Source organism: Triticum dicoccoides, chromosome 3B (genome assembly GCF_002162155.2).
Source record: "Triticum dicoccoides isolate Atlit2015 ecotype Zavitan chromosome 3B, WEW_v2.0, whole genome shotgun sequence".
In the NCBI taxonomy this organism is placed as follows: domain Eukaryota; kingdom Viridiplantae; phylum Streptophyta; class Magnoliopsida; order Poales; family Poaceae; genus Triticum; species Triticum dicoccoides.
This window is the reverse complement of record NC_041385.1, coordinates 776,219,410-776,291,498: the sequence shown is the minus strand read 5'-3', so window position 1 is coordinate 776,291,498 and position 72,089 is coordinate 776,219,410. Positions and strand designations below refer to the sequence as shown.

Below are 72,089 nucleotides of genomic sequence, written 5' to 3'. Positions count from 1 at the left end.
GCGTCCTCATCCACTTCACTCTATAAGGTTAACTGAGAAATTTCACAGTTGTGTTCATCTAGTGCTTCACAGTTACTATTTGATGTGCTTCATCCCACCTGTGTAGATGGTTTTTGCAGAATCTAGACATGGCAAGTTGGGAAATTGTAGACTCTAGTGCTAGATGTGTAGACATTTTCGCCCCCCCCGGAAAATTCATATCAGGTGTGTAGATGTTTTTTGCAGAATCGAAACATGGCAAACTGTAGACTTGGATGGGGAACCATATTAGTGCAATTTTGGGTTTTCTATTTCAACCCCGACCTTTGAACTAGTGTCCATTCAAATTTACTACCCATGGCAAATTCAGCCAGACACCTGTGGCAACTTAATTTCCCCTCTTTGTTTGATAGGTGCTTAAGACTATTCTTTTGCCATGACAACTTATTAAATTTTCTCCTATCTTCTATATTATCTTAAAATGATTCTATTTGCCATGGCATTTTTATTATGTGTTGCAGGTGTGTAGGTAGTTTGCCCCATGGGGGTACTGATAACCCACAAGTATAGGGGATCGCAACAGTTTTCAAGGGTAGAGTATTCAACCCAAATTTATTGATTCGACACAAGGGGAGCCAAAGAATATTCTCAAGTATTAGCAGTTAAGTTGTCAATTCAAGCACACCTGGATAACTTAATATCTGTAGCAAAGTATTTAGTAGCAAACTAGTATGGAAGTAACAGTAACAGTAGCAAAAGTAACATTTGCTATTTTGTAGTAATTGTAACAGTGGCAACGGTAAAGTAACTAAGCAAAGATCAATATGTGAAAAGCTCGTAGGCATTGGATCAGTGATAGATAATTATGTCGGATGCGATTCCTCATGCAATAGTTATAACATAGGGTGACACAGAACTAGCTCCAATTCATCAATGTAATGTAGGCATGTATTCCGAATATAGTCATACGTGCTTATGGAAAAGAACTTGCATGAAATCTTTTGTCCTACCCTCCCGTGGCAGCGGGGTCCTATTGGAAACTAAGGGATATTAAGGCCTCCTTTTAATAGAGTACCGGACCAAAACATTAACACTTAGTGAATACATGAACTCCTCAAACTATGGTCATCACCGGGAGTGGTCCCGATTATTGTCACTTCGGGGTTGTCGGATCATAACACATAGTAGGTGACTATTGACTTGCAAGATAGGATCAAGAACTCACATATATTCATGAAACATAATATGTTCAGATCTGAAATCATGGCACTCGAGCCCTAGTGACAAGCATTAAGCATAGCAAAGTCATAGCAACATCAATCTTAGAACATAATGGATACTAGGGATCAAACCCTAACAAAACTAACTCGATTACATGATAAATCTCATCCAACCCATCACCGTCCAGCAAGCCTACGATGGAATTACTAACGCACGGCGGTGAGCATCATGAAATTGGTGATGTAGGATGGTTGATGATGACGACGGCGGCGGATTCCCCTCTCCGGAGCCCCGAACGGACTCCAGATCAGCCCTCTTGCGAGAGTTTAGGGCTTGGCGGCGGCTCCGTATCATAAAATGTGATGAATCCTTCTCCCTGGTTTTTTCTCCTCGAACGTGAATATATAGAGTTGGAGTTGAGGTCGGTGGAGCCTCAGGGGGCCCACGAGGCAGGGGGCGCGCCCCAGGGGGGTGGGAACTGTTGGAAATATGCCCTAGAGGCAATAATAAAATGGTTATTATTATAGTTCCTTGTTCATGATAATTGTCTATTGTTCATGCTATAATTGTATTGATCGGAAACCGTAATACATGTGTGAATACATAGACCACACCATGTCCCTAGTGAGCCTCTAGTTGACTAGCTCGTTCATCAACAGATGGTCATGGTTTCCTGACTATGGACATTGGATGTCCTTGATAACGGGATCGCATCATTAGGATAATGATGTCATGGACAAGGCCCAATCCTAAGCATAGCACAAGATCGTGTAGTTCGTTTGCTAGAGCTTTTCTAATGTCAAGTATCATTTCCTTAGACCACGAGATTGTGTAACTCCCGGATACCGTAGGAGTTCTTTGGGTGTACCAAATGTCACAACGTAACTGGATGACTATAAAGGTGCTCTACAGGGTATCTCTGAAAGTGTCTGTTGGGTTGGCACAAATCGAGACTGGGATTTGTCACTCCGTATGACAGAGAGGTATCTCTAGGCCCACTCGGTAATGCATCATCATAATGAGCTCAATCTGACAAAGTGGTTGGTCTCGGGATCATGCATTACAAAACGAGTAAAGTGACTTGCCGGTAACGAGATTGAACGAGGTATTGGGATACCGACGATCGAATCTCGGGCAAGTAACGTACTGATTGAGAAAGGGAATTGTATACCGGATTGCTTGAATCCTCGACATCGTGGTTCATCCAATGAGATCATCATGGAACATGTGGGATCCAACATCGGTATTCAGATCCCGCTATTGGTTATTGGCCGGAGAGCTGTCTCGGTCATGTCTGCGTGATTCCCGAACCCGTAGGGTATACACACTTAAGGTTCGATGACGCTAGGGTTATTAGGAAGATTTGTATGTCATTACCGAATGTTGTTCGGAGTCCCGAATGAGATCCCGGACGTCATGAGGAGTTCTGGAATGGTCCGGAGGTGAAGATTTATATATGGGAAGTTGTCATACAGTCACCGGAAATATTCGGGGGCATACCGGTATTGTACCGGGGCCACCGGAGGGGTTTCGGGGGTCCACTGGGAGGGGCCACCTGTCTCGGAGGGCCTCATGGGCTGTGGAGGGAAGGGAACCAGCCCCTTGGAGGGCTGGGCGCCACCCCCCTAGGGCCCATGTGCCTATGGTTGGGGGGAGAAACCCTAAAGGGGGCGCCCCCCTTGCTTGGGGGGCAAGCCCCCTCCCCTTGGCCGCCCCCCTCTAGATCTCATCTAGAGGGGTCGGCCCCCTTCCATCTAGAGGGGTCGTCCCCCTTCCCCCTTCTCCCTATAAATAGAGGGGCGAGGGGAGGGCTGCAACACAACATCCAAGGCGCAGCCCCTCCCCTCCCCAACACCTCTCCTCCTTCGCAAGAGCTCGGGGAAGCCCTGCCAGAGAACTGCCACTCCATCACCACCACGCCGTCGTGCTGCTGTTGGAGCCCTCTTCCTCAACCTATCCCTCCTCCTTGCTGGATCAAGGTGCGGGAGACGTCACCGGGCTGCACGTGTGTTGAACATGGAGGCACCGTTGTTCGGTGCTAAGATCGGATTCGGTCGCGATCTGAATCGCTACGTGTACGACTCCTCCAACCTCGTTCTTGCAACGCTTCCGACTCGCGATCTTCAAGGGTATGAAGATGCATTCCCCTCTCTCTCGTTGCTAGTTACTCCATAGATTGATCTTGGTGATGCATAGAAATTTTTTAATTTCCGCAGCGATCCCCAATAGTGGCATCATGAGCTAGGTCTATGCGTAGTTTCTATGCACGAGTAGAACACAAGTTTGTTGTGGCTCGTCGATTTTTTCAATTTACTTGCCACTACTAGTCTTATCTTGTTTCAGCGGCATCGTGGGATGAAGCGGCCCGGACCGACCTTACAAGTACGCTTACGTGAGATAGGTTCCACCGACTGACATGCACTAGTTGCATAAGGTGGCTAGCAGGTGTCTGTCTCTCCCATAGTCGGATCGGATTTGATGAAAAGGGTCCTTATGAAGGGTAAATAGCAATTGGCATATCACGTTGTGGTTTTGGCGTAGGTAAGAAACGTTCTTGCTAGAAACCTATAGAAGCCACGTAAAAACTTGCAGCAATAATTAGAGGACGTCGAACTTGTTTTTGCAGCATGTGCTGTGTGATGTAATATGGCCATGAAGGATGTGATGAATGAAATATATGTGATGTATGATATTGATCATGTTCTTGTAATAGGAATCACGACTTGCATGTCGATGAGTATGACAACCGGCAGGAGCCATAGGAGTTGTCTTTATTTATTGTATGACCTGCGTGTCATTGAATAACGCCATGTAATTACTTTATTGCTAAACCGTTAGCCATAGTAGTAGAAGTAATAGTTGGCGAGACAACTTCATGAAGACATGATGATGGAGATCATGGTGTCATGCCGATGACGATGATGATCATGGCGCCCCGAAGATGGAGATCAAAAGGTGCAAAATCATATTGGCCATATCATGTCACTATTTGATTGCATGTGATGTTTATCATGTTTTTGCATCTTATTTGCTTCAAACGACAGTAGCATAAATAAGATGATCCCTCATAATAATTTCAAGAAAGTGTTCCCCCTAACTGTACGCCGTTACGAAAGTTCGTTGTTTTGAAGCACCATGTGATGATCGGGTGTGATAGATTCTAACGTTCACATACAACGGGTGTAAGCCAGATTTACACATGCAAAACGCTTAGGTTGACTTGACGAGCCTAGCATGTATAGACATGGCCTTGGAACACAAGAGACCGAAAGGTCGAACATGAGTTGTATAGAAGATACGATCAACATGAAGATGTTCACCGATGATGACTAGTCCGTCTCATGTGATGATCGGACACGACCTAGTTGACTCGGATCGTGTATCACTTAGATGACTAGAGGGATGTCTATCTAAGTGGGAGTTCATTAAATAATTTGATTAGATGAACTTAATTATCATGAACTTAGTCTAAAAATCTTTACAATATCTCTTGTAGATCAAATGGCCCACGCGAATGTTGTCCTCAACTTCAACGCGTTCCTAGAGAAAACCAAGCTGACAGACGATGGTAGCAACTATACGGACTGGGTCCGGAACTTAAGGATCATCCTCATAGCTGCCAAGAAAGAATATGTCCTTGAAGCACCGCTAGGAGAAGCACCTGTCCCAGCGAACCAAGACGTTATGAACGCTTGGCAGTCACGTGTTGATGATTACTCCCTGGTTCAGTGAGGCATGCTTTACAGCTTAGAACTGGGGCTCCAAAAGCGTTTCGAGCAGCACGGAGCATATGAGATGTTCCAAGAGCTGAAAATGGTTTTCCAAGCTCATGCCCGGGTCGAGAGATATGAAGTCTCCGACAAGTTCTACAGTTGTGAGATGGAGGAGAATAGTTCCGTCAGCGAGCACATACTCAAAATGTCTGGGTTGCACAACCGCTTGTCTCAGCTGGGAGTTAATCTCCCGGATGACGCGGTCGTTGACAGAATCCTTCAGTCGCTTCCACCGAGCTACAAGAGCTTTGTGATGAAGTTCAATATGCAGGGGATGGAGAAAACCATTCCTAAGGTATATTCAATGCTGAAATCAGCGGAGGTGGAAATTAAAAAGGAACATCAAGTGTTGATGGTGAATAAAACCACTAAGTTCAAGAAAGGCAAGGTTAAAAAGGGTTTCAAGAAAGATGGCAAGGGAGGTGTCGCGCTCGGCAAGCAAGCTGCCAGGAAGAAGCCAAAAATGGACCCAAGCATGAGACTGAGTGTTTTTATTGCAAGGGAAGTGGTCACTGGAAGCGGAACTGCCCCAAGTACTTAGCGGACAAGAAGGCTGGCAACACTCGGTAATGCATCATCATAATGAGCTCAATGTGACCAGGTATCTCTGGGCCCACTCGGTAATGCATCATCATAATGAGCTCAATGTGACCAAGTGGTTGGTCACGACATCATGCATTACGGAATGAGTAAAGTGACTTGCCGGTAACAAGATTGAACGAGGTATTGGGATACCGACGATTGAATTTCGGGCAAGTAACGTACCGATTGACAAAGGGAATTGTATACGGGATTGCTTGAATCCTCGACATGATGGTTCATCCGATGAGATCATCATCGAACATGTGGGAGCCAACATGGGTGTCCAGATCCCGCTGTTGGTTATTGGCCGGAGAGCTGTCTCGGTCATGTCTGCGTGATTCCCGAACCCGTAGGGTCTATACACTTAAGGTTTGATGACGCTAGGGTTATTAGGAAGATTTGTATGTGATTAAAGAATGTTGTTCGGAGTTCCAATGAGATCCCAGACGTCACGAGGAGTTCCTGAATGGTCCGTAGGTGAAGATTTATATATGGGAAGTTGTCATACGGTCACCGGAAATATTCGGGGGCTTACCGGTATTGTACTGGGGCCACTGGAGGTGTTCCGAGGGTCCACCGGGAGGGGCCACTTGTCTCGGAGGGTCTCATGGGCTGTGGAGGGAAGGGAACCAGCCCCTTGGAGGGGTGGGCGCCACCCCACCCCCCTAGGGCCCATGCGCCTAGGGTTGGGGGGAGAAACCCTAAAGGGACCGCCCCCCTTGCTTGGGGGGCAAGCCCCCTCCCCTTGGCCGCCCCCCTCTAGATCTCATCTAGAGGGGCCCGGCCCCCTTCCCCCTTCTCCCTGTAAATAGAGGGGCGAGGGGAGGGCTGCAACACAACATCCAAGGCGCAGCCCCTCCCCTCCCCAACACCTCTCTTCCTCCGCAAGAGCTTGGGGAAGCCCTGCCGGAGAACTGCCACTCCATCACCACCACGCCGTCGTGCTGTTGTTGGAGCCCTCTTCCTCAACCTCTCCCTCCTCCTTGCTGGATCAAGGCGTGGGAGACGTCACCGGGCTGCACGTGTGTTGAACGTGGAGGCACCATTGTTCGGTGCTAAGATCGGATTCGGCCGCGATCTGAATCGCTACGTGTACGACTCCTCCAACCGCATTCTTGTGACGCTTCCGACTCGCGATCTTCAAGGGTATGAAGATGCACTCCCCTCTCCCTCGTTTCTATTTACTCCATAGATTGATCTTGGTGATGCGTAGAATTTTTTTAATTTCTGCAACGATCCCCAACAGGCACGCCCCCACCCTCGTGGACAGGGTGTGGGGCCCCTGACCTTGATTCTTTCGCCAATATTTTTTATTAATTCCAAAACTAATCTCCGTGGAGTTTCAGGTCATTCCAAGAACTTTTATTTCTGCACAAAAATAACACCATGGCAGTTCTGCTGAAAACAGCGTCAGTCCGGGTTAGTTCCATTCAAACCATGCAAGGTAGGGTCCAAAACAAGGGCAAAAATGTTTGGAAAAGTAGATACGATGGAGACATATCAACTCCCCTAATCTTAAACCTTTGCTTGTCCTCAAGCAATTCAGTAGACAAACTGAAAGTGATAAAGAAAAACTTTTATAAACTCTGTTTGCTCTTGTTGTTGCAAATATGTAAAGCCAGCATTCAAGTTTTCAGCAAAGATTATGAACTAACCATATTCACAATAACACTTAGGTCTCATGTTTACTCATATCAATGTCATAATCAACTAGCGAGCAATAATAATAAATCTCGGATGACAACACTTCCTCAAAACAATCATAATATGATATAACAAGATAGTATCTTTCTAGCCCTTTCTGAGACCGCAAAATATAAATGCAGAGCACCCATGAAGATCAAGGACTGACTAGACATTGTAATTCATGGTAAAAGAGATCTAGTCATAGTCATACTCAATATAAATTAATAGTAATGCATGCAAATGACAGCGATGCTCTCCAACTGGTGCTTTTTAATAAGAGGATGATGACTCAACATAAAAGTAAACATATAGGCCCTTCGCAGAGGCAAGCAGGGATTTGTAGAGGTGCCAGAGCTCGATTTTGAAATAGAGATAAATAATATTTTGGGTGGCATACTTTCATTATCAACATAACAACTAAGAGATCTCGATATCTTCCATGCTACACACATTATAGGCGGTTCCCAAACAGAATGGTAAAGTTTATACTCCCCCACCACCAACAACCATCAATCCATGGCTTTCCCGAAACAACGGGTGCCTCCAACTAACAACAATCCTGGGGAAGTTTTGTTTGCAATTATTTTGATTTGATTTGAGCATGGGACTGGGCATCTCGGTGACGAGCCATTTTCTTGTGAGTGAGGAGTGGAGTTCACTCCTCTTGAGAATAACCCGCCTAGCATGGAAGATAGAGACAACCCTAGTTGATACATGAGCTGTTTGAGTATACAAAACAGAATTTCATTTGAAGGTTTGGAGTTTGGCACATACAACTTTACTTGGAATGGCAGGTAGATACCGCATATAGGAAGGTATGATGGACTCATATGGGATAACTTTGGGGTTTATGGATTTTGGATGCACACACAGTATTCCCGCTTAGTACAAGTGAAGGCTAGAAAGAAACTGGGAAGCGACCAACTAGAGAGCGACAACAGTCATGAACATGCATTAAAATTAATCAACACAGAGTGCAAGCATGAGTAGGATATAATCCACCACGAACATATATATCATGGAGGCTATGTTGATTTTGTTTCAACTACATGCGTGAACATGTGCCAAGTCAAGTCACTCGAATCGTTCAAAGGAGGATACCACCCTATCATACCACATCACAACCATTTTTATAGCATGTTGGCACGCAAGGTAAACCATTATAAACTCCTAGCTAATTAAGCATGGCATAAGAAACTATAATCTCTAATTGTCATTGCAAACATGTTTATTCATAATAGGCTGAATCAGGAATGATGAACTAATAGTGCACGTGCATTGGACTAAGTTGCCTTTCACTTGCACGACCGAACGGTGTGGATAATAATAATAGACTAATAGTGCACGTGCATTGGACTAAGTTGGAATCTGCAAGCATTCAATTCATGGGAGAAGACAAGGTAATATGGGCTCTTGGTTAAATCAACAATAATGCATACGAGAGCCACTCAACATTTTCATCATGGTCTTCTCCTCTCGACCCCCAAAGGAAAGAGAAGAAATAAAACTATTTACATGGGAAAGCTTCCAACAAGCAAAAGAAGAACGAGAAATCTTTTTGAGTTTTCTTTTAGTTACTACTATTACAAGCATGGAAAGTAAACTAGCTAAAAGCTATAACTATTTTTTTGGTTTTTCTTAAGGTTAATCAAACACGCAAGAGGAAAGCTTAGAAAAGAAAATAAACTAGCATGGATAGTACAATGAAAAAGTATGAGCACCCACAACTAGAATGAGTGTGTGAACATGAATGTAATGTCGGTGATAAATAGGTACTCCCCCAAGCTTAGGCTTTTGGCTAAGTTGGTCTATGCCCATGGATTGAAGCTACTCTCTCCGGTTTACTGAGGAGTGTCATCTGAGTGCCACTGGTTGGCGATCTCCTCCGGATCCCACTGATAAATGGACTGTCAACAAGGGTCAAGTGGTTGTTCCGGTTCAGGATCTAGAGCTGGTGTCACGCTCCGGTAGATGAGGTACGTGCCTGAAAATATGTCAAACAAAGAGGGTGCAGGCAAGATAATAGTCTCACTGTGAGTTTTATTAAATATCAAATCATACTTAAGCATGATCTCATTATTTTTAACAATAAATTCATGTGCTACCATACTCTTATAATCTAGAAAAACAGGAGGCAACAACTTTTCCTCTTTCTCATAATACCTAATAGGTATCCTAAAGTGTTTAGCAAGGCGTGAAGCAAAGATGCCTCCAAAGATGGGGCCCTTTGTACGGTTCAGGCTTAATCGTTTAACAATAATAGTGCGTAAACTAAAAGTGTTATCGTGAAACAAGGCATCACACAAAATAACAATATCAGGGGCACTAAGGTTTCCACAGTTCCCGCGACCAATTAAGCATCTACTAGCAAATATTGCAAAGTAACGTAGAATAGGAAAGTGTATGCTAGTAATTCTTGCATCGGAAACCTTCCTCGTCTCCCCTACAACGATCATATCAATAAATCCATCTAGATCACTACGATGTGGTTCCTCTATGTTGCCCACAAAGGGTATCTTGCAAACCCCACAAAAATCATATAGTGACATCTCCTACCTCATCATATAAATGAAACTCCACTGAAGGTGGTGATTTCCTAGCATGAAAGTAAATTTTTTGCACAGAAGTATTAGTGAGTAGGATAGACTGATCGAGTTGATCATGGAGGAAGTCGGTGAGGCTTGCATTCTCAGCCAAATGATAAAAACCATCATAAACCCCGGCTGCTCTCAAGAACTCATCACAAGGCCATTCACATGGCCGAACCCTCCATGATGCGAGGGAGATTAAATTTGGGCTTTTTATCCTCTTCACTTTGCTTATCCTTCGAGCTTCGGCTCAAAGAGCCCCTAAAAAAATATCTTCATCATTTTCTGAAAATTTCTGAAATTTTTAGTAACTCAAAATAAAAGTGAACCAACCTCAACAAAATTCATAGCAACTACTCCCACAAGTGCCTAGAGACTATATAATTCATTAGAACTACTTGGGACTAAATAAATTTGACATGCAAGCTCAAGAATAGGGTCACCTAGGCAGCAAAAAATTGCAATGAATAAAGCACTAGAACAAAAACTAATCAGACCATTGGAGGAGTCACATACCAAAGAACAATCCCCCATAGTAGTTTTGTGAGTGCAGCTTTGAGCAAGGAGGTCGAAAATGGCAGCAAGATGAGCTAGAACTCATGCTTGAGCTGGTTGGTGATTTTTTTGGGAGGAAGAAGGAGTTGTGGGTGCTGGAATAAGTGGAGGGGGGCCACCAGGGGCCCACGAGGCAGGGGGCGCACCCTGGACCCTCGTGGCCAGGTGCTAACTCCCCCTGTTGTGTTCTCAGTGCCAGATATTCTCAAATATTCTAGAAAAAATACATTTCATTTTCAGGGCGTTTGAAGAAATTTTTTTCGGGGTATTTTTTTATTGCACGGATAATTCAGAAAACAGACAGAAAATACTATTTTGGCTTTATTTAATCTAAATAACAAAAAGTAAAAGGAGGGTACAGAGAGTTGTGCTTTCTAACTTCATCCATCTCATTCTCATCAAAAGGAATCCACTAACAAGGTTGATCAAGTCTTGTTAACAAACTTATTCCGAATCGCATGAAACCGGAGAATTTTCGAATAGCACTAGGTTACCTCAACGGGGATATGTATGTCCCCAACAATAAGAGTATCATATTTCTTCTTGACAATAGGAAGAGGGAATTCAAAACCTCCAATAGTAATAGTCGGAATTTTTCCAATATAATTTATACTGTGGACTTGAGGTTGTTTCCTCGGAAAGTGTATTGTATGCTCATTACCATTAACATGAAAAGTGACATTGCCTTTGTTGCAACCAATAACAGCCCATGGAGTATTCAAAAAGGGTCTACCAAGGATAATCGACATACTATCGTCCTCGGGAATATCAAACATAATAAAGTCTGTCAAGATAGTAACTTTTGCAACCACAACAGGCACATCGTCTCAAATACCGACAGGTATAGCGGTTGATTTATCGACCATTTGCAAAGATATTTCAGTAGGTGTCAACTTATTCAATTCAAGTCTATGATATAAAGAGAGAGGCATAACACTAACACCGGCTCCAAGATCACATAAAGCAGTTTTAACATAGTTTCTTTTAATGGAGCACGGTATAGTTGGTACTCCTGCATCTCCAAGTTTCTTAGATATTCCACCCTTAAAAGTATAATTAGCAAGCATGGTGGAAATTTCAGCGTCCGGTATCTTTGTTTTATTTGTAACAATATCTTTCATGTACTTAGCATAAGGATTCATTTTAAGAATATCAGTCAAACGCATACGGAAAAAGATAGGTCTATTCATTTCAGCAAAGCGCTCAAAATCCTCATCATCCTTTTTCTTGGATGGTTTAGGAGGAAAAGGCATGGGTTTTTGAACCCATGGTTCTCTTTCTTTACCGTGCTTCCTAGCAACGAAGTCTCTCTTATCATAATATTGATTCTTTGATTGTGGGTTATCAAGATAAACAACAGGTTCAATCTCTACCTCATTGTTATTGCTAGGTTGAGCATCAACATGAACATTATCACTAGGTTCATGTTCATCACCAGATTGTGTTTCAGCATCAGAAATAGAAATATCATTGGGATTATCAGGTGTGTCTACAATAGGTTCACTAGAAGCATGCAAAGTCCTATCATTTTTCTTCCACTTCTTTTTAGAAGAACTAGGTGCATCAAAGAATCTTGCTCAATTCTCTTAGGGTGGCCCTCAGGATACAAAGGTTCCTAAGTCATTTTACCACCTCTATTCATAACTCTAACAACATTATCATTTTTCGTATTATTTAATTCATTAAGCAAATCATTTTGAGCTTTAAGCACCTGTTCTACTTGAGTGGTAACCATAGAAGCATGTTTACTAATAAGTTTAAGTTCACCTTTAACTCTAGACATATAATCACTCAAGTGTTCAATCATATAAGCTTTACGATTCAATTATCTACCAACATAAGCATTGAAGTTTTCTTGTTTAGCCATAAAGTCATCAAACTCATCCAAGCATTGGCTAGCAAACTTAGTAGACGTGGTTTCAGCTTTATCATATCTATAGAGAGAATTTACCTTTACTACCTGTGTCGGGTTATCAAGACCATGTATTTCTTCAATAGGTGGTAAATTAAGGCCATGTGTTTCTTCAACAGGAGGTAAATTCTTAACATCTTCAGCTTTAATACCCTTTCCTTTCATAGATTTCTTTGCCTCTTGCATATCTTCAGGACTGAGAAATAGAACACCTCTTTTCTTCGGAGTTGGCTTAGGAGTTGGTTCAGGAAGTGTCCAATTATTTTAATTAGTCAAATATTATTCAATAACAATTCAGCTTGATCAACAGTTCTTTCCCTGAAAACACAACCAGCACAACTATCCAGGTGGTCTATGGAAGCATCGGTTAGTCCATTATAAAAGATATCAAGTATTTCATTTTTCTTGAGAGGATGATCAGGCAAATCATTAAGTAATTGGAGAAGCCTCCCCCAAGCTTGTGGGAGACTCTCTTCTTCAATTTGCATAGAATTATATATTTCCCTTAAAGCAGCTTGTTTCTTATGGGCGGGGAAATATTTAGTAGAGAATTAATAAATCATATCTTGGGGACTACACACACAACCAGGATCAAGAGAATTAAACCAAGTTTTAGCATCACCCTTTAATGAGAACGGAAATAACTTAAGGATATATTAGTAGCGAGTTTTCTCATCGTCAGTGAATAGGGTGGCTATATAATTTAACTTAGTAAGATGTGCCACAACAGTTTCAGATTCATAGCCATAAAAAGGATCAGATTCAACAAAAGTAATTATCTCAGGGTCAATAGAGAAATCATAATCCTTATCAGTAACACAGATTGGTGAAGTAGAAAAAGCAGGGTCATATTTCATTCTAGCATTCAGAGACTTTTCTTTCAGCTTAGCTAATAATTTCTTAAGATCGGATCTCTCATTGCAAGCAAGAAAATCTCTAGCAGTTTCTTCATCCATAACATATCCCTCAGGCACAACAGGCAATTCATATTTAGGGGGAGAATCTTCATCATCACTTTCATCAATATTATCAGTTTCAATAATTTCATTCTCTCTAGCCCTAGCAAGTTGTTCATCAAGAAATTCACCTAATGGCACAATAGTATCAAGCATAGAAGTAGTTTCATCATAAGTATCATGCATAGTAGAAGTGGCTTCATCAATAACATGCGACATATCAGAATTAATAGCAGAAGCAGGTTTAGGTGTCGCAAGTTTACTCAAAACAGATGGAGAATCAAGTGTAGAGCTAGACGGCAGTTCCTTACCTCCCCTCGTAGTTGAGGGAAAATTCTTAGTTTTTTCGTCTTTCAAGTTCCTCATAGTGATCAGCAGATATAAATCCCAAGTTACTCAAAGAATAGAGCTATGCTCCCCGGCAACGGCGCCAAAAAATAGTCTTGATAACCCACAAGTATAGAGGATCGCAACCATTTTCGAGGGTAGAGTATTCAACCCATATTTATTGTTTCGACACAAGGGGATAGCCAAAGAATATTCTCAAGTATTAGCAGTTAAGTTGTTAATTCAACCACACTTGGATAACTTAATATCTGCAACAAAGTATTTAGTAGCAAAGTAGTATGGAAGTAACAGTAATGGTAGCAAAAGTAACAGTAGCAGTTTTGTAGTAATTGTAACAGTGGCAACTGTAAAGTAACTAAGCAAAGATCAATATGTGAAAAGCTTGTAGGCATTGGATCAGTGATGGATAATTATGTCGGATGCGATTCCTCATGCAATAGTTATAACATAGGGTGACACAGAACTAGCTCATTCATCAATGTAATGTAGGCATGTATTCCTGATATAGTCATACGTGCTTATGGAAAAGAACTTGCATGACATCTTTTGTCCTACCCTCCCGTGGCAGCGGGGTCCTATTGGAAACTAAGGGATATTAAGGCCTCCTTTTAATAGAGTACTGGACCAAAGCATTAACACTTAGTGAATACATGAACTCCTCAAACTACGGTCATCACCGGGAGTGGTCCCGATTATTGTCACTTCGGTGTTGCCGGATCATAACACATAGTAGGTGACTATTGACTTGCAAGATATGATCAAGAACTCACATATATTCATGAAAATATAATAGGTTCAGATCTGAAATCATGGCACTCGGGCCCTAGTGACAAGCATTAACCATAGCAAAGTCATAGCAACATCAATCTTAGAACATAATGGATACTAGGGATCAAACCCTAAGAAAAATAACTCGATTACATGATAAATCTCATCCAACCCATCACCGTCCAGCAAGCCTACGATGGAATTACTCATGCACGGCGGTGAACATCATGAAATTGGTGATGGAGGATGGTTGATGATGACGACGGCGACGGATTCCCTCTTCAGAGCCCCGAACGGACTCCAAATCAACCCTCCCGAGAGAGTTTAGGGTTTGGCAGCAGCTCCGTATCGTAAAACGCGATGAATCCTTCTCCCTGGTTTTTTCTCCCCGAACGTGAATATATAGAGTTGGAGTTGAGGTCGGTGGAGCCTCAGTGGGCCCACAAGGCAGGGGGCGCACCCCAGGGGGTGGGCGTGCCCCCACCCTCGTGGACAAGGTGTGGGCCCCCTGGCCTTGATTCTTTCGCCAGTTTTTTGTATTACTTCAAAAAATAATCTCCATGGAGTTTCAGGTCATTCCGAGAACTTCTATTTCTGCACAAAAATAACACCATGGCAGTTCTGCTGAAAACAACATCAGTCCGGGTTAGTTCCATTCAAATCATGCAAGTTAGGGTCCAAAACAAGGGCAAAAGTGTTTGGAAAAGTAGATACGACGGAGATGTATCAGGTACCCATCACCTCATTGTTTGTTTTACCAAATTTTGCATTGTAATGTAAGGTTTCTCAGATTTTGGAGCGGTTTGCAAGTTAGTTTAATTGGCAAATCGCTTTAGGTGTGTAGATATAGGTTTGCCATGTATCTATATGTGTGATGTGTCCCCAATTTTACATGTCTTCACGTTTTTTGCCATTTCAAATTCCTTTCTGATTGCAACTAACACTTATTCTCATGGCACGGTTAATTCTAGGAATATATAGGAATTTTCCATGGACACATGGCAAGTTTTTTTTAAATCTCTCTAGAAAAATGGCAATTTTTTAGGAAAAAATGAATGCTTGCCATGGTCCATATAATAAATATGCAATGGTCCATTAAAAACAAGTTTTCCATTGTAAATAGAAAAAACCAATTGCCATGGTCATTAAGTAAAATTTCCATGGTCTATGAATTGGATTTGCCATGGGCCTGTTGGGGAACGCGGTAATTTCAAAAAAATTCCTACGATCACGCAAGATATATCTAGGTGATGCATAGCAACGAGAGGGGAGAGTGTGTCCACGTACCCTCGTAGACCGAAAGCGGAAGAGTTAGTTAACGCGGTTGATGTAGTCGGACGTTTTCGGGATCCAACCGATCCAAGTACCGAACGTATGGCACCTCTGTGTTCAGCACACGTTCAGCTCGATAACGTCCCTCGTACTCTTGATCCAGTTGACGTCGAGGGAGATTTTTGTCAGCACGAAGGCGTGGCGACGGTGATGATGAAGTTACCGGCACAGGGCTTCGCCTAAGCACTACGACGATATGACCGAGGTGTGTAACTGTGGAGAGCGGCACCGCACACAGCTAAAAGATCAACTTGTGTGTCCTAGGGTGCCCCCTGTCCCCATATATAAAGGAGGGAGAGGGAGAGGCGGCCGGCCCTAAGGGCGCGCGCCAAGGTGTGGAGTCCTACTAGGACTCCCTAGTCCTAGTAGGATTCCACCTCCCACAAGAAGTGGGAAAGGGGGAAGGGAGAAGGAGAAGGAAAGGGGGTCCGGCCCCCTTCTCCTAGTCCTAATCGGCCTCTTGCCCAAGGGGGGGGGGTGCACCATATCCTTTTGGGCTGGTGTGCTTCCCTCTTATGGCCCATAAGGCCCATAACTTCTCCCGGGGGGTTCAGTAACCTCCCGGTACTCCGAAAAATACCCGAACTTCTCCGGAACCATTCCGATGTCCGAATATAGCCTTCCAATATATAAATCCTTATGTCTCGACCATTTCAAGACTCCTCATCATGTCCGTGATCTCATCCAGGACTCCAAACAAACTTTGGTTCATCAAATCACATAACTCATAATACAAATCGTCATCGAACGTTAAGCGTGCGGACCCTACGGGTTCGAGAACTATGTAGACATGACCGAGACACATCTCCAGTCAATAACCAATAGCAGAACCTGGATGCTCATATTGGTTCCCACATATTCTTCGAAGATCTTTATCAGTCAAACCGCATAACAACATACGTTGTTCCCTTTGTCATTAGTATGTTACTTGCCCTCAGATTTGATCGTCGGTATCATCATACCTAATTCAATCTCCTTACCGACAAGTCTCTTTACTCGTTCCGTAATATTTCATCCCGCAACTAACTCATTAGTTACAATGCTTGCAATGCTTATAGTGATGAGCATTATCGAGAGGGCCCAGAGATACCTCTCCGAAACACGGTGTGACAAATCCTAATCTCGACCTATCCCAACCCAACAAACACCTTCGGAGACACCTGTAGAGCACCTTTATAATCACCCTTTTACATTGTGATGTTTGGTAGCACACAAAGTGTTCCACCGGTATTCGGGAGTTGCATAATCTCATAGTCTGAGGAACATGTATATGTCATGAAGAAAGCAGTAGCAATGAAACTGTAACGATCATAATGCTAAGCTAACATATGGGTCATTTCCATCACATCATTCTCCTAATGATGTTATCCCGTTCATCAAATGACAACACATGTCTATGGTTAGTAAACATAACCATCTTTGATTAACGAGTTAGTCAAGTGGAGGCATACTAGGGACACTATGTTTTGTCTATGTATTCACACATGTACTAAGTTTCCGGTTAATACAATTCTAGCATGAATAATAAACATTTATCATGAGATAAGGAAATAAATAATAACTTTATTATTGCCTCTAGGGCATATTTCCTTCAGTATCCTACTTGCGCTAGAGTCAATAATCTAGTTCACATCACCATGTGATTTAACACCAATAGTTCACATCTATATGTGATTAACACCGTAGTTCACATCGCCATGTGACCAACACCCAAAGAGTTTACTAGATTAAATAACCTAGTTCAAATTGCTATGTGATTAACACCCAAAGAGTACTAAGGTGTGATCATGTTTTGCTCGTGAGAGAAGTTTAGTCCAGGGGTCTGTCACATTCAGAGTTGTATGTATTTTGCCAATATTCTATGTCTACAACGCTCTACATAGAGCTACTCTAGCTAACTGCTCCCACTTTTAGTATGTATCCAGATTGAGACTTAGAGTCATCTGGATCGGTGTAAAAGCTTGCATCGACGTAACTCTTTATGATGAACTCTTTATCACCCCATAACCGATAAACTTTTCCTTAGTCCTCACTAAGGATAATTTTGAACGCCGTCCAGTGATCTACTTCTAGATCACTATTGTACCCCCTTGCCAAACTCATGGCAAGGTACACAATAGGTCTGGTACACAGCATAGCATACTTTATAGAACCTACGTCTGAGGCATAGGGAATGACTTTCATTCTCTTTCTGTCTTCTGCCGTGGTCGGGCTTTGAGTCTTACTCAATTTTACACCTTGTAATACAGACAAGAACTCCTTCTTTGACTGGTCCATTTTTGAACTCTTTCAAAAACTTGGCAAGGTATGTACTCATTGAAAATCTTTATGAGGCGTCTTGATCTATCTCTATAGATCTTGATGCCCAATATGTAAGCAACTTCACCGAGGTCTTCCTTTGAAAATCTCATTTCAAACTCTCGTTTATGCTTTCCAGAAAATTCTACATCATTTTTGATCAACAATATGTCATTCACATATACTTATTAGAAAGGCTATAGTGCTCCCACTCACTTTCTTGTAAATACAGGCTTCTCCATAAGTCTGTATAAAACCATATACTTTGATCACCTTATCAAAGCATATATTCCAACTCTAAGATGCTTGCACCAGTCCACAGACGGATCGCTGGAGCTCGCACACTTTGTTAGCACCTTTAGGATTGACAAAACCTTCTGGTTGCATCATATACAACTCTTCTTGAAGAAATATCCATTTAAGGAATGCAGTTTTGACATCCATTTGCCAGATTTCATAAAATATGGCAATTGCTAACTTGATTCAGGCGGATTTTTGCATCGCTACAGTTGAGAAAATCTCATTGTAGTCAACACCTTGAACATTTCGAAAATCTTTTGTGACAAGTCGAGCTTCGTAGATAGTAACACTACTATAAGTGTCCGTCTTTCTCTTGAAGGTCCATTTCTTTTCTATGGCTTGTCGATCATCGGGCAAGTCCACCAAAGTCCACACTTTGTTCTCATACATGGATCCCATCTCAGATTTCATGGCCTCAAGCCATTTCGTGGAATCTGGGCTCATCATTGCTTCCTCATAGTTCGTAGGTTCAGCATGGTCTAGTAACATGACTTCCAGAACAGTATTACCATACCACTCTGGTGCGGATCTTTCTCTAGAAGACCTACGAGGTTCGGTAGCAACTTGATCTGAAGTTTCATGATCATCATCATTAACTTCCTCACTAATTGGTGTAGGAATCACTAGACCTGATTTTTGTGATGAACTACTTTCTAATAAGGGAGAAGGTACAATTACCTCATCAAGTTCTAATTTCCTCCCACTCACTTCTTTCGAGAGAAACTCGTTCTATAGAAAGGATCCATTCTTAGCAACAAAGATTTTGCCTTCGGATCTGTGATAGAAGGTGTACCCAACAGTTTCCTTTGGGTATCCTATGAAGACACACTTCTCCGACTTGGGTTCGAGCTTATCAGGTTGAAGCTTTTTCACATAAGCATCATAGCCCCAAACTTTAAGAAATGACAACTTTGGTTTCTTGCCAAACCACAGTTCATAAGGCGTCGTCTCAACGGATTTTGATGGTGCCCTGTTTAACGTGAATGCAACTGTCTCTAATGCATAATACCAAAATGATAGTGGTAATCGGTAAGAGACATCATAGATCACACCGTATCTAATAAACTGCGGTTACGACATTCGGACACACCATTACGCTGTGGTGTTCCAGGTGGCGTGAGCTGTGAAACTATTCCACATTGTTTTAAATGAAGGCCAAACTCGTAACTCAAATACTCACCTCCATGATCAGATCATAGAAACTTTATTTTCTTGTTACAATGATTCTCTACTTCACTTTGAAATTCTTTGAACTTTTCCAATGTTTCAGACTTGTGTTTCATTAAGTAGATATACCCATATCTGCTCAAATCAACTATGAAGGTTAGAAAATAATGATACCTGCCATGAGCCTCAACACTCATCGGACCTCATACATCGGTATGTATTATTTCCAGTAAGTCATTAGCTTGTTCCATTGTTCCGTAGAACAGAGTTTTAGTCATCTTGCCCATAAGGCACGGTTTGCAAGTATCAAATGATTCATAATCAAGTGATTCCAAAAAGCCCATCATCATGGAGTTTCTTCATGCGCTTTACACCAATATGACCTAAACGGCAGTGCCAAAAATATGTTGCACTATCATTATCAACTTTGCATCTTTTGGCATCAATATTAATTATGAATATGTGTATCACTGATACGTCTCCAATGTATCTATAATTTATGAAGCATTCATGCTATTTTATTATCTGTTTTGAATGATTGTGGGCTTTATTATACACTTTTATATTACTTTTGGGACTAACTTATTAACCGGAGGCCCAGCCCATATTGCTACTTTATTGCCTGTTTCAATATTTCGAAGAAAAGGAATATCAAACGGAGTCCAAACGGAATGAAACCTTCGGGAGCGTTATTTTTGGGAAGAATATCACCCAGGAGACTTGGAGTTCACGTCAGAAGACCCTCGAGGAGGCCACGAGATAGGAGGGTGCCCCCCCCTACTGGGCGCGCCCCCTGTCTCGTGGGCCCCTCGAGCACCTCCCAACCGACTTCTTTCGCCTATATAGTCCCATGTACCCTAAAAACATCCACGGAGAAGATAGATCGGGAGTTCCGCCACTGCAAGCCTCTGTAGCCACCAAAAACCTCTCGGGAGCCCTTCCCGGCACCCTGCCATAGGGGGGATCCTTCACCGGTGGCCGTCTTCATCATCCCGGTGCTATCCATGACGAGGAGGGAGTAGTTCACCCTAGGGGCTGAGGGTATGTACCAGTAGCTATGTGTTTGATCTCTCTCTCTCGTGTTCTCTCTCGTGTTCCCTCTATGGCACGATCTTGATGTATCCCGAGCTTTGCTATTGTAGTTGGATCTTATGGTGTTTCTCACCCTCTACTCTCTTGTGATGAATTGAGTTTTCCCCTTTGAAGTTATCTTATCGGATTGAGTATTTTATGAAAATACTTGATGTATATCTTGTCGTGCTTATCTGTGGTGACAATGGGATATCATGTGCCTCTTTATGTATGTTTTGGTGACCAACTTGCGGGTTCCACCCATGAACCTATGCATAGGGGTTGGAACACGTTCTTGACTCTCCGGTAGAAACTTTGGGGCACTCTTTGAAGTACTTTGTGTTGGTTGAATAGATGAATCTGAGATTGTGTGATACATGTCGTATAATCATGCCCACGGATACTTGAGGTGACAATGGAGTATCTAGGTGACATTAGGGTTTGGTTGATTTGTGTCTTAAGGTGTTATTCTAGTACGAACTCTTGAATAGATTGATCCGAAAGAATAACTTTGAGGTGGTTTCGTACCCTACCATAATCTCTTCGTTCGTTCTCTGCTATTAGTGTCTTTGGAGTGACTCTTTGTTGCATGTTGAGGGATTGTTATATGATCCATCTATGTTATTATTGTTGACAGAACTTGCACTAGTGAAAGTATGAACCCTAGGCCTTGTTTCCTATCATTGCAATACCGTTTACGCTCACTTTTATCGCTTGCTACCTTGCTGTTTTTATAATTTCAGATTATAAAAACCTTTATCTACTATCTATTTTGCACTTGTATCACCATCTCTTCGCCGAACTAGTGCACCTATACAATTTACCATTGTATTGGGTGTGTTGGGGACACAAGAGACTCTTTGTTATTTGGTTGCAGGGTTGTTTGAGAGAGATCATCTTCATCCTATGCCTCCTACGGATTGATAAACCTTAGGTCATCCACTTGAGGGAAATTTGCTACTGTCCTACAAACTTGTGCACTTGCAGGCCCAACAATGTCTACAAGAAGAAGGTTGTGTAGTAGACATCAATCACTACGATCAAGATTCAGTAAACCATCAACATTGGGCGTATGACCATAGAAGGTTTTATTCATGTAAACAGAATAACAATTATTCTCTGTCTTAGATGAATAATTGTATCACAATAAACATGATCTATTTATGCTCAACGCAAACAGAATAACAATTATTCTCTGTCTTATTCATATTTATGCTCAACGCAAACACCAAATAACATTTATTTAGGTTCAACACTAATCTCGAAAGTATAGGGAGTGTGCGATGATGATCATATCAATCTTGGAACCAGTTCCAACACACATCATCACTTCACCCTCAACTAGTCTCTGTTTATTCTGTAACTCCTGTTTCGAGTTACTAATCTTAGCAACCGAACAAGTATCAAATACCCAGGGGCTACTATGAACACTAGTAAGGTACACATCAATAACCTATATATCATATATACCTTTGTTCACTTTGCCATCCCTCTTATTCGCCAAATATTTGGGGTACTTCCGCTTCCAGTGACCATTTCCTTTACAGTAGAAGCACTTAGTTGCAGGCTTAGCTCCAGCTTTGGGCTTCTTCACGGGAGTGACAAATTGCTTGTCATTCTTATTGAAGTTCCCCTTCTTCCCTTTGCCCTTTTCTTGAAACTAGTGGTCTTATCAATCATCAACACTTGATGCTCTTTCTTGATTTCTACCTTCATCGATTTCAGCATCACGAAGAGCTCGGGAATTGTTTTCCTCATCCCTTGCATACTATAGTTCATCATGAAGTTCCAGTAACTTGGTGATGCTAATTAGAGAACTCTGTCAGTCACTATCTTATCTGGAAGATTAACTCCCACTTGATTCAAGCAATTGTAGTACCCAGACATTCTGAGCACATGCTCACTAGCTGAGCAATTCTCTTCCATATTCTAGGTGAAGTATTTGTCAGAGGTCTCATACCTCTTGACATGGGCATGAGTCTGAAATACCAATTTCAGCTCTTGGAACATCTCATATGCTCCGTGGCATTCAAAACATTTTTGAAGTCCCAGTTCTAAGCCGTAAAGCATGGTGCACTAAACTATCAAGTAGTCATCATATTGAGCTAGCCAAACATTCATAGCATCTGCATCTACTCCTGCAATAGGCCTGTCACCTAGCGGTGCATCAAGGACATAATTCTTCTGTGCAGCAATGAGGATAAACCTCATATCATGGACCCAATCCACATCATTGCTACTATCATCTTTCAACTTAGTTTTCTCTAGGAACACATATAAAGACATAGGGAAGCAACAACGCGAGCTATTGATCTATAACATAATTTGCAAAATACTATGAGGACTAAGTTCATGATGAATTAAAGTTCAATTAATCATATTACTTAGGAACTCCCACTTAGATAGACATCCCTCTAGTCATCTAAATGATCACGTGATCCAAATCAACTAAACCATGTCCGATCATCATGTGAGATGGAGTAGTTTTCAATGGTGAACATCACTATGTTGATCATATCTACTATATGATTCACGCTCGACCTTTCGGTCTCCAGTGTTCCGAGGCCATATCTGCATATGCTAGGCTCGTCCAGTTTAACCCGAGTATTCTGCATGTGCAAAACTGGCTTGCACCCGTTGTATGTGAACGTAGAGCTTATCACACTCGATCGTCACGTGGTGTCTTGGCACGACGAACTGTAGCAACTGTGCATACTCAGGGAGAACACTTATACCTTGAAATTTAGTAAGGGATCATCTTATAATGCTACCGTCGTACTAAGCAAAATAAGATGCATAAAAGATAAACATCACATGCAATCATAATATGTGACATGATATGGCGATCATCATCTTGTGCTCATGATCTCCATCACCGAAGCATCGTCATGATCTCCATTGTCACCGGCGCGACACCTTGATCTCCATCGTAGCAACGTTGTCGTCTCGCCAACTATTGTTACTACGACTATCGCTACTGCTTAGTGATAAAGTGTCAGGACCCCGACTCAATGCCACATTGATCTAGCATGTAACACGTCATATCACTTTGCGGCCTCACGCACGGTATCCCAATGGGTGTCGCCTTACCTTTGCCCGGGACCGTTTGCGCCTTTTGGCACACGTATATGATAGTGTCGCTAGCATCCATATGATAAGGAGCCTGGGCTGACATGGCTAGTCGTAAACCCAAAGTGGCACAAACTTATAGGGACAGGCATCCATGACCCATCATCGAACGTGTCGGTCATCAGCGAGTGAATCCAGGTTGTAGCACTAGGCTAGCAGGACTCCGGTGAACCGGGCTGTAGCGGGCTAACAGGACTCCGGTATTCACCGCGTGACATTTCCCCGAAGGGACAGACACAGGAACAAAGAAGGACACATGCCGGCCAGCCTAAGTGTTCCGGAGCGGTAGCAAGCAACCATGGCTCAGTGGAAGCACTAGGAGACATTTCCCGGTAAGAGAGGCTACTAAGGATAAACAACTAGATAGTCAGATCCCACACATACCAAGCATTTCAATAACATACACACAATATGCTCGATATGTGCAAATACAAGATGGCATCACAACATGACTCTACAACTCAAGTATTTATTCAATAGGCTCCAAGGAGCGAGATATTACAAACATGGGTCTCATGACCCAACATTCAAAGCATACAAGTCAAAGCACAAGCGGAAGCTTAACATGTCTGAGTACAGACATCTACAAATGAAAAAGGCTGAGAAGCCTGACTATCTACCAGATCCTGCTGAGGGCACAAGATCGTAGCTGAGGTAACAAGCTAAACGTCGAAGTCCACGCGGAACTACTAGTGAGACGGAAGTCTCTGCAAAAACGTAAAATAGGCAAACATGAGTACAAATGTACCCAGCAAGACTTACATCAGAACTAACTACATATGCATCATTATCAACAAAGGGGGTGGTGGGTTTTAACTGCAGCAAGCCAGCTTTGACTCGGTGGCTATCCTAAACTACGACTGCAAGTAACTCTTTTGAGGTGGCGCACACGAGTCCACATATTCACCATATCAATACACCACTATGGATCTGCTCCCGTGTCCTTACGAGAACGCCATTCGTAGCACTCACGCTTATCCTGCGTATTTTAGAGTATCCACTTTCAGTTATCCATGAACTGTACAGGCAACCCAGAAGTCCTTTACCGCGGACACGGCTATTCGAATAGATCATATTAACCCTGCAGGGGTGTACTTCTTCACACACGCTCTCACCACTTACCGCCGTTTACACGACATGTACTCGGCAACCTTCAAGCGGAAGCCCGGCGAGGGTGTCGGCCACGACCTGACTAACCACACAAGTCTCTCATCCAGGTTTATCGCCTATTCGGGTTCCATCCGCAAGGAGATCCGGCCGGGGTGTCGCTCACGGCCCCAAACGATGTGTGCAGGGTTCCCAAGCCCACCATCCGGGTGCCACTTGGTACACCGGGCCACTGTGCCTAGTCTGTCCCAAGCCCACCTGTACCGGGTGCCACTTGGTAGACTACTAACACTACCTACAAACACCAGAAACTAGTTGCAACTCCTGGACAGAGATCAAGTTGATTAATAAGCCGAGAGGGACCGAGTTACCGGAACCCAATGTGTGGTAGAAACTGTTCATGGATCACAAACACAGAACTCAGTTCATGAGGATGGTTTCAATGAGACAACCCATCATGTACTCCTACATGGCCTCTCACCGCTACCTTTACCAAATCGTGTTCACACACTTAGCTCACACACAGTAGGACATGTTTACACACCTCCAATTCATCCCCGATGAATCAGACCTTACTCAACTCTAAGCAGTAGCAGGCATGACAAACAAGCATGAATGAGTAGGCACATCAGGGCTCAAACAACTCCTACTCATGCTAGTGGGTTTCATCTATTTACTGTGGCAATGACAGGTCATGCAGAGGATAAAGGGGTTCAGCTACCGCAACATGTAACAGTTGAATCGTTGTTGTCCTAATGCAGTAAAAGAGAGCAGGAGCGAGAGAGTGGGATTGTATCGGAATGAACAAGGGTGTTTTGCTTGCCTGGCACTTCTGAAGATAGTAATAGTTCTTCATCAGTGTCATCGAACTCATCATCTGAACAACGTCTACTGAGGGGGGACAAACACCGGCAACAGAGAAAGAACACAATCAATGCAATGCAACAATATGATGCATGAGTGTGACATGGCAATATGTTGTGGTTTGAGCTAATGCAACTAGCAACCAGATTAAATGAAGTTGGTTTGAATCAAAGATGCAAATTCAAACTCCATATGTGGATATTTAAATGCCATTTATATGATTTGTGCTAAACAGCAGCTATGAGTTGCTCTAACATGCATGAAAATGGTACAGATGGATAGATTGGATTTTTTTGATCATTTTTCATATATAACTTATTTCATTTGGAGTTCGGTTGAATTTATATGAATTTTAGAAGTTTTGGCTATTTTATGGAATTTCCTGAATTATTTTTAATCCAGAAAATAGTTAACTGCGTCAGCACTACGTCACTATAACGTCAGCATTGGCCAAAGTCAAATCTGACTGGTGGGCTCCACCTGTCATTGACTCAGGGGGTTAACATGGGTTATTTAACTGGGTGATTAGCACCTAATCTAATCCTGCCATGCCAGCGTTACCGGACTATGCGCCGGCGACCACATCTCACGGCAGAGGCTCGCCGGAGTGGCGCTAGGGGCAGCGGCTGGGTGCGCTGAGGGCACCAGGAGGGAGCCCATGCTCCTGCGCATCCAGCGGAGGCGGTAGCAGGTCGCGAGGCAGGGTGTAGCGGCAGCAGTGGCGAGTTGGGCGGCGGCCGGAGTTCGGCCCCGAGCGGCACGGGGTGCTGCAGGGTACGGCGAGGCCAGCTAAGGGGATCTGCGGCCTCCTGGTACATCTAGGAGCTCGCTAGGCTCGTCGGCTTGAGCGGAGCAGCACGGCAGCGCCATGCCCGGCGTCCATGGCGGACGGCGGTGCTTTGTACGGTGGCTAGCACGGCTACAGCGGGGGGGAGGGGAGACTACGGGGGAAGAGGGGAAAGCTAGTATAGCTCACATCGGTCCCGTAGGCGGTCTCAGTCAGCTTGGGGAGGCACGGACGGCGACGGATTTGACAGCGGCGATCTGTGGCACCGACGAGGAAGACGACGTCGAGGGCAGCTCTGTAGGGCATCCCGGCTTGTGTGGGTCGTCGGAGAGGTCGATGGCGATTCGGCGGAGCTTCTGGACACTGGCAGAGGACGAGGAGGGCTCGGTGGCTGCACGAATGGTGGACGGCGGCGACAGGCTCCTCTCGGTGAGCACAGAAATGAGAGGGGTAGGGGCTAGAGCAAGGGAGAAGTGAGAGGGTGCTCGGGCGTCTCCAGGCACGGGGTCAGGGAGGAGGACAAGCCTCCAGCATGAAGCAGGAGGTGGCCCTCACCTCCTGTGCGTGCGCCATGCACAATGCACACTGGTGAGAGGAAGGGGATGACTGGCATGTTGCCTGGTGGGCTGGGCCGCCAGCAACAGTGCCAGGCCACAGGTGAGACTTCAGGTAAGCCAGGTAGGTGGCCCAGGTGAGTCCTTCCTCTCTCTTTCTAATTCTGTTACAGTTTTCTATTTATTCTGTAATCTTTAGGGCTTTATTAAAAATACTTAAACAGACCCAAAAATCATGAAACTACACAATGCCACTGGTTGGAATATAACCAATAGCAAACATTTAAAATATTTGAGCATTTAAGTTTATGATTATTTGAGCATTTAAAATATTTAATAGCATTTAAATGCCCAAATGCAAATAGAGTATGATTTAATCTAGAGCCCAAATATGTCATGGAAAAATGTGCATCACCTCTGGTTACTGTTTGCAGCATTTTCCAAGAATGATGAACATTTTTGAAAGCCATTTGGAATTACTGGAAATATTTTGGTTGAACCTAGTGAATTCCTTAATGCTAGGGTTTAGGCAATCCCCATTTCAAGTTTCTGAGAATTTTAAACATGATGCACACATGAAGGGCTAGCCTAGAGCATACCAGAACTAGGGATGTGACAGCTCACCCCTACTAAACAAGAATCTCGTCCCGAGATTCAAGTCGTGAGGTAAGAAGTCAGAGGGGTCACAAGCTAACACGATCTTCATGATCCAATAGCCCTTCTCAAAGATGTTGATTTATTGCTCCAATTGATTTTGACGCCTTTGCTTTCGAGATCTTCATCCAGCATGAAGGCGACAGGGAGAAACTCTACAGAAATTGATCTCCTCGAAGATCGAGCACTTAGGATCAACTCATGGAGTGAGACATTAGATCAACTCTTGAGCTAGGACTCAAACACATACATCGAGAGAGGGGGATAGTAACAGTTGACGAGGGTTCAATTTGGTAAGCACAACGCTTAAGTAAGATGGTGCAAGGTTTCAGAGTAGCGAGGAATAATTGCCATGATTCCATAACGGGGCACCTTAGAGAAGGTGACTCGTAGAATTATTCCCTCAAGTGGCAAAAAGGAATTACTTTTGATACATAGATCATTGGAACTCTTTTCACCAGCCTGAGGCAATTTACGAACGATCATTTGACGGAGTTCGAAGAAATGGCATACTCAGATCAGAAGGGAAACTATGGTTATAGAACAACTCGGCAAACGGGAGGCACATCCCAATTGATACCGAGGATATAACCTAGTGACTGAGTGTGCTCTCAGGAACTTGAGCACTTCCATATTCATCAAGGTTTTACCAATATCCGTGGAAAGGATCCTGGCAACACAACATACCACCATGATGAATAGTGATGGACGATGCGGATGCAAATGAAAATAACACCTTCTCAGATTTCACCTTAGTGAGGCCAAGGAAACAGAATCTGGATGATTGACCGAGAGACATTTAGCACTCCGTTTCTAATGTTCTCCTTGATGTGCTAGTGTATCCCATTCATATGGTCTGATATCTAGCACATCAACTAAAGGTCGAACTTTGGAAACATAAAAATCCATAAGGAACAACTAGGGAGTAAATCCAACAAAATCCTTATGGGGAGGTGGCCAACTTCTTCAATCAAGATACTACAATAATAGGTCTTCCGGCTGGGTGTGTTAGCCAAGACATCCACTTTACCGGTTATCGAGGGACCAATATTATAGTTCTTGGGAAATGTTCCAACCATCATATCTGCCTGAGATTCAGATCTGGTTGGTGTCAGGATATTCCAGACTCATCGAGTCTAGAAATAAAAATGAAAGTTTGCAACACAAATTGACGAGATGATGTTGCGAGATTCTCGGGAAATGAACTACGATATTAAGCTCCAAAACATGAGCTGGTTCTGCTACAAACATGTGAACACGTTGTCCCAGACAAGCATGACCACATAGTAGTCTTACAATAAAACACTACCGCATTCAGGTGGGGAACCATCATTGCGGAGAGCGAAGTCCTGCGCATGTACCTTTGGGTCCTTAAGGATTAGCACTTAAAAACTTCTTTTCCTTGAACAAATCAATCAGTGGCTTGGTGTGCTAGGGACACATATAGAATGAAGGTTGCAAGTCTCCAAACCACAGAGTACTTCACACGTATGTATGACCGATTTGGGATGATTCCAGAGGAAGCAACATTGACTTTCTCGAATCCACGGCGGCAACTTGCACCATTTGCACATGAATTAGAGGAAATCACTTCTTACAACCAAACATATGCTTCATGAGCGGTTCATGAAGATAATGCTTACACAAGTTTCCAATGCTAACTTAGACGTTCAACATGATTCATGGAGGAGAAAAAATTTCGCTGATGGGCTCAATAGCAACTCATCAGAATTTCCATATCACTGGACTTCCACCATCATGTGAACACGGTGATAGCATTGGTCAGACCAAAAAATGTAATGGTGTATGCTCGAGGAATCAACAACGAGTAAGACAACATTACGAACATCATTGGTTTTGATTTGATTTGAGAATAGCCCACACTCAAATCAAAGTTTTGACAAGATAATAGGCCCAACAACTGATCACGGGGAACAATCGATGAAGACATCATCTTTCTTCAACATACATACAAGATATCCCTTAATATGAACTAAGTCGGAGAAGCCTTTATCTTCCAGCTCTCCAAGTTGTTGTTTAGCTTAACCAACTAGCTCAGGGGTATCCAACACGGATTCTTGGAGAAGGGGTGGTTTACAAGAAACCAACCTGATCACGAGCTCAACATAGCAGTCAGGTGACAACTTGGTAATACTTCTGAGAAGATATACAGAAAATCACGATCCACCGATATGTCACTAGGCTCGAGAATAATCTTGCTTTTCAGGGCAAGATGATATGGTCAAATAAGCAAGGGATTGGAACAATCCTAACTCATTGATCGAAGAGTGCACCGAAAATAAGGACTAGGTAGCACAATCTATCTTAGAATGAGGATTCAAGAACCAACATGATAAGAATGAAATTACTGTCCTTTAACTACCAAGCAACGGGGTTGCTAGCAGTATTGATTTCACACATCACGATTCAGTTGTCGGCATTCCGGTTACAATAACACGGGAACCGAGGAATTAACAATGATGGCAAGAAGCATTACTGCGTCAAGAATTCATAAGAGGTGGTGCAATTCTCATGACACTCTTGACATAAAGATGGTAACACTCCAAGGTGGAACAGAACAAAAGCTGGATTGGCGTTTTGATCTGCGGGATACAACTGCTTTGACCAAATCCTAGAAATGGATAAGGTACTGGAATTTGTTTCACCTAGTCATTCCGAAATGGAATGGCTTGTCGGACCACAGAAATCATAGGCATCGATAACATGAATGCATAACCATCCTGACTATCAATTGATAGACGAGAGCAAGGAAACAACTAAAGAGGGACAACTCAAGGAACATATAACTTTCTGAGTTGTGGATGCATAGGTTAGTATGTCGAACCAAGTTCTACAGGTTTCTTCCGGATAACCCATGCAGAAAGGTAGAACTGGCAGAGTAACAACATAGAATCGAGAACTCGTCAAGAGCACTCTGGTTGTGATTTTTTGGTTCAAAGAACTTCTGCCATAAACGGTTCATAGTATTTGGAAGAAGGAAATACCACGAACCTCGAGGACTATTGCAAAGGTTACTAATGTCATAAAGGAACTAGCAAACACTATCAACATGAGGTAAGTAGGGTGAATCTCGGGTTCATAAACCCAGGAACAGAATTCCTACTAACCAAATGGCATCACGTGATGCTTTCGAGAATAACGGCCAGAATCATCACACTGGGACACAAAACATGGTTCGATTACTAGGTGGCACTCTAAGACATCTAGGGTCATAATAATAATTCCAACATATATGTCAAGGCAATAGAATACCTCAACTCACAATTAGTGTGATTAACCTGGCCTAGAGGAACATCGAAACCAGAGGGAAAGGATTTTGCAAATGCATCAGATTGTTTGGAAACCTGGGACGACTCAGACAGCATAACGGCTGTAAATGCTCAAAAAAGATTTGAGACATCCTGTAAAATGGTGACATAACCACTCGATCACCTCAATAACAAGATTCTGAGGCCAGCTATGAATACACGGAAGTAGTAGGAACTGAAATGAGGCTTAAATCCAACAATCTATAAGTCTACAGATTAGTAACACGTGATCCTGATAGAAAGAAGAGATAGCCTAGTTTCTTAACCCCGTAGGAAGGATAAGATGACTCGAATCAGAAGGGCATGAGGTAAAGGAGTAAAAAGATCCTTACGTTCCAACCCACAATCGATTCCCCTACATAACTAAAGCATTTCTAGACACAACTTCGACCAATTTGGCTTGGTAATCCTACAGGCAGTCAGGCTCTGATACCAAAGCTGTCAGGACCCCGACTCAATGCCACATCGATCTAGCATGTAACACCTCATATCACTTTGCGGCCTCACGCACGGTATCCCCACGGGTGTCGCCTTACCTTTGCCGGGAACCGTTTGCGCCTTTTGGCACACGTATATGATAGTGTCGCTAGCATCCATATGATAAGGAGCCTGGGCTGACATGGCTAGTCGTAAACCCAAATTGGCACAAACTTACAAGGACAGGCATCCATGACCCAGCATCGAACGTGTCGGTCATCAGCGAGTGAATCTAGGTTGTAGCACTGGGCTAGCAGGACTCCGGTGAACCGGGCTGTAGCGGGCTAACAGGACTCCGGTATTCATCGCGTGACATTTCCCCAAAGGGACAGACACAGGAACGAAGAAGGACACATGCTGGCCAGCCTAAGTGTTCCGGAGCGGTAGCAAGCTACCATGGCTTAGTGGAAGCACTAGGAGACATTTCCCGGTAAGAGAGGCTACTAAGGATAAACAACTAGATAGTCAGATCCCACACATACCAAGCATTTCAATAACATACACACAATATGCTCGATATGTGCAAATACAAGATGGCATCACAACATGACTCTACAACTCAAGTATTTATTCAATAGGCTCCAAGGAGCGAGATATTACAAACATGGGTCTCATGACCCAACATTCAAAGCATACAAGTCAAAGCACAAGCGGAACCTTAACATGTCTAAGTACAGACATCTACAAATGAAAAAGGCTGAGAAGCCTGACTATCTACCAGATCCTGCCGAGGGCACAAGATCGTGGCTGAGGTAACAAGCTAAACGTCGAAGTCCACGCGGAACTACTAGTGAGACAGAAGTCTCTGCAAAAACATAAAATAGGCAAACATGAGTACAAATGTACCCAGCAAGACTTACATCAGAACTAACTACATATGCATCATTATCAACAAAGGGGATGGTGGGGTTTAACTGCAGCAAGCCAGCTTTGACTCGGTGGCTATCCTAAACTACGACTGCAAGTAACTCTTTTGAGGTGGCGCACACGAGTCCACATATTCACCATATCAATACACCACTATGGATCCGCTCCCGTCTCCCTACGAGAACGCCATCCGTAGCACTCACGCTTATCTTGCGTATTTTAGAGTATCCACTTCCAGTTATCTATGAACTGTACAGGCAACCCAGAAGTCCTTTACCGCGGACACGGCTATTCGAATAGATCATATTAACCCTGCAGGGGTGTACTTCTTCACACACGCTCTAACCACTTACCGCCGTTTACAGGACATGTACTCGGCAACCTTCAAGCAGAAGCCCAGCGAGGGTGTCGGCCATGACCTGACTAACCACACAAGTCTCTCATCCAGGTTTATTGCCTATTCGGGTTCCATCTGCAAGGAGATCCGGCCGGGGTGTCGTTCACGGCCCCAAACGATGTGTGCAGGGTTCCCAAGCCCACCATCGGGGTGCCACTTGGTACACCGAGCAACTGTGCCTAGTCTGTCCCAAGCCCACCTGTAACGGGTGCCACTTGGTAGACTACTAACACTACCTACAAACACCAGAACCTAGTTGCAACTCCTGGACAGAGATCAAGTTGATTACTAAGCCGAGAGGGGCCGAGTTACCGGAACCCAATGTGTGGTAGCAACTGTTCATGGATCACAAACCCAGAACTCAGTTCCTGAGGACTGTTTCAATGAGACAACCCACCATGTACTCCTACATGGCCTCTCACCGCTACCTTTACCAAATTGTGTTCACACACTTAGCTCACACACAGTAGGACATGTTTACACACCTCCAATTCATCCCCGATGAATCAGACCTTACTCAACTCTAAGCAGTAGCAGGCATGACAAACAAGCATGAATGAGTAGGCACATCAGGGCTCAAACAACTCCTACTCATGCTAGTGGGTTTCATCTATTTACTGTGGCAATGACAGGTCATGCAGAGGATAAATGGGTTCAGCTACCGCAGCATGTAACAGTTGAATCGTTGTTGTCCTAATGCAGTAAAAGAGAGCAGGAGCGAGAGAGTGGGATTGTATCGGAATGAACAAGGGTGTTTTGCTTACCTGGCACTTCTGAAGATAGTAATAGTTCTTCATCGGTGTCATCGAACTCATCATCTGAATAACGTCTACTGAGGGGGGACAAACACCGGCAACAGAGAAAGAACACAATCAATGCAATGCAACAATATGATGCATGAGTGTGACATGGCAATATGCTGTGGTTTGAGCTAATGCAACTAGCAACCAGATTAAATGAAGTTGGTTTGAATCAAAGATTCAAATTCAAACTCCATATGTGGATATTTAAATGCCATTTATATGATTTGTGCTAAACAGCAGCTATGAGTTGCTCTAACATGCATGAAAATTGTACAGATGGATAGATTGGATTTTTCTGATCATTTTTCATATATAACTTATTTCATTTGGAGTTACGGTTGAATTTATATGAATTTTAGAAGTTTTGGCTATTTTATGGAATTTCCTGAATTATTTTTAATCCAGAAAATAGTTAACTGCGTCAGCACTACGTCACTGTAACGTCAGCATTGGCAAAGTCAAATCTGACTGGTGGGCTCCACCTGTCATTGACTCAGGGGGTTAACAGGGGTTATTTAACTGGGTGATTAGCACCTAATCTAATCCTGCCACGTCAGTGTTACCGGACTATGCGCCGGCGACCACATCTCGCGGCGGAGGCTCGCCAGAGTGGCGCTAGGGGCAGCGGCTGGGTGCGCTGAGGGCACCAGGAGGGAGCCCGTGCTCCCGGGCATCCAGCAGAGGCGGTAGCAGGTCGCCAGGCGGGCTGTAGCGGCAGCAACGACGAGTTGGGCGGCGGCCTGAGTTCGGCCCCGAGCGGCGCGGGGTGCTGCAGGGTACGGCGAGGCCAGCTAAGGGGATCTGTGGCCTCCTGGTACATCTAGGAGCTCGCTAGGCTCGTCGGCTTGAGCGGAGCGGCACGGCAGCGCCATGCCCGGCGTCCATGGCGGATGGCGGTGCTCGGTACGGTGGCTAGCATGGCTACGGCGAGGGGAGGAGACTACGGGGGAAGAGGGGAAAGCTAGTATAGCTCACAGCGGTCCCGTAGGCGGTCTCAGTCAGCTTGGGGAGGCACGGACGGCGACGGATTTGACGGTGGCGATCTGCGGCACCGACGAGGAAGACGACGTCGAGGGCAGCTCTGCAGGGCGTCCCGGCTTGTGTGGGTCGTCGGAGAGGTCGATGGCGATTCGAGGGAGCTTCTGGACACTGGCAGAGGACGAGGAGGGCTGGGTGTCTGCGCGAATGGTGGACGGCGGCGACAGGCTCCTCTCGGTGAGCACAGAAACGAGAGGGGGAGGGGCTAGAGCAAGGGAGAAGTGAGAGGGTGCTCGGGCGTCTCCAGGCACGGGGTCAGGGAGGAGGACGAGCCTCCAGCGCAAAGCAGGAGGTGGCCCTCGCCTCCTGTGCGTGCGCCATGCACAATGCACACTGGCGAGAGGAAGGGGATGACTGGCATGTTGCCTGGTGGGCTGGGCCGCCAGCAACAGTGCCAGGCCACAGGTGAGAGTTCAGGTAAGCCAAGTAGGTGGCCCAGGTGAGTCCTTCCTCTCTCTTTCTAATTCTGTTGCAGTTTTCTATTTATTCTGTAATCTTTAGGGCTTTATTAAAAATACTTGAACAGACCCAAAAATCATGAAACTACACAATGCCACTGGTTGGATATAACCAACAGCAAACATTTCAGTTCATGATTATTTGAGCATTTAAAATATTTAATAGCATTTAAATGCCCAAATGCAAATAGAGTATGATTTAATCCAGAGCCCAAATATGTCATGGAAAAATGTGCATCACCTCTGGTTACTGTTTGCAGCATTTTCCAAGAATGATGAACATTTTTGAAAGCCATTTGGAATTACTGGAAATATTTTGGTTGAACCTAGTGAATTCCTTAATGCTAGGGTTTAGGCAATCCCCATTTCAAGTTTCTGAGAATTTTAAACATGATGCACACATGAAGGGCTAGCCTAGAGCATACCAGAACTAGGGATGTGACATAAAGTAAAACAATTACATGGCATTGCATTGCATACAATAAAGTGACAACCAGCCAGTTGCCGATAACTCTGTTACAAAACATGATCATCTCATACAACAAATTATATCACATCATGTCTTGACCATATCACATCACAGCAAGCCCTGCAAAAACAAGTTAGACGTCCTCTACTTTGTTGTTGCAAATTTTACATGGCTGCTACGGGATTCTAGCAAGAACCGTTCTTACCTACGCATCAAAACCACAACGATTTTTCATCAAGTGTGCTGTTTTAACCTTCAACAAGGACCAGCCGTAGTCAAACTCGATTCAACTAAAGTTGGAGAAATAACACCTACCAGCCACCTTTGTGCAAAAGCACGTCGGTAGAACCAGTCTCATGAACGCGGTCATGTAATGTCGGTCCGGGCCGCTTCATCCAACAATACCGCCGAATCAAAGTAAGACGTTGGTCGTAAGTAGTATGACTATTATCACCCACAACTCTTTGTGTTCTACTCGTGCATATAACATCTACGCATAGACGTGGCTCTGATACCACTGTTGGGGAACGCGGTAATTTTAAAAAAAAATCCTATGATCACGCAAGATCTATATAGGTGATGCATAGCAACGAGAGGGGGGAGTGTGTCCACGAACCCTCGTAGACCGAAAGCGGAAGCGTTAGTTAATGCGGTTGATGTAGTCAAACGTCTTCGCGATCCAACCAATCCAAGTATCGAACGTACCTCCGCGTTCAGCACATGTTCAGCTCGATGACGTCCCTCATACTCTTGATCCAGTTGAGGCCGAGGGAAAGTTTTGTCAGCACGACGGCGTGGCGATGGTGATTATGAAGTTACCGGCACAGGGCTTCGCCTAAGCACTACGATGATATGACCGAGGTGTGTAACTGTGGAGAGCGGCACCGCACACAGCTCAAAGATCAACTTGTGTATCCTAGGGTGCCCCCTTGTCCCCGTATATAAAGGAGGGAGAGGGAGAGGTAGCCGGCCCTAAGGGGGCGTGCCAAGGTGTGGAGTCCTACTAGGACTCCCTAGTCCTAGTAGGATTCCACTTCTCACACGGAGTAGGAAAGGGGGAAGGGAGAAGGAGAAGGAAAGGGGGGGCAGCCCCCCTCTCCTAGTCCTAATCGGCCTCCTGCCCAAGGGGGGGGGTGCACCATCTCCTTGTGGGCTGGTGTGCTTCCCTCTTATGGCACATAAGGCCCATAACTTCTCCCAGGGGGTTCCGGTAACCTCCCGGTACTCTGGAAAATACCCAAACTTCTCCGGAACCATTCCGATGTCCGAATATAGCTTCCAATATATCAATCTTTATGTCTCAACCATTTCAAGACTCCTTGTCATGTCTGTGTTCTCATCCGGGACTCTGAACAAACTTCGGTTCATCAAATCACATAACTCATAGTACAAATCGTCATCGAACGTTAAGCGTGCGGACCCTACGGGTTCAAGAACTATGTATACATGATCGAGACACATCTCCGGTCAATAACCAATAGCGGAACCTGGAAGCTCATATTGTCTCCCACATATTCTTCAAAGATCTTTATAGGTCAAACCGCATAACAACATACGTTGTTCCCTTTGTCATCGCTATGTTACTTGCCCTGAGATTCGATCGTCGGTATCATCATACCTAGTTCAATCTCGTTACCAGAAAATCTCTTTACTCATTCCGTAATACTTCATCCCGCAACTAACTCATTAGTTACAATGCTTGCAAAGCTTATAGTCATGAGCATTACCGAGAGGGCCCAGAGATACTCTCTGAAACACGGAGTGACAAATCCTAATCTCAATCTATGCCAACCCAACAAACACCTTCAGAGACACCTGTAGAGCACCTTTATAATCATCCTTTTACGTTGTCACGTTTGGTAGCACACAAAGTGTTCCTCCGGTATTCGGGAGTTGCATAATGTCATAGTCTGAGGAACATGTATATGTCATGAAGAAAGTAGTAGCAATGAAACTGTAACGATCATAATGCTAAGCTAACGGATGGGTCATGTCCATCACATCATTCTCCTAATGATGTGATCCCGTTCATCAAATGACAACACATGTCTATGGTTAGGAAACATAACCATCTTTGATTAACGAGCTAGTCAAGTAGAGGCATACTAGGGACACTATGTTTTGTCTATGTATTCAAACATGTACTAAGTTTTCGGTTAATGCAATTCTAGCATGAATAAACATTTATCATGAAATAAGGAAATAAATAATAACTTTATTATTGCCTCTAGGGCATATTTCTTCAAGACCATAACAGGAAAAGTTTGACATTGTCTAAAAAAGGAAATTTGCCAGGCGACGTACAGTGAATTTGCCATGACAAAAAAATTAAATGACTTTGCCTTGTAAAAAATGTGTTGTAGTATGGAAAGTGTTGCTTTTGGTATCATGGAAAAATCTATAATTTGCCATGGTAAAAAATTAACATCTTTGTCTTTAAAAAATGTGCTATGACATGGCAAGAATTGTATTTATGATATGGAAAAGCCTATATACGTGACATGGCAAAAAGCTAGAAACACTTTGGCATGGCAAATTTTACCATAGATTTGTCAAGCATGCAGGAACTTAGGAGTACAAAAAACATGCAAGTAATATGACAAATTTTAGTGATATTTATCTATGTGTCATGCCAAAAACATAAAAAATGTCTTTTGGAAAAAACATTGTACACCAAATGACATGGAAAATTTGTAAAGGAAACCTTAATGTTTTAAGGTTGATGGTCATTGTAGAGATCAAATCTCTGCTTGCTTCTGTGAAGGGTCTATCTATTTACTTTTATGTTATTTCACTTTTATTGTTGAGTCATCACGTTCTCAATTAAAGCACCAATCCTGAGAGTACTATTGTCATTCTTATGCATTGTGTATAGTGAATAATGTGTGCATCATGACTGGATATCTTCTCCCATGAATTATAATGTTTAGTCGCTGCTTGAATTTGGAGGTGCTCTGCATTAAGTTGTGTGGCCTCAAAAAGAGCTAGCAAGATATCATGTTGTCATATTATATCATGGTTGTTTTGATAAATTGTTGGCATTTGAGATATGTTATTATTGTTCGCTAGTTGATTATGCCATTTATATGGGTGAATATAATTTCTAAGAGTTGTCATTTGCATGGTTAGTTATGATCTTTGCTGAAAACTTTGGTACTATTTAAGATCATGTACAGATACAAGAAAAAAAGAGTTCATAAATGTTTCTCTTTATCACTTTCAGTTTGTCAATTGAATTGCTTGAGGACAAGCAATGAGTTAAGCTTGAGGGAGTTGATACGTCTCCGTCATATCTACTTTTACAAACACTTTTGCTCTTGTTTTGGACTATAATTTGCATGATTTGAATGAAACTAATCTGGACTGACGATGTTTTTAGCAGAACTATCATGGTGTTGTTTTTGTGCGGAAATAAAAGTTTTCGAAACTGGACGAAACTTTTTGAAGATTTTTTATGGAATAAATAAAAAATACTAGAGTGAAGATCCATAGGAGGGGACCCACCAGTGGCCCACAAGCCACATGGGCGCGGCCACCCCCCGGGCGCGCCCATGTAGCTTGTGGGGCCCATGTGGCTCCGCTGGCCCTAATCTCAAGCCTACAAATTCAGTTTTCCTGAGAGAAAAATAAGATAGGAAGGCCCATCACGTTTTACGATATGGAGCCGCCGCCACCTCATGTTCTTCATCGGGAGGCCAGATCGGGAGTCCGTTCTGGGCTCCGGAGAGGGGGGGGGGTTCATCGCCATCATCATCACCAACCCTTCTTCATCACCAATTTCATGATGCCCATCGGGGTGAGTAATTTCTCCATAGGCTTTGCTGGACGGTGATGGGTTGGATGAGATTTATCATGTAATCAAGTTAGTTTTGTTAGGGCTTGATCCCTAGTATCCACAATGTTTTGAGATTGATGTTGCTATGACTTTGCTATGCTTAATGCTTGTCACAAGGGCCCGAGTGCCATGATTTTAGATCTGAACCCTTTGTGTTTTCATGAATATATTTGAGTTCTTGATCCTATCTTGCAAGTTATATGCACCTATTACGAGTTATGATCCGCATACCCCAAAGTGACAATAATTGGGATTATTTCTGGTGATTACCGTAGTTTGAGGATGATGACCCACAAGTATAGGGGATTTATCGTAGTCCTTTCGATAAGTAAAGAGTGTCGAACCCAACGAGGAGCAGAAGGAAATGACAAGCAGTTTTCAGTAAGGTATTCTCTGCAAGCACTGAAATTGTAGGTAACAAATAGTTTTGTGATAAGATAATTTGTAACGGGTGACAAGCAATGAAAGTAAATAAAGTGCAGCAAGGTGGCCCAATCCTTTTTGTAGCAAAGGACAAGCCTAGACAAGTTCTTATAATGAGAAAAGCGCTCCCGAGGACACATGGGAATTATCGTCAAGCTAGTTTTCATCACGCTCATATGATTCGCGTTCGTTACTTTTATAATATGATATGTGGGTGGACCGGTGCTTGGGTACTGCCCTTTCTTGGACAAGCATCCCACTTATGATTACCCCCTATTGCAAGCATCCGCAACTACAAAAGAAGTATTAAGGTAAACCTAACCATAACATGAAACATATGGATCCAAATCAGCCCCTTACGAAGCAACTTATAAACTAGGGTTTAAGCTTCTATCACTCTAGCAACCCATCATCTACTTATTACTTCTCAATGCCTTCCTCTAGGCCCAAATAATGGTGAAGTGTCATGTAGTCGATGTTCACATAACACCACTAGAGGAGAGACAACATACATCTCATCAAAATATCGAACGAATACCAAATTCACATGACTACTAATAGCAAGACTTCACCCATGTCCTCAGGAACAAACGTAACTACTCACAAATCATATTCATGTTCATGATCAGAGGAGTATTAATATGCATTAAGGATCTGAACAAATGATCTTCCACCGGATAAACCAACTAGCATCAACTACAAGGAGTAATCAACACTACTAGCACCCACAGGTACCAATCTGAGGTTTGGGTACAAAGATTGGATACAAGAGATGAACTAGGGTTTGAGAGGAGATGGTGCTGGTGAAGATGTTGATGGAGATTGACCCCCTCCCGATGAGAGGATCATTCATGATGATGATGGTGATGATTTCCCCCTCTTAGAGGGAAGTTTCCCCGGCAGAACAGCTCCGTCGGAGCCCTAGATTGGTTCCGCCAAGGTTCCACCTCGTGGAGGCGAAGTTTCGTCCTGTAAGCTTGCTTATGATTTTTTCCAGGGCAAAAGACTTCATATAGCAGAAGATGGCCACCGGAGGGCTGCCAGGGGGCCCACGAGGCAGGGGGCGCACCCTGTAAGGGTGGGCGCGCTCCCCACCCTCGTGGACGGTGGGTGGCCCCCCTCAGGTATTTCTTCCACTGGCTAGTTAGAATTAATTCCAAAAATGACTTTCGTGGATTTTCAGGACTTTTGGAGCTGTGCAGAATAGGTTTCTAATATTTCCTCCTTTTCCAGCCCAGAATCCCAGCTGTCGGCATTCTCCCTCTTCATGTTAAACCTTGTAAAATAAGAGAGAATAGCATAAGTATTGTGACATAACGTGTAATAACAACCCATAATGTGATAAATATCGATATAAAAGCATGATGCAAAATGGACGTATCAACTCCCCCAAGCTTAGACCTCGCTTGTCCTCAAGTGGAAGCCGATATCGAAAAATATGTCCACATGTTTAGAGATAGAGGTGTCAATAAAAATAAAATACAGACATGAGGGCATCATGATCATTCTTATAACAGCAACATATATATATATTGTCATATGATTTCTTATGCTCAAGTAACAATCTATTCACAATGTCAAGTATGATTCAGAAACTTCATTGAGAACTAACAAACTATAATCTCAGTCATTGAAGCAATTGCAATTTATCATAACCTCGGAAAGAGTCAAGAATAGAGCTTTCCAGCAAGTCCACATACTCAACTATCATTTAGTCTTCCACAATTGCTAACACTCACCCAATATTTATGATTATGGAGTTTTAGTCGCACACAGAGAAAGATAGGGGCTTATAGTATTGCCTCCCAACATTTTACCTCAAGGGTAATGCCAACAATAATAGTTCATGCTAACTTACATCCAATTGGATATATATATATAAGGATCTTTCCAACATGAGGTGCTTGCCAAAGGATAAAATGTAAAAGGGAAAGGTGAAGATCACCTTGACTCTTGCATAATGTAAAAGACATAAAGTAAAAGATAGGCCCTTCACAGAGGGAAGCATAGGTTGTCATGTGCTTTTTGGTTGGATGCACGAAATCTTAATGCAAAAGAACGTCACTTTATATTGCCACTTGTGATATGGACCTTTATTATGCAGTCCGTCACTTTTATTACTTCCATATCACACGATCATATAAAGCTTATTTTCTCCTGAGGACACATGGGAATTATCGTCAAGCTAGTTTTTATATGATTCGCGTTAGTTACTTTGATAATTTGATATGTGGGTGGGCCGGTGCTTGGGTACTGCCCTTTCTTGGACAAGCATCCCACTTATGATTAACCCCTATCGCAAGCATCCGCAACTACAAAAGAAGTATTAAGGTAAACCTAACCATAGCATGAAACATATGGATCCAAATCAGCCCCTTACAAAGCAACTTATAAACTAGGGTTTAAGCTTATGTCACTCTAGCAACCCATCATCTACTTATTACTTACCAATGCCTTCCTCTAGGCCCAAATAATGGTGAAGTGTCATGTAGTCGACATTCACATTACACCACTAGAGGAGAGACAACATACATCTCATCAAAATATCAAACGAATACCAAATTCACATGACTACTAATAGCAAGACTTCACCCATGTCCTCAGGAACAAATGTAACTACTCACAAAGCATATTCATGTTCATGATCAGAGGAGTATTAATATGCATTAAGGATCTGAACAAATGATCTTCCACCGGATAAACCAACTAGCATCAACTACAATGAGTAATCAACACTACTAGCAACCCACAGGTACCAATCTGAGGTTTGGGTACAAAGATTGGATACAAGAGATGAACCAGGGTTTGAGAGGAGATGGTGCTGGTGAAGATGTTGATGGAGATTGACCCCCTCCCGATGAGAGGATCGTTGGTGATGATTTCCCCCTCCCAGAGGGAAGTTTCCCCGACATAACAGCTTCGCCGGAGCCCTAGATTGGTTCCGCCAAGGTTCCGCCTCGTGGCGGCGGAATTTGATCCCGTAAGCTTGCTTATGATTTTTTGCAGGGTAAAAGACTGCATGTAACAGAAGATGACCACCGGAGGGCTGCTAGGGGTACCACGAGGCAGGGGGGGCACGCGCGCCCCCCACCCTTGTGGACGATGGGTGCCACCCCCCCCAGGTATTTCTTTTGCTGAATAATTATCATTAATTCCAAAAATGACTTTCGTGGAGTTTCAGGGCTTTTGGAGCTATGCAGAATAGGTTTCCAATATTTACTCTTTTTCCAGCCCAGAATCCCAGCTGTCGGCATTCTCCCTCTTCATGTTAAACCTTGTAAAATAAGAGAGAATAGCATAAGTATTGTGACATAACGTGTAATAACAACCCATAATGTGATAAATATCGGTATAAAAGCATGATGCAAAATGGACGTATCAACTCCCCCAAGCTTAGACCTCGCTTGTCCTCAAGTGGAAGCCGATATCGAAAAATATGTCCACATGTTTAGAGATAGAGGTGTCGATAAAAATAAAATACAGACATGAGGGCATCATGATCATTCTTATAACAGCAACATATATATATTTTGTCATATGATTTCTTATGCTCAAGTAACAATCTATTCACAATGTCAAGTATGATTCAGAAACTTCATTGAGAACTAACAAACTATAATCTCAGTCATTGAAGCAATTGCAATTTATCATAACCTCGGAAAGAGTCAAGAATAGAGCTTTCCAGCAAGTCCACATACTCAACTATCATTTAGTCTTCCACAATTGCTAACACTCACCCAATATTTATGATTATGGAGTTTTAGTCGCACACAGAGAAAGATAGGGGCTTATAGTATTGCCTCCCAACATTTTACCTCAAGGGTAATGCCAACAATAATAGTTCATGCTAACTTACATCCAATTGGATATATATATATATATATATATATATATATATATATATATAAGGATCTTTCCAACATGAGGTGCTTGCCAAAGGATAAAATGTAAAAGGGAAAGGTGAAGATCACCTTGACTCTTGCATAATGTAAAAGACATAAAGTAAAAGATAGGCCCTTCACAGAGGGAAGCATAGGTTGTCATGTGCTTTTTGGTTGGATGCACGAAATCTTAATGCAAAAGAACGTCACTTTATATTGCCACTTGTGATATGGACCTTTATTATGCAGTCCGTCACTTTTATTACTTCCATATCACACGATCATATAAAGCTTATTTTCTCCGCACTAATAAGTCATACATATTTAGAGAGCAATTTTTATTGCATACAACATGACAACTTACTTGAAGGATCTTACTCAATCCATAGGTAGGTATGGTGGACTCTCATGGCAAAACTGAGTTTAAGGGTTTTTGGAAACACAAGTAGTATCTCTACTTGGTGCAAGGAATTTGGCTAGCATGAGGGGGAAAGACAAGCTCAACATGTTTGAATGATCCATGACAACATACTTTAACTGAGATGTGAGAAAACATAACCCATTAGGTTGTCTTCCTTGTCCAACATCAACTCTTTAGCATGTCATACTTTAATGAGTACTCACGATAATAAAAAATGCCCAAGATAGTATATTTATATGTGAAAACCTCTCTTTCTTTATTACTTCCTATTAATTGCAACGATGACCAAAACTATGTTTGCCAACTCTCAACAACTTTTAAGCCTCATACTCTTTATGTGTGAAGTCATTACTATCCATAAGATCAATATGAACTCTTTTATTTCTTTTTATTCTTTCTACTTTCTCAAGATCATAGCAAGATAGCAAAGCCCTTGACTCAACACTAATCTTTATTATATATAGCTCACGGACTCGATTACATAGAGGGATCACAAAGCAAAACTCAAAACTAATTCATACCAAAAATTTATTCTACTAGATCTAGATATTACCAAAAGGATCGAACTAAGTAAAATGATAAAGATAGGAGTGTGATGGTGATACGATACCGGGGCAACTCCCCCAAACTTGATAGTTGCCAAGGGGAGTGCCCATACCCATGTGTTTATGTCATCGGAGGTGGTGAAGAAGGAGTTGTTGACGATGTAGGCTTGTCGTCCGTCTTCCAAGGCATAGGCTCACCCTCATAGAAGGATGATCGAGTCTCTGGGATCCTCAAATCTGCAACCAAACTCATCCTCTTGAATCTATATTCATACTCACAATTTTGGTTTTGCAGGTCATAGATCTGGGCTTGGAGGTGCTCGATTTTCTCATGAAGCTTGAAGATGGTCTCCCCAATGTTCTTGGCATCCAGCTTGTGCTTGTTGGTAAACTCCGCGATCATCATCTGGTTGGCGTTAAGTCTGTGCTCCACCATTCCTTGGCACTTGAAAACTTGTTATTCCATCGCTTCGAGCTTTGTCTCCACGCTTCTAGTACTCCTTGGTCCCTCCACATCGTGGATGTGCAGCACCCCCTCACGCATCTCAATGGTTTGAGGGTGATGCAGCACCTCTACGAGGTAGGGGTTGATGACCCTCTCGAAAAACTTGTCCTTGGGAGCGCTTGGAGACGTCATGGTGCTCTAGATCTGTCAGAAAAACAGCTGGAAACAAAGACAGAGGATATTTGCGTGATGCGGTGGTCAAAACCTTCGGGAGATTATATAATGATTTTTTACCGACCAAAAGAAGTATCGTGCAAGAAAACAGAGTCCGGAGAGCACACGAGGTGCCCACGAGGCAGGGGCGCGCCCAGTAAGGCAGGGCGCGCCCTCCACCCTCGTGGACGCCTCGTGTCTTTCCCAGACTACTTCTTATTTTCCTATTTTCTTAAATATTCCAAAACGGAGAAAAATTTCTACTACAACAGTTTTGGAGTCGGTTTACTTACCGTACCACATACCTATTCCTTTTCAAAGTCTGAAACGTTCTGGAAAGTGTCTCTTATGTATTCCTACAGGGTTACGGTTTCAATAATATTAGTTTCAACATTTATTGGGTTACCTGAGATATAATGTTTGATTCTTTGACCGTCCACCACCTTCAGATTTGTGCCTTCGATGTTGTTGATTTTTATGGCACCGGAACGATATACCTCCTCGATAAGGTAAGGACCTTCCCATTTAGAGAGAAGTTTTCCTGCAAAAAATCTTAAACGGGAGTTGAATAGCAACACATAATCACCTACATTAAACTCACGCTTTTGTATCCTTTTGGCATGCCATCTTTTAACTTTTTCTTTAAACAGCTTGGCATTATCATAAGCCTGGGTTCTCCATTCATCAAGTGAGCTAATATCAAATAACCTCTTCTCACCAGCAAGTTTGAAATCATAATTGAGCTCTTTAATAGCCCAATATGCCTTATGTTCTAGTTCGAGAGGTAAGTGACATGCTTTTCCATAAACCATTTTATATGGAGACATACCCATAGGATTCTTATATGCAGTTCTATAGGCCCATAATGCATCATCAAGTTTCTTGGAGCAATTCTTTCTAGATCTATTAACAGTCTTTTGCAAAATTAATTTGAGCTCTCTATTACTCGATTCTACTTGACCACTAGACTGTGGGTGATAAGGAAATGCAATTCTATGATTAACGTCATACTTAGCAAGCATTTTACGAAAAGCACCATGAATAAAATGTGAACCACCATCAGTCATTAAGTATCTAGGGACTCCAAACCTCGGAAAAATAACTTCTTTAAGCATCTTAATAGAGGTGTTATGATCATCACTACTAGTTGGAATAGCTTCTACCCACTTAGTAACATAATCAACAACAACTAAAATATGTGTATATCCATTAGAGGCAGGAAACGGTCCCATATAATGAAAGCCCCAAACATCAAATGGTTCACTAACAAGAGAATAATTCATAGGCATTTCTTGACGTCTACTAATATTACCAATTCTTTGACATTCATCGCAAGACAAGACAAACTTATGGCCATCCTTGAAGAGAGTAGGCCAATAAAAACAGGATTGCAATACCTTATGTGCAGTTCTATCTCCAGCGTGGTGTCCTCCATATGCCTCGGAGTGACACTTGCGTAGGATATGTTCTTGTTCATGCTCAGGTACACAACGTCTAATAACACCATCTACTCCTTCTTTATAAAGGTGTGGGTCGTCCCAGAAGTAATGTCTTAAATCATAAAAGAACTTTTTCTTTTGCTGGTATGTGAAACTAGGTGGTATAAATTTAGCAACAATGTAATTAGCATAATCAGCATACCATGGAGCAGTACGATAAGCATTTATGACCGCTAATTGTTCATCAGGAAAGCTATCATCAATAGGTAGTGGATCATCAAGAACATTCTCTAACCTAGATAAGTTGTCTGCAACGGGGTTCTCAACTCCCTTTCTATCAATAATATGCAAGTCAAATTCTTGGAGCAAGAGAACCCATCTAATAAGTCTAGGTTTAGCATCTTTCTTTTCCATAAGATATTTAATAGCAGCATGATTAGTGTGAATAGTTACTTTAGAATCAACAATACAAGGTCTGAACTTATCACAAGCACATACAACTGCTAAGAATTCTTTTTCAGTAGTAGAATAATTTCTCTGTGAAGTGCTTAAGAGTTTTACTAGCATATTGAACAACATTTAACTTCTTATCGACTCTTTGTCCTAGAACAGCACCTACAACATAATCGCTAGCATCACACATAATTTCAAAGGGTAAATTCCAATCAGGTGGTTGAACAATAGGTGCAGAAATCAAAGCTTTCTTAAGTATTTCAAATGCTTCTACACAATCATCATCAAAGATAAAGGGAATATCTTTTTGCAATATATTTGTCAGAGGCCTAGAGATTTTACAAAAGTCCTTAATGAACCTCCTATAAAAACCGGCATGACCAAGGAAACTTCTTATACCTTTAATGTCCTTGGGACACGACATCTTTTCAATAGCATCAACTTTAGCTTTATCAACTTCAATACCTCTTTCAGAAATTTTATGCCCCAAGACAATGCCTTCATTAACCATAAAGTGGCACTTTTCCCAATTTAAGACGAGACTAGTGTCTTCGCATCTCTGCAAAACTCGATCAAGGTTGCTCAAGCAATCATCAAAGGAGGACCCATAGACGGAGAAATCATCCATGAATACCTCACAAATCTTTTCACAGAAGTCAGAGAATATATCCATCATGCATCTTTGAAAGGTAGCAGGTGTATTACATAAACCAAAAGGCATGTGTCTATAAGCAAAAGTACCAAAAGGGCAAGTAAAAGTAGTCTTTGCTTGATTGTCTGCTGACACAAGTATTTGAGAGAAACCAGAATAACCATCTAAAAAGCAGAAATGTGTATGTTTGGATAGTCTTTCTAGCATTTGATCAATATTAAAAGGTAAAGGGTAATGATCCTTTTTAGTAGCTTTATTTAATTTGCAGAAATCAGTTACCATCCTATAACATGTAATAATTCTTTGCGGGACCAATTCATCTTTATCATTAGGAACGACAGTAATACCTCCCTTCTTAGGTACACAATGGACATGACTTATCCACTGACTATCAGCAATGGGATAAATTATACCTGCCTCAAGGAGCTTTAGTATTTCCTTCCTTACCACTTCTTTCATCTTAGGATTTAACCGTCGTTGATGATCTCTAACTTGTTTGGCATCTTATTCCAATTTTATTTTGTGTTGGCATAGAGTGGGACTAATGCCCTTAAGATCATCAAGAGTATATCCAATAGCAGCACGATGCTTCTTCAGAGTTTTCAATAATCTTCCTCTTCCTGCTATGAAAGGTTAGCACTAATAATAACAGGATATATCTTCTTTTCATCAAGATAAGCATATTTAAGAGTATCAGGTAATGGTTTAAGCTCAAACACGGGATCACCCTTGGGTGGAGGAGGATCCCCTAGGATTTCAATAGGTAAGTTGTGTTTTAAAATAGGACCCTGTTTAAAGAATACTTCATCTATTTCCCTTCTTTCATTCATAAACATATCATTTTCATGGTCTAGCAAATATTTTTCTAACGGATTAGTAGGAGGCACGGCAATAGAAGCAAGACCAATAATTTCATCCTTACTAGGCAATTCTTTATCATGGGGTTGTCTACGAAACTTAGCAAAATTAAACTCATGTGTCATATCCCCCAAGCCAATTGTAACAACATCCTTTTTGCAATCAATCCTAGCATTGACAGTATTCAAGAAGGGTCCACCAAATATAATGGGACAAAAGCTATCTTGTGGGGAACCAAGAACAAGAAAATCAGCAGGGTATTTAACTTTCCCACACAAGACTTCGACATCTCTAACAATCCCCATTGGTGAAATAGTATCTCTATTTGCAAGCTTAATTGTAACATCAATATCTTCTATTTCAGCGGGTGCGATATCATGCATAATTTCTTCATATAAGGAAAAAGTTATTGCACTAGCACTAGCACCCATATCACATAAGACATGATAACAATGATCTCCTATTTTAACAGAAATAACAGGCATGCTTACAACAGGTCTATGTATCTTAGAATCAGGTCTAGCAATGTTAGCAGCCTGTTCACAGAAATAAATAACATGCCCATCAATATTATCGGCCAAGAGATCTTTAACCATAGCAATACTAGGTTCAACTTTAATTTGCTCAGGAGGTGTATATGTTCTAGTATTACTCTTACGAACCACAGTTGAAGCTTTAGCATGATTCTTTATCCTAACAGGGAATGGTGGTTTCTCAACATAAGTAGTAGGAACAATGGGATCATTATAAGTGATAGTCTTTTCTTCAACTGTAACAGGTGCAACTACTTTTACTTCAGTGGGAGGATTATATTTAAACCACTTCTCCTTAGGGAGATCAACGTGAGTAGCAAATGATTCACAGAAGGAAGCTACTATCTCAGAGTTAAGTCCATATTTAGTGCTAAATCCACGAAAAGCATCGGTATCCATAAAAGATTTAACACAATCAAACTTAGGTGTCATACCTGACTCCTTACCATCGTCCGAATCCCAATCTTCGGAGTTGCGTTTAATTCTTTCCAATAAATCCCACTTTAATTCAATAGTCTTCATCATATAAGACCCAACACAAGAAGTATCGAGCATGGTGCGATCATTGAGAGAAAGCCGAGCATACATTTTTTGAATAATCACTTCTCTTGAGAACTCATGATTGGGGCATGAATATAACATTGACTTAAGACTCCCCCAAGCTTGAGTGATGCTTTCTCCTTCGCAAGGCCAAAAATTATATATATAATTAAGATCACGATGAACAAGATGCATAGGATAGAACTTCTGGTGAAATTCCAATTTCAATCGTTTATAGTCCCAAGATCCCGTATCATCACATAGCCTATACCATGTCAATGTGTCTTCCTTCAAAGATAAAGGGAAGACCTTGTTCTTAACAACAACATCGGTCATACCTGCAAGCTTAAATAATCCACAAACTTCATCCACATAGATAAGGTGTAAATCGGGATGCAATGTTCCATCTCCTGCAAAGGGATTAGCTAGCAGTTTCTCTACCATACCCGAAGGAATATCAAAGTAAACATTTTCAGTAGGTTCAGTAGGTTGAGGAGAAACTCTTTGCTCTAATGGTCGGGGTGAAGATACCCCGAACAAGCCCCTCAAAGGATTAGTTTCCATAGTAACAAGTGACAGTAAATTTCAGCACACTATATAAATGTTTCCTTACCAAGTTCCACTCACCAAAGGCGCTTCACTCCCTAAAAATGGCACCAAAAAAGAGTCTTGATGACCCACAAGTATAGGGGATCTATCGTAGTCCTTTCGATAAGCAAGAGTATCGAACCCAACGAGGAGCAGAAGGAAATGACAAGCGGTTTTCAGTAAGGTATTCTCTGCAAGCACTGAAATTGTAGGTAACAAATAGTTTTGTGATAAGATAATTTGTAACGGGTGACAAGCAATGAAAGTAAATAAAGTGAAGCAAGGTGGCCCAATCCTTTTTGTAGCAAAGGACAAGCCTGGAAAAGTTCTTATAATGAGAAAAGCGCTCCTGAGGACACATGGGAATTATCGTCAAGCTAGTTTTTATATGATTCGCGTTAGTTACTTTGATAATTTGATATGTGGGTGGGCCGGTGCTTGGGTACTGCCCTTTCTTGGACAAGCATCCCACTTATGATTAACCCCTATCGCAAGCATCCGCAACTACAAAAGAAGTATTAAGGTAAACCTAACCATAGCATGAAACATATGGATCCAAATCAGCCCCTTACAAAGCAACTTATAAACTAGGGTTTAAGCTTATGTCACTCTAGCAACCCATCATCTACTTATTACTTACCAATGCCTTCCTCTAGGCCCAAATAATGGTGAAGTGTCATGTAGTCGACATTCACATTACACCACTAGAGGAGAGACAACATACATCTCATCAAAATATCAAACGAATACCAAATTCACATGACTACTAATAGCAAGACTTCACCCATGTCCTCAGGAACAAATGTAACTACTCACAAAGCATATTCATGTTCATGATCAGAGGAGTATTAATATGCATTAAGGATCTGAACAAATGATCTTCCACCGGATAAACCAACTAGCATCAACTACAATGAGTAATCAACACTACTAGCAACCCACAGGTACCAATCTGAGGTTTGGGTACAAAGATTGGATACAAGAGATGAACCAGGGTTTGAGAGGAGATGGTGCTGGTGAAGATGTTGATGGAGATTGACCCCCTCCCGATGAGAGGATCGTTGGTGATGATTTCCCCCTCCCGGAGGGAAGTTTCCCCGACATAACAGCTTCGCCGGAGCCCTAGATTGGTTCCGCCAAGGTTCCGCCTCGTGGCGGCGGAATTTGATCCCGTAAGCTTGCTTATGATTTTTTGCAGGGTAAAAGACTGCATGTAACAGAAGATGACCACCGGAGGGCTGCTAGGGGTACCACGAGGCAGGGGGGGCACGCGCGCCCCCCACCCTTGTGGACGGTGGGTGCCACCCCCCCCCCCAGGTATTTCTTTTGCTGAATAATTATCATTAATTCCAAAAATGACTTTCGTGGAGTTTCAGGGCTTTTGGAGCTATGCAGAATAGGTTTCCAATATTTACTCTTTTTCCAGCCCAGAATCCCAGCTGCTGGCATTCTCCCTCTTCATGTTAAACCTTGTAAAATAAGAGAGAATAGCCATAAGTATTGTGACATAACCGTGTAATAACAACCCATAATGCAATAAATATCGATATAAAAGCATGATGCAAAATGGACGTATCAGAGGAGTTCATGTATTCACTAAGTGCTAATGCTTTGTTCCAGTTCTTTATAAAAAGGAGGCCTTAATATCCCTTAGATTCTTTATGGACCCTGCTGCCACGGGAGGGTAGGACAAAAGATGTCATGCAAGTTCTTGTTATAAGCATGTATGACTATATACAGAATACATGCCTACATTACATTGATAAATTAGAGCTAGTTTTGTGTCGCTCTAGGTTGTGACTGTTATATGATGAATGTCATCCAGCATAATTATCCATCACTAATGCAATACCTATGCTTTTCATATATTGATCTTTGCTAAGTTATTACTGATGTTACAATCACTATAAAACTGCTATTGTTACTGTTACCGTTACTATTGCTGCTACCACTTCTATCAAATTATCATACTACTGTGCTACTGAGCACTCTGCTGCAGATATTTAGTTCTCCGGGTGTGGTTGAATTGACAACTCAACTGCTAATACTTGCAAATATTCGTTGGCTCCCCTTGTGTCGAATCAATAAATTTGGGTTGAATAATCTACCCTCGAAAACTGTTACGATCCTCTATACTTGTGGGTTATCACATCCATCGATCGCATCGCGCTCTGTTGGCGCGCCGCAGTACGAGTGAGTGAATGAATAAATAGGAGGATAGGATAACGCGAATTTGTGCTGCTACTGACCCCTACCACCACACACTCGAATCACCAAGGATGTATTTGATTACTTGCATATCCCCCAAGCAGGCCCAGTGGGTGCCAAAATGCGTTTGGTAGCATACTTGGGGGCCTAGCTTGCACGCGCATGGACCTTAAAGCATCCCACAGCCTGGCTCGCTAGGATGCTCGCATGGACCTTCCAGCGAACCAGGATGAGTTGGACGCAAAAAATCAAACGACGTGCACGACGATGTAGGGGGATCAGGCGCGGAGATGGCGGCAAGCCGAAATCTACCGCGCAGGATGTTAGGAAATCTGGGCTCACCCCCATTGCTCGCTCACCTCTTGCTCTAGGACTATCCTCTCCTCAGTTCTCCACCGACGGCGGTGACTTAGATCCGCGCAAGCGTCGATGATGTTGGCGCCAGTATCACTAACCGCCAGCAGGAGCTGCTTCTCCCCTTCTTCTCCGGCTCTGTCTCATCGTCCTCGTCTCAGCCATGGCCTCCGTCCTCCTCGTCGGCTCCAAACCTGGTAAGCATACAACCCCCCCCCCCTCCTATATTCATTCACTAGGCATGATGTTGCTTAGATTTTGCCATTGCTTACCAATACATCGATGTCTAGACGAACGAACAAAGTTGATGATTTAGTAAGCAACACTCATAGCAGTGATACGGGCCTAGATGGTGTTTGTTTACCAAAGAGCAGTTCGTCGTAGTGAAAATCTTGTCATTAGGTATGGTCCATTGTTCATCCAAGATACAAAGAGGATCGCCAATCTGAACCACATCCACAACAACAACGATGTTGATGCTAACATGCTTTGAATGCGTCGAGCACCATTTGCCATGCTTGTGAAGACCTTTAGGAACATGGTGTTACTAAAAGATAACATCCACACCTCTGTGGAAGAGCAAGTTGCCATGTGTCCTTCATGCCATCGGTCATAATCAGAAGTTCGGGGTTATTCACAACACATTCAGGAGCTCCAATGAGACCATTTCTCGATATTTCAAACAAGTGTTGTATTCCATTGGGGGGCTCCAGAGGGGAGATGATTACGGCACCAGCCGGGCAAACTCGGCACAAGATTCTCACGAGCCCAAGATGGTATCCGTATTTGAAGGTGAGCATTACTCGTATTTCATGACATAACATGCTTGTAATGTTGTCATATAGCCATAGGAATACGTTTGCATGCCATCACATGATTGTATTGGCACCATAGATTGTACTCACAACACTGCTAGAGTGCCACATGCTACAACATATAGGGGGTAGAAAGCAATACACTAGCTAGAATGTTCTTGCTGCTGTTGACTTCGATCTGAAGTTCACATATGTGTTGGTTGGCTGGGAAGGATCGCCCCATGATGCTAAATTCTTGCTGACAGCATGGCAAGGCATGATAGCATCAATAACCTTGATGGCAAGTTCAACCTAGGATATGCTGGCTATGCATGTTGGCCTGGTATTCTTCCACCCTTCAGGAAAACCAGGTACCATATGAATGAGTTCTCTTCTAGGAACTACCCTAGGATTGCGCAAGAATTGTTCGATCTCAGACACTCCAGCCTTAGAGTCACGGTTGAGAGGGCATTTGAAGCTCTGGAGAATCGATTTAAGATCTTGGATCAGAAGCCATTCCACCCTTACCCCACTCAAGTTAAGCTTGTTCTTGTTTGTTGCATTCTGCATAACTAGATCCTGCAACGGGGTTATGAAGAGTTCATGTCGGAGGAGGAAGATGTGACTGCCGATGATGATGACTCCCTTCATGGTGTGGAGGCACATGACAGTGAAGCTTGGAAGACCAAAAGGATGGAATGGGCTGAGGCAATATGGGCAAACAGATGAACCACAAGGATCTGAAGAACAACATCAACAACAGGAGAGGAAGCAGTAGCAGATGAAGATGAAGTATCAGCAACAGCATGACAGGAAGAAGCAACAACAACACATGATGGACACCCCCTAATTAAGTCATCGATGAACTATCCCCTATTAAGCCACATGGCTATTAACTTGTGGTGCTATTTGTTAGGAGCTAGGACGAACTACTATTTCATTGCAAAATTGTTTAATTCGTATTGCATTTGTAGCGTGATGTTCTAATAATGTAGTGTGTAGTTCACCACATATACAGTGTGAAGTGAGGAGAGGTGAGAACATCACATGTCGTGCTCAACCAAACGCCATGTTTTGCACGTTCACGGCCTTAAACCCGAACTGCATGGCAACCAAACGCCAGGCATTGAAGTGCTCGGTGGTGCAATGTAGTATACCAAACGATGTGCAGAACATGGTTTTTACACTGCACTAGCTTAGTGTGTCCCTACTCGGCCACATATGCAAATTGACAAAAATTACGCATCCCAAGCATACCTGCACACATCTAGTAGTATATCTAACTACACTCTCTCCAAGTGAATTATATTATATTTCTGTCTCAAGTCATAAATCGAGCGTGAAAGGTCCCAAGAATCGGAAGTAGATCGTCTGGCGTAAACCCAACACCATCCATCACCAGACCTGCGCCGCGAACTACAACCCACAGACGACAGTGCAGCCCAGTTCAACGTAAGGGTAGGAGGGACTGCAACACATTGGCCGACAAGTTTGGTGAGAGAACAGGAGCAAGTTGAGTTATGTATTAATGTTCAATACAAGATTTTTTTTAATCCATGAAATGATGGATTACTAGTGTAATTCTCAGGACACTTCTTCGGTGCAACCCCCTAAACACATCAACGGAGCTCTCATTAATCAACTTTTTTTAACACGGTACAATCAAAGTAGCTCACATACATGAGCATTTATTCATCCCTATGAACATACGCACACACATCATATCCCTATGAGCACCTTTAAGAGACTGAGCTGATATACCATATTGAGGTTTTACAAAGTCACCGCTGGCGCCTCGCAGTCGAGGGGAACATCTCCGCCCACTGAACAAACATCACCGGAAGCCTGAAATAAATTCAGGAATAATGCGAGCACCAATGTCAAATGTAGGACTTGAAATCTGATGGGCTGGGGATACCACTATCCTCCTAACCATCCAACCACGGGCTGGTACACGATAATCACCTTTTTTTTAATTTGATATTCTAGAGTCATCACAAGACTGAACACAGGAAGAACTAATGTACGAGTAGGAAAGGCGTGAGAACGAGACCACAACGAAAAAGGTCGCCTTCCCTTGGCAGAAGAAACGATCACCATCGGGACGAGCTACCCTGCTCTTCGATTTTGTGCGTCTGTCTTCCTCTTGTTGTCTTCCTCGTGAAGGGCTCACACAACTAGATCAATCTTTCATCATCACATTAATTTGAAATTGTTCAAGGTTTCCCTTTTGTCATGAAAGAAATTGATAGTTGAAATTTGAAGTACAAACGGCGACAGACCAACAGAAAAGGCAGCCGTGAGGGAATCGGGTCGTCTCCAGGATCGATTCCCTCGGCAGTATTTCTTTTTACGCCAGATGATAGATGATGGATGGACGGTGCTGGCCGATCTACGTCCCTCGGCAGCAGTTCTTTTTACGTCAGAAGACGGTCTGGATACGAATCCCAAGAATCACCTGACCTTGTGTTGCTCTTTTTAGAAGAAAAAAAATAAACTACGACCGCCTAGGCTGCCTATATTGATTTGTTTCAGCGGTGACATGGCAAACGGGCCATAGCAGCAGCTCAATTTCTGCTTTCTGGCTCTGCCCTGCTTCCTGCGTTCTTGACTCTGCTCTGCTCTCGACGGTTTTGGGTTTCATCGCAAGCAGGCTGTGAGGGACAGGATATAGTAGCAACTAGTGGAATCGATCTATTACAACTCTCTGAAGTGGTAGCTGGTACAGATCGGATTACAAGAAAGGGGGTAGTGTTCTTGCGAGATGAACTAGGTCAGGTAGCCGCCGCCGCCGGGTTCGGGGATCCACTGGATGCCTTCGCTTGTGAGTGAGATGCGCTTAAGTAGTGGTGGTAGTCCTGGGCTGGGCCGTCTTCCATTCAGGGCCGAGGTACTTGCTGTTGGGCTTGCGGGCGCGGCTGGACCGCGCCTGTCCGTGCTGGGCCACGTCTGCTGGTGGGGCTTCTCCGTCAGGGGCGCTGACACAGGCGCCAAAGTTTGATGATGGAAACTGACAAGTTTGCGTCTTGGAGGATACTGAGCTCAACGTCAAATTGTTTTCATGTAAAATTTGGTTTCTTCCCATGCATGATATATACTCCCTCCGTTCCTAAATGTAAGTCTTTTTAGAGATTCCACTACAGACTACATACGGATGTGTATATACATATTTTAGAGTGTAGTTCACTCATTTTGCTCCGTATGTAGTCCATAGTGGAATCTCTAAAAAGACTTATATTTAGGAACGGTGGGAGTACCCATCACTTTCAGGATTTTGCCTTGGCACCAAAGGAACTATCCTGGCAAGAGATACTACATATGAATACGCCATGCCATCAGCAGTGTCTTTCAAATGCAGTGTGCCACATCAGCATAGTGTCTTACAAATGCAGTGTGCCACATCAGCAGAGTGTCTTTCAAATGCAGTGTGCCACATCAGCAGTGTCTTCCAAATGCAGTGTGCCACATCAGCAGTATCTTTCAAATGCAGTGTGCCACATCAGCACTCAGCATGCCGAGCCAATTGGGCCAGTGCATCTACCTCAACAAACTGAGCTCACTGGATCAGGTATCTACATAAACATACTAACCTCTCCGAATCACTCCGGTTATCTACGGAGTATTCTATGGCTCCGAGAAAAATGTGTGTGATATGATACTATGGACCTGTTCGGATCCTCTCTGCTCCAGAACTGCGGTTCCGGAGCGGAGGGAGTGGCAGCACAATTTCAGGGAGTGGCTCAAACCGAGCTCCTCGTTTCCTCTACAGTGCGGAGCGGAGTTTTGAGATTGGAGAGGTTCCGAACAGGCTCTATATATACCGTGGATTCTCTCACGGCCTTAGCACAACAGCTAGCTAAATTAATCAACACAAGATAAGCATAAGCTCCTTTTATATTGCTCAGGATGCTCATCTCTTGCCAAACATCCTTTCCTTCTGTCATATGACAACAAGAGGTACAACTGAAAGATCATGACCCTTAATATGTTTGATGACCTTTCCAAAATTATGTAGCTGCACTGCACGCACTATATGATCTCTTATGATCACGCATAACTGCACGCACGCACAGCCACTGCTGTCCCTGACTCTTCAGTTCAGAGCCAAAGGGCGCCGGCCTGGCGGAGGAGCGGCACCAGCTGGCCACTGAGGTGCAGCGTCATGACCTTGTCTGTGGGGCCGACGAGCCTGCCACCGATGAAGACCGCTGGCACGGGCGGGCTCCGTCCGACCATGCTGGCGAGCGCCCTCTCGACGTCCTTCCCGCGGGGGTCCTTGTCCAGCTCGTGCACCACCCAGCTCACGCCCAGCTCCGTGAAGAGCGTCTTCACTGCGTGGCACATGCAGCAGTTGCTCGCCCCGAAGATCACCACCGCCCGCTGTGACGCCAGCTTCGTCACAGTTTCTGCCATTGCAGATCAAGCGAATTGGTGGCTAGCCTGTATGCTGCTGTTCTTCGGGTTTTGTGATCGATATATTCTGGTCAGCTCACTTAACTTGAGCTTGATGTAGGCTGTGGTTTCTTGGAGTTGGATGATGGTGATGATCCAACGGTGCTTATTTATAGATGACTGCGGCGGGTGAAGAGGGAGTGGTCGGCGCAGTGTTGCAGGCTTGATTGAGGTGCAAGGGAATCTCTATGAGATGTGGCTAATCGGGAAGAATATATGTTCTCTGTCTAAAGGTTCTATTCAACCACCTTTTCTAATCTTTGCTTTTGAGAATTCGGAGAGGCCAAAATCATACAGTTAGCTATGACCACGAGGGTGGCTGATCCTTGATATTTATTTTTAAATAGTGTCTCGAATAAGTAAAGATGAAGAAGAATCAAGATTCGGGACAGGCTGAACTTTTGTTGTTAGTATCATACATAGAAAAATGGCGTGAAGAATCAAGATTCAAGATAGGCTTAAATTTTGTGGTACCAACTGAATCAATTCTTCAGCTGATGATTTAACAGGTTCCTGATTAAGCTAGGTTTAGATACACTCTAATTGCCTCTTTTGCCATTTGTGCGTGAGAAGGAATACCAGTGGACATGATGCATCACATCTAAAACCCCTTTATCTAATGGATACCACAAAATTAAGTAGAAAACACACCTAAAAATCTCCCCTACAACTACAAGTAGTGAACTAGTGATGATGGACGGACTGGACAAAAGTATTTTGGAAAAAATAAATAACTTCTAATGTGGAAGATGGATATCACAACTAACTTTCAACATGCTCACCTTGTTGTATCATTTGAGCCATACCTGTCCAGAACACAAATGAAGCTTCCCTACCACAGGTTGTACTTTCAGTCATTCTGTTCCAATTGCTGCTCCTCATTTTTACTTACCTGTCTTCCCAAGGAATGTTTACACTACTGATCGCCATGATAAAATCTTCATTACCAACAAGTCTTCATATTGGAAAATATCTTATAAACACTGCAGTCAAGCTTAGAAGATTCAGTGCAGTTCTGGTTGATATCTCACAATACGCTTCTGTGAAACTTCAAGTTCATTTAATGAAATGACAGATGTTATTAAGATGAATCTTGCACGACTGCAGATAGAGTTGCACACATTGTTAGACAGTCATGAAAAAATCAATGCATGCCAAAACACGTTTCAAACTAAGGAGTGGAATTAAACATAGTGAAACAACATACATTAGTCAAAGGAGATGCAATCAAACCAATCTGGATAATTTTTCCCTCATCAATTTCCATTACCTCATCAGCAACATACCTTCCTATTACAGAAGTCATACCCAGTGAAGATATTACAAAGATCAAACGCAGGGGGGAACTTTCCACCTGATCATGCCCTACATTCCGTGCCGGGAAAACAGGCAGCCAGATCATCATAAAGGGAGAGATATCGGTTTGACTGTTTCGAATTCCTTGACTTGACTGTACTTTTATCCTTTCTAGACCAGATTTTAGTTAAGCAACCAGCCAACCACTGAAGATTATACAGACCAAACGAGAAAATCTTGAGTTCACCATTTTTTTTAGAGAAAAGGCATTAGCCCGACTTTATAGATAAAGCCACAAGTTCACCATTTACCTTTCCTTTCATAGAAATTACATTCAAAGGTATAAACATGGCACTGTTCCTATGGTGATTTTGTCATTGTATCAAAGGAGACATGGCAAGAAAACTTAGTTCTAGCTACCACCTTTTGGGAGGGGCCAAAATCATACAGTTAGCTATGGCCAGGGGAGTGGCTGATCTTCAATAATTCTTTAATAGCGTCTCGAATAAGTAAAGATGAAGAAGAATCAAGATCCGAGACAGGCTGAACTTTTGTTGTTAGTATGGTATATAGAAAAATGGTGTGAAGAATCAAGATTCGAGATAGGCTGAATTTTGGTGGTATCAACTGAATCAATGCTTCAGCTGTTTCATCAGATTCCAGATAAGGTAGGTTTAGATACACTATAATTCCTTGTCTTTTGCCATTTGTGCGTGAGAAGGAATACCAATTGTGTGGAGTTGTGGACATCATGCAGCACATTTTCCTTTTCTGGATGCCATTGCGAATTTGGGATAAAACTCCATCTAATGAATTCTAGCACCTCCTGTAATCTTTGCTTTTGGGAGGGGGCAAAACCATACAGTTAGCTACGGTCAGGAACCTGGCTAATCTTTGATATTCTTGTAATGATGTCTCGAATGAGTAAAAATGAAGAAGAATCAGGATTCGAGATAGGCTGAACTTTAGTTATTAGTACCATACATAGAAAAATGGGTGGTGGTATGAATCAAATCAATGCTTCAGTTGATGATTCATCAGGTTCCTGACAAGCTAGGATTGGATGCACTCTAATTTACTATTTCTGCCATTTGTGCGTGTAACGAGGAATACCATTGTCATGGAGTTCGTGGACATCACACGTCACATTTTTTTCTGCATGACATTGGGATAAAACTTCTATGGCATCTATCAGCAGTGAACTAGTGATGAAGGGTGGATTATAGTTTTGTGGACATACAAAATGGAAAACAGAAGTCAGTTTTAATGTAAATACAAAATGACTGACCCCCCTGTGTTATTTCTCTTCCAGTTGCTGCTTGTCATTTTTATTTGGCCACCATTCAAAGTTCTTCTACACAACCGAGCATTACCTCATATATGGAATATATCTTATACAAACTACTGTCAGCTTAGAAGATCAGTGCAGTCTTGCTGGATATATTGCAGTATACCTCTGAAAACTTCAGGTTTTTTACAGAAATGAACATAGGTTCTTAAGACCCAACTTACATGACTGCAATATCTACTGTTCTAGGTAGAGAAATAACTCAAAGTACATACCTCTCTATTACAGAAGCCATACTCAGTTTAGATAGTACAACGATCAAACACAGGGGGGTCATTCCTCATGTCCCACGTTCTGCGCTGGGAAGATAGGCGGCCAGATCATCATAACAGGGGATACACGTACGTGGCCAGCAGCCGCACGTTTATATCCACATTCATCTGCCCCCCTCTGGTAGACCTTCTCAACCACCCTGCTCCTCAGATGAACATAAAACAGAGTGCCACTTGCTGGATGATCCAAGAAGACAAAGTCGGCATTGTCCCCGACTGCAACAACATCAAGACAAACATCATGAGGAGGAACCCAACTGTCCTCTGCACGAGGTGTGCATGCATGACCCTCATGGACACAAAATGTGTCCAGCAGCAGCCAGCCTGCATCATTATCATCGCCCGACATCCGATGGAGCCACACACTGAGCTGAAACCCGTCTGCACTGACAAGATAGATCCCTGCATCCTCGGCGCATGAGAGCATATAGTTCCTCCGCACTCCAGCTGGTAGCTCAAGGGTGAAAAGACTCCTGGTGGCCAAATCTAGACCCACGGTGTACCCAGAGTTGGTCACCATGAAGACTTTGCCATGGACGGGTGGTAGCATTTCAAGGAAGACTGTGCCATTTGGGGGCTCTATCTCTGATTCCATGTCAGGGACGCACCATCGGCCAGATCTCAGGATGCACACCTCCGCATACACTTTTTGCCGGTCCTTCCACAGATTCACCAAGGTGATGCCGTCGCGGCCCCCATCCTCGGGTAGGAACAGCTCAGTGAATTGAGTGCGCCTCTCCCAGTAGTTACGGTGGGCGTGGGACAGCAGGGTTAGTGGGAGGACGGTTGAAGACTCCCCGGCGAGAACCGGCACCACGAGGGGGTGATCAAATCTGCCGGCGTGGAATACCTCGATGATGAGGCGGCCGCTCCGGCAGTGCTTGATTCGCGGGCATCTGCGGGCGAAGGCGGCGTCGCAGGAGGAGGTCGCGCGGCGTATGGGCGCGGCGAGCTCCGGGGGCTGCCGCGGGAGGGGCACAAAGCGATACCTGCCCGGGTAGCCGACGCAGACGCCGAGGAGGCGGGGCGGGTTGCGCTCGCGGAAGCGGCGGAGGAAGGCCGGGGCGGAGGCGAGGAGGAGCCACCGCTTGCAGACGAGGGCGGCGTTGACGAGGCTGGTGGGGAAGGCGACGCAGAGGAGTATTTCGCGGAGGAGGTTGTCGTCGTCAAGGACCGATGCCGCCGATGCGGCCGCGGCCGCGGCCGCCGGCGTCCGTCGATCTCCGTCCATGAGTTTGGCCGGACAAATTTGGGGAATTTTTCTGGGGGAGGGGGGTTTCGATGGGTTTCTTCGGTGGGAGCGAGCAGAATACGACGGGGGAATAGCAAAATACCACTAGTCAAAACTTTTTATAAAAAAAATATTGGCACGAGAACTGCCAAATCATATTTTTTAGAAGAAGAGTGGGACGAGAATATACCTGGCCATAGCTCAGGCCGGGCCGGGCTTTGGGCCGGGCCTAGCCAAGCCTGACGCAAAAAACCCAAGCCCGGGCCCGGCCATCAGGCCTGTTTTCTAGGCCCAAGCCCAGCCCGAACACATAAAAGCCCGTCGGGCTTCAGGCCGGCCCGGCCCGACCTTTAGAAAAACGCAAAAATGACAGGCCCAGGCCCAGCCCTGCCCGACTTTTGGGCTCAAAATCTAGGCCCGAGCCCGAGCCGTGGGCAGTGCCTGGCCGAGCCGGGTCGGGCTTTTTCGGGTCGGGTCGGGCCGGGCTTCCCATGGCCAGGTATAGATGAAAACAAGGCCTCGAGCGATTTCCTCCCTGTAATGCAACAGCAACGGATCCATTTTACTTTTAGGTAATTTAGTTAGAGCATCTACACCCAGACCTCTTGTACCGGCCTAAAACTCCCGGACTAACATGTAAGAAAAAATCTGACTCAACCGAACCTCTCAAATCATGGACAAATGCCCGGCTGACCGGCATCCCTCATATCTAATTCAAATGTAGGGTGGATATGGTGCGACCTGGGAACGCCCGGGCGCGCCGCCTGACAGGCCTGGCCCACCACCGGTCCCACAGCTGTCCCACAAAAACCCCAATCCGGACGCCTCACTCTGAACCATAGCTCACTCTCTCTCGCTCCATCCTCTCCTCTCCCTCTTCGATTCCGATCCCATCCACTCCGATGTCCAGCTCCGGCAACGACTTCGGCTCCAACCTCGACTACGAGGAGGAGATGGCCCTCAGCACTGCATTGGAGCGGCCCAAGGTGGACGTCGGCGCGCGGCTCCAGATCAGAAGCGTCGCCGTAGCTCCCGCACCACCAATTCATGGACGCCGGAGCTAGACCCTCCCAGCCCGCGCACAGCTCCGCCAGGACAACGCAGTCCGCACCCTCCTGCGTCGTCTCCTTCCCCTGTCGGCCGCTCCTCCACGCGGGCAGCGGTGGGTGCTAGTGCCCGTGCTGCCAGCCCACACACGCACTCTGGAATATGGGGCACGCGTCGCGAGAGGCAGCGAGCACGGAAGAGACACGCGGTGGAGGAGTCCGCACATCGCCGCCGCGGGATGCAGGTGGAGCCCGACGAGGACGAGCGGCTCCTTGCATAGGTCTACCGCCAGTCCCTCACGACGACGGTGACGGACGCTCGCCACCTCCGACGGAAGAACGCCAAAGCGCTCCGACTTACTATTGAGCAGTCGGAGCGGGAGACGAAGGAGGCAGCGGCGGAGCAGGCTCGGATCGACAAGTTAAAGCGGGAGCAGGACAGGGTGGTTCATTGGATGTAGGGGCTCATCGTCCTCTCCGATGACGACGACGATGATGGCGGCGACTGCATAGCCACACCTCCTCCTCGAACGACCAAGACCCTCTGATGTCTACTACACAACTTATTCTTGTAGACCCGTGTTGGGCCTCCAAGGATAGAGTTCTGTAGGACACAACAAATTTTCCTCAAGTGGATGACCTAAGGTTTATCAATCCGTGGGACGCGCAGGATGAAGATGGTCTCTCTTAAACAACCCTGCAACCAAATAACAAATAGTCTCTTGTGTCCCAACACACCAAGTAAAATGGTAAATTGTATAACTGCACTAGTTCGGCGAAGAGATGGCGATACAAGTGTAGTATGGATAGCAGATATAGGTTTTTGTAATCTGAAATAATAATAAAAAACAAGGTAACAAGTAAAAAAAGTGAGCAAAAAGGTATCGCAATGCTTGAAAATAAGGCCTAGGGTTCATACTTTCACTAGTGCAATCTCTCAACAGTGCTAACATAATTGAATGATATAACAATCCCTCAGCGTGCGACAAAGAGTCACTCCAAAGGTCATATCTAGCGAAGAACATAAGATGAAATTGTTTGTAGGGTACAAAACCACCTCAAAGTTATCCTTTCCGATTAATCTATTAAGCTATTTGAAGGAAATATGCTCTAGAGGCAATAATAAAGTTGTTATTTATATTTGCTTATATCATGATAAATGTTTATTATTCATGCTAGAATTGTATTAACCGGAAACTTAGTACATGTGTGAATACATAGACAAAACAAAGTGTCCCTAGTATATATGCCTCTACTTAACTAGCTCGTTAATCAAACATGTCTATGTTTCCTAACAATAGACATGTGTTGTCATTTGATGAATGGGGTCACATCATTAGAGAATGATGTGATGGACAAGACCCATCCGTTAGCTTAGCATAATGATCGTTAAGTTTTATTGCTATTGATTTCTTCATGACTTATACATGTTCCTCTGACTATGAGATTATGCAACTCCCGAATACCGGAGGAACACCTTGTGTGCTATCAAACGTCACAACATAACTGGGTGATTATAAAGATGCTCTACAGGTGTCTCCAAAGGTCTTTGTTGGGTTGGCATAGATCGAGAATAGGATTTGTCAGTCCGTGTATCGGAGAGGTATCTCTGGGCCCTCTCGGTAATGCTCATCACTATAAGCCTTGCAAGCAATGTGACTAATGATTTAGTTGCGGGATGAAGCATTACGGAACGAGTAGAGCGACTTGCCGGTAACGAGATTGAACTAGGTATGATGATACCGACGATCGAATCTCGGGCAAGTAACATACCGATGACAAAGGGAACAACGTATGTTGCTGTGCGGTTTGACCGATAAAGATCTTCGTAGAACATGCAGGAGCCAATATGAGCATCCAGGTTCCGCTATTGGTTATTGATCGGAGATGTGTCTCGATCATGTCTACATAGTTCTCGAACCCATGGGGTCCACACGCTTAATGTTCGATGACGATATGTATTATATGAGTTATGTGTTTTGGTGACCGAAGGTTGTTCGGAGTCTCGGATGAGATCACGGACATGACGAGGAGTTTCAAAATGGTCGAGAGGTAAAGACTGATATATTGGAAGGTTACATTCGGACATCGGAATGGTTTCGGGAACTTTCGGATAAGTTTCGAAGTACCGGGAGGTTACCGGAACCCCCCGGGGGACTATTGGGCCTTCATGGGACTTAGTGGAAGAGAGGAGGCAGCGGCTAGGTGGAGGCGCGCGCCCCCAGCCCAAACCGAATTGGACTAGGGGTGGGGGCGCCCCCCCCCCCTTTCCTTCTTCTCCTCCACCTCTTTCCCCTTCTCCCCTTCTCCAGAAAGGAAAGGGGAATCCTACTAGGACTAGGGAGTCCTGGTAGGACTCTCCACACTTGGCGCGCCCCCTAGGCCGGTCGCCTCCTCCCCTCCTCCTTTATATACGGGGGAACGGGAGCACCCCAAAGCACATCAATTGTTCTCTTTGCCGTGTGCGGTGCCCCCCCTCCACTGTTTACTCCTCCGGTCATAGCGTCGGTGAAGCCCTGCGTAGATCACATCATCAACACCGTCACCACGCTGTCGTGGTTTTGATGTGTAGGTAAGAATGGTTCTTGCTAGAAGCTAGTAGCAGCCACGTAAAACTTGCAACAACAAAGTAGAGGACGTCTAACTTGTTTTTGCAGGGCATGTTGTGATGTGATATGGTCAAGACATGATGTGATATAAATTGTTGTATGAGATGATCATGTTTTGTAACAGAGTTATCGGCAACTGGCAGGAGCCATATGGTTGTCGCTTTATTGTATGAAATGCAATCACCATGTAATTGCTTTACTTTATCACTAAGCGGTAGCGATAGTCGTAGTAGCAATAGTTGGCGAGATGACAACGATGCTACGATGGAGATCAAGGTGTCAAGCCGGTGACGATGGATATCATGACGATGCTTTGGAGATGGAGATCAAAGGCACAAGATGATGATGGCCATATCATGTCACATATTTTGATTGCATGTGATGTTCATCTTTTATGCACTTATTTTGCTTAGTACGGCGATAGCATTATCCCTCACTAAATTTCAAGGTATAAGTGTTCTCCCTAAGTATGCACTGTTGCTACAGTTCGTCGTGCCGAGACACCACGTGATGATCGGGTGTGATAAGCTCTACGTTCACATACAATGGGTGCAAGCCAGTTTTGCACGTGCAGAATACTCGGGTTAAACTTGACGAGCCTAGCATATACAGATATGGCCTCGGAACACTGAGACCAAAAGGTCAAACATGAATCTTATAGTAGATATGATCAACATAGAGATGTTCACCATTGAAAACTACTCCATCTCACGTGATGATCGGACATGGTTTAGTTGATATGGATCACGTGATCATTTAGATGACTAGAGGGATGTCTATCTAAGTGGGAGTTCTTTAGTAATATGATTAACTGAACTTTAATTTATCATGCACTTAGTCCTGATAGTTTTTTGCATATCTATGTTGTTGTAGATCAATGGCCCGTGCTACCGTTACCTTGAATTTTAATGCGTTCCTAGAGAAAGCTAAGTTGAAATATGATGGTAGCAATTACACAGACTGGGTCCGTAACTTGAGGATTATCCTCATTGCTGCATAGAAGAATTATGTCCTTGAAGCACCGCTAGGTGCAAGGCCTGCTGCAAGAGCAGATGTTGATGTTATGAACGTCTGGCAAGCTTGACCTGATGACTACTCGATAGTTCAGTGTCCCATGCTTTATGGCTTAGAATCGGGACTTCAAAGACATTTTGAACGTCATGGAGCATATGAGATGTTCCAAGAATTGAAGTTAATATTTCAAGCAAATGCCCGAGTTGAGAGATATGAAGTCTCCAACAAGTTCTATAGCTACAAGATGGAGGAGAATAGTTCTGTCAGTGAACACATACTTAGAATGTCTGGGTACCATAAGCACTTGACTCAGCTGGGAGTTAATCTTCCTGATGATAGTGTCATTGACAGAGTTCTTCAATCACTGCCACCAAGCTATAAAGGCTTCGTGATGAACTATAATATGCAAGGGATGGAAAAGGCAATTCCCGAGCTCTTCGCAATGCTAAAGGCTGCGGAGGTAGAAATCAAGAAGGAGCATCAAGTGTTGATGGTTAACAAGACCACTAGTTTCAGGAAAAAGGGCAAAGGGAAGAAGGGGAACTTCAAAAAGAATAGCAAGAAAGTTGCTACTCTCGGGAAGAAGCCCAAGTCTGGACCTAAGCCTGAAACTAAGTGCTTCTACTGCAAAGGGACTGGTCACTGGAAGCGGAACTGCCCCAAGTATTTGGCAGATAAGAAGGATGGCAAAGTGAAAGATATATTTGATATACATGTTATTGATGTGTACCTTACTAATGCTCGTAGTAGCGCCTGTGTATTTGATACTGGTTCTGTTGCTCATATTTGCAACTCGAAACAAGTGCTAAAGATTAAACGAAGATTGGCTAAGGATGAGGTGACAATGCGCGTCAGAAATGGTTCCAAGGTCGATGTGATCGCCGTTGGCACGCTACCTCTACATCTACCTTCAGGATTAGTTTTAGAGCTGAATAATTGCTATTTGATGCTAGTGTTGAGCATGAACATTTTATCTGCATCTTGATTTGATGCGAGACGGTTATTCATTTAAATCAGAGAATAATGGTTGTTCTATTTATATGAGTAATATCTTTTATGGTCATGCACCCTTGTTGAGTGGTCTATTCTTGTTGGATCTCGATCATAGTGATACACATATTCATAATATTGAAGCCAAAAGATGCAAACTTAATAATGATAGTGCAACTTATTTGTGCACTGCTGTTTAGGTCATATTGGTGTAAAGCGCATGAAGAAACTCCATGCTGATGGGCTTTTGGAATCACTTGATTATGAATCACTTGGTGCTTGCAAACCATGTCTCATGGGAAAGATGACTAAGACTGTCTTCTCGGGAATAATGGAGCGAGCCACTGACTTATTGGAAATAATACATACCGTTGTACGCGGTCCGATGAGTGTTGAGGCTCGCGGCGGGTATCATTATTTTCTGACCTTCATAGATGATTTGAGAAGATATGGGTATATCTACTTAATGAAACATAAGTCTGAAACATTTGAAAAGTTCAAAAATTTCAGAGTGAAATGGAAAATCATCGTAACAAGAAAATAAAGTTTCTACGATCTGATCACGGAGGAGAATATTTGAGTTACGAGTTTGGTCTTCATTAGAAACAATGTGGGATAGTTTCGCAACTCACACCACCTGGAACACCACAGTGTAATGGTGTGTCCGAATGTCGTAACCGTACTTTATTAGATATGGTGCGATCTATGATGTCTCTTACTGATTTACCGATATTGTTTTGGGGTTATGCTTTAGAGACGGTTGCATTCATGTTAAATAGGGCACGATCTAAATCCATTGAGATGACACCATATGAATTGTGGTTTGGCAAGAAACCCAAGCTGTCATTTCATTAAGTTTGGGACTGCGATGCTTATGTGAAAAAGCTTCAACCTGATAAGCTCGAACCCAAATCGGAGAAATGCGTCTTCATAGGATACCCAAAGGAAACTGTTGGGTACACCTTCTATCACAGATCCAAAGGCAAGATATTCGTTGCTAAGAATGGATCCTTTCTAGAGAAGGAGTTTCTCTCGGAAGAAGTGAATGGGAGGAAAGTATAACTTGATGAGGTAATTGTACCTTCTCCTGAATTGGAAAGTAGTTTACCACAGAAATCAGTTCCAGTGATTCCTACACCAATTAGTGAGTAAGCTAACGATGATGATCATGAAACTTCAGATCAAATTACTACCGAACCTCGTAGGTCAACCAGAGTACGGTCCGCACCAGAGTGGTACGGCAATCCTATTCTGGAAGTCATGTTACTAGACCATGATGAACCTACGAACTATGAGGAAGCGATGATGAGCCCATATTCCGCGAAATGGCTTGAGGTTATGAAATCTGAGATGGGATCCATGTATGAGAACAATGTGTGGACTTTGGTGGACTTGCCCGATGATCGGCAAGCCATAGAAAATAAATGGATCTTCAAGAAGAAGACTGATGCTGACAGTAATGTTACTGTCTACAAAGCTTGACTTGTTGCGAAAGGTTTTCAACAAGTTCAAGGAGTTGAATATGATGAGACCTTCTCACCCGTAGTGATACTTAAGTCTATCCGAATCATGTTAGCAATTGTTGCGTTTTATGATTATGAAATTTGGCAAATGGATGTAAAAACTACATTCCTTAATGGATTTCTTAAAGAAGAGTTGTATATGATGCAACCAGAAGGTTTTGTCGATCCAAAAGGTGCTAACAACATGTGCAAGCTCCAGCGATCCATTTATGGACTGGTGCAAGCCTCTCGGAGTTGGAATATACCCATTGATAATGTGATCAAAGCATATGGTTTTGTACAGACTTTTGGAGGAGCCTGTATTTATAAGAAAGTGAGTGGGAGCTCTGTAGCATTTCTAATATTATATGTGGATGACATATTGTTGATGGGCAATAATGCAGAATTTCTAGATAGCATAAAAGGATACTTGAATAAGAATTTTTGAATGAAAGACCTCGGTGGAGCTGCTTACATATTGGGCATCAAGATCTATAGAGATAGATCAAGATGCTTGATACGTCTCTGTCGTATCTATAATTTTTGATTGTTCCATGCCAATATTATTCAACTTTCATATACTTTTGGCAACTTTTTATACTATTTTTTGGGACTAACATATTGATCCAGTGCCCAGTGCCAGTTCCTGTTTGTTGCATGTTTTATGTTTCGCAGGAAACTCATATCAAACGGAATCCAAATGGGATAAAAACAGATGAAGAATATTTTTGGAATATTTGGGATTTTCCGGAGGAAGAATCTACGCAAAACGGTGCCCGAGGTGGCCAGGAGATAGGGGGCGCGCCCACCCCCCTGGGCACGCCTGACACTCTCCTGGGCCACCCGTAAGGTGGTTGATGCTCTTCTTTTGCCGCAAGAAAGCTAATTTTATGAGAAAAATCTGGGTGAAAGATTCACCCCAATAGAAGTTACGGATCTCCGGATATAAAAGAAACGTTGAAGGGGAAGGATCCCAGAACACAGAAACAGAGAGATAGATCCAATCTCGGAGGGGCTCTCGCCCTCCCAAGCCATGGGAGCCAAGTACCAGAGGGGAAACCCTTTTCCCATCTAGGGAGAAGGTCAAGGAAGAAGAAGAAGAAGGGGGTCTCTCTCCCCCTTGCTTCCGGTGGCGCCGGAGCGCTGCCGGGGGCCATCATCATCACCAAGATCTTCATCAACACCTCCATCATCTTCACCAACATCTCCATCACCTTCCCCCATCTATATCCAGCGGTCCACTCTCCCGCAACCCGCTGTACCCTCTACTTGAACATGGTGCTTTATGCTTCATATTATTATACAATGATGTGTTGCCATCCTATGATGTCTGAGTAGATTTTCGTTGTCTTATCGGTGATTGATGAATTGCTATGATTGGTTTGAGTTGCATGTTTTATTATTGGTGTTGTCCTATTGTGCCCTCCATGTCGCGCAAGCGTGAGGGGTTCCCGCTATAGGGTTGCAATATGTTTATGATTTGCTTATGGTGGGTGGCGTGAGTGACAGAAGCACATACCCGAGTAAGTAGGTTGTTTGCGTATGGGATAAAGGGGACTTGATGCTTTAATGCTATGGTTGGGTTTTACCTTAATGAATCTTTAGTAGTTGCGGATGCTTGCTAGAGTTCCAATCGTAAGTGCATATGATCCAAGTAGAGAAAGTATGTTAGCTTATGCCTCTCCCTCAAATAGAATTGCAATAGTGATTACCGGTCTAGTAACATAGTCAATTTCTTAGGGACAATTCCACAACTCCTACCACCACTTTTCCACACTCACTATATTTACTTTATTGCTTCTTTATCTAAACAGCCCCTAGTTTATATTTACGTGTTCTTTATTATCTTGCAAACCTATCCTATCACACCTACAAAGTACTTCTAGTTTCATACTTGTTCTAGGTAAAGCGAACACTAAGCGTGCATAGAGTCGTATCAGTGGCCGATAGGACTTGAGAGAGTATTTGTTCTACCTTTAGCTCCTCGTTGGGTTCGACACTCTTACTTATCGAAAGAGGCTACAACTATCCCGTATACTTGCGGGTTATCAATGCTTAATTGGACTTTCACAAAGCACATACCTTGATAAAGTTTTGAAGAAGTTCAAAATGGATCAATCAAAGAAAGGTTTCTTGTCTGTGTTACAAGGTGTGAAGTTGAGTCAGACTCAATGCTCGACCACTACAGAAGATAGAGAGAAAATGAAAGTCATTCCCTATGCCTCAGCCATAGGTTCTATCATGTATGCAATGCTGTGTACCAGACCTGTTGTGTGCCTTGCTATTAGTTTAGCAGGGAGGTACCGAAATAATCCAGGAGTGGATCACTAGGCAGCGGTCAAGAACATCCTAAAATACCTGAAAAGGACTTAGGATATATTTCTCATTTATGGAGGTGACAAAAATCTTGTCATAAATGGTTAGGTCGATGCAAGCTTTGACACTGATACAGATGACTCTAAGTCACAAACCGGATACGTATTTATATTGAATGGTCGAGTTGTCAGTTGGTGTAGTTCCAAGCAGAGCGTCGTGGCGGGATCTACATGCGAAGCGGTGTGCATAGCTGCTATGGAAGCAGCAAATGAAGGAGTTCATATCTGATCTAGGTGTAATACCTAGTGCATCAGGTCTAATGAAAATCAATACTGGAGCAATTGCCTTGGCAAAGGAATCCA

General features: G+C 43.4%; 2 protein-coding genes across 3 annotated transcripts; both read right to left on the bottom strand.

The window, feature by feature from the left end:
* Positions 1 to 57,172: 57,172 nt before the first annotated feature.
* Positions 57,173 to 58,097, bottom strand: LOC119278432 (putative glutaredoxin-C2). Its single transcript, XM_037559782.1, has one exon. The coding sequence runs from the start codon at positions 58,062 to 58,064 to the stop codon at positions 57,750 to 57,752; it is 315 nt and encodes a 104-aa protein (XP_037415679.1). The 5' UTR covers positions 58,065 to 58,097; the 3' UTR covers positions 57,173 to 57,749.
* A 994-nt stretch (positions 58,098 to 59,091) lies between these two features.
* On the bottom strand, positions 59,092 to 62,321 carry LOC119278431. Of its 2 annotated transcripts, XR_005137781.1 has the most exons (2): positions 60,963 to 62,321; positions 59,092 to 59,204 (listed from the first exon to the last, which is right to left on the bottom strand). XR_005137781.1 is itself a non-coding variant. In XM_037559781.1 (1 exon), exon 1 carries the CDS (start codon positions 62,248 to 62,250, stop codon positions 61,021 to 61,023), a length of 1,230 nt encoding a protein of 409 aa, XP_037415678.1. In that variant the 5' UTR covers positions 62,251 to 62,321; the 3' UTR covers positions 60,812 to 61,020. The 2 variants fall into 2 exon arrangements, 1 of the variants encoding a protein (XP_037415678.1); XM_037559781.1 differs by lacking the exon at positions 59,092 to 59,204 and having other exon boundaries at positions 60,812 to 62,321.
* Between the last annotated feature and the right edge of the window lie 9,768 nt (positions 62,322 to 72,089).

Coding starts and splice junctions, on each gene's coding strand:
- LOC119278432 (XM_037559782.1), bottom strand. CDS start 58,064: ATGGCAGAAACTGTGACGAAGCTGGCGTCACAGCGGGCGGTGGTGATC.
- LOC119278431 (XM_037559781.1), bottom strand. CDS start 62,250: ATGGACGGAGATCGACGGACGCCGGCGGCCGCGGCCGCGGCCGCATCG.